This window comes from Arachis stenosperma, chromosome 10, assembly GCF_014773155.1.
Source record: "Arachis stenosperma cultivar V10309 chromosome 10, arast.V10309.gnm1.PFL2, whole genome shotgun sequence".
NCBI lineage: Eukaryota > Viridiplantae > Streptophyta > Magnoliopsida > Fabales > Fabaceae > Arachis > Arachis stenosperma.
The window spans coordinates 120,061,752-120,133,840 of record NC_080386.1 but is presented as its reverse complement, the minus strand read 5'-3'; the positions used below and the strand labels follow the sequence as shown (position 1 = coordinate 120,133,840).

At 32.5% G+C, this 72,089-nt stretch overlaps 6 protein-coding genes across 29 annotated transcripts in view; 3 read left to right on the top strand and 3 right to left on the bottom strand.

The window, feature by feature from the left end:
• Positions 1–10,156: 10,156 nt before the first annotated feature.
• On the top strand, positions 10,157–17,202 carry LOC130955545 (F-box/LRR-repeat protein 4-like). 23 transcript variants are annotated; one of them, XR_009076802.1, is made up of 10 exons: positions 10,157–10,685; positions 11,036–11,240; positions 11,443–12,366; positions 13,268–13,393; positions 13,638–13,700; positions 14,335–14,415; positions 15,241–15,408; positions 15,644–15,682; positions 16,372–16,448; positions 16,831–17,196. XR_009076802.1 is itself a non-coding variant. In XM_057882432.1 (5 exons), exons 2-5 carry the CDS (start codon positions 14,411–14,413, stop codon positions 16,844–16,846), a joined length of 228 nt encoding a protein of 75 aa, XP_057738415.1. In that variant the 5' UTR covers positions 13,647–13,700; positions 14,335–14,410; the 3' UTR covers positions 16,847–17,202. The 23 variants fall into 23 exon arrangements, 4 of the variants coding, with proteins under 4 accessions (XP_057738415.1, XP_057738413.1, XP_057738416.1 ...); XR_009076791.1 differs by having other exon boundaries at positions 16,378–16,448; positions 16,831–17,195; XR_009076794.1 differs by lacking the exon at positions 16,831–17,196 and having other exon boundaries at positions 11,443–11,516; positions 11,663–11,716; positions 11,985–12,366; positions 15,644–16,822.
• A 5,349-nt stretch (positions 17,203–22,551) lies between these two features.
• On the bottom strand, positions 22,552–23,064 carry LOC130957579 (probable calcium-binding protein CML15). The gene has a single exon (XM_057884424.1). It carries the CDS (start codon positions 23,062–23,064, stop codon positions 22,552–22,554), a length of 513 nt encoding a protein of 170 aa, XP_057740407.1.
• Positions 23,065–27,490: 4,426 nt separating this feature from the next.
• On the bottom strand, positions 27,491–34,142 carry LOC130955551 (putative phospholipid-transporting ATPase 9). 2 transcript variants are annotated; one of them, XM_057882441.1, is made up of 12 exons: positions 33,825–34,142; positions 33,182–33,545; positions 31,483–32,816; positions 31,277–31,387; positions 30,897–31,173; positions 30,531–30,619; positions 30,318–30,426; positions 29,818–30,027; positions 29,567–29,692; positions 29,354–29,452; positions 28,960–29,151; positions 27,491–28,353 (listed from the first exon to the last, which is right to left on the bottom strand). In XM_057882441.1, the coding sequence occupies exons 1-12, from the start codon at positions 33,830–33,832 to the stop codon at positions 27,724–27,726; spliced, it is 3,549 nt and encodes a 1,182-aa protein (XP_057738424.1). In that variant the 5' UTR covers positions 33,833–34,142; the 3' UTR covers positions 27,491–27,723. The 2 variants fall into 2 exon arrangements, with proteins under 2 accessions (XP_057738424.1, XP_057738423.1); XM_057882440.1 differs by lacking the exon at positions 33,825–34,142 and having other exon boundaries at positions 33,182–33,787.
• A 6,377-nt stretch (positions 34,143–40,519) lies between these two features.
• On the top strand, positions 40,520–45,931 carry LOC130956074 (DEAD-box ATP-dependent RNA helicase 51-like). Its single transcript, XM_057883098.1, has 12 exons — positions 40,520–40,970; positions 41,266–41,451; positions 41,540–41,725; positions 42,652–42,735; positions 43,358–43,399; positions 43,605–43,676; positions 43,788–44,087; positions 44,678–44,716; positions 44,817–44,921; positions 45,158–45,226; positions 45,317–45,442; positions 45,544–45,931. The coding sequence occupies exons 1-12, from the start codon at positions 40,665–40,667 to the stop codon at positions 45,670–45,672; spliced, it is 1,644 nt and encodes a 547-aa protein (XP_057739081.1). The 5' UTR covers positions 40,520–40,664; the 3' UTR covers positions 45,673–45,931.
• A 394-nt stretch (positions 45,932–46,325) lies between these two features.
• On the bottom strand, positions 46,326–47,444 carry LOC130957578 (aspartic proteinase nepenthesin-2-like). The gene has a single exon (XM_057884423.1). It carries the CDS (start codon positions 47,442–47,444, stop codon positions 46,326–46,328), a length of 1,119 nt encoding a protein of 372 aa, XP_057740406.1.
• A 21,591-nt stretch (positions 47,445–69,035) lies between these two features.
• LOC130955883 (uncharacterized) overlaps positions 69,036–72,089 on the top strand; it is a 4,141-nt gene continuing 1,087 nt past the window's right edge. The window contains exons 1-2 of the mRNA XM_057882877.1: positions 69,036–69,297; positions 69,412–69,533. Coding sequence (XP_057738860.1) covers positions 69,061–69,297; positions 69,412–69,533 — 359 coding nt within the window. The 5' untranslated portion in view covers positions 69,036–69,060. The remainder of the gene's footprint in view (positions 69,298–69,411; positions 69,534–72,089) is intronic.

The following is a 72,089-nucleotide window of genomic DNA, read 5'->3' as shown; positions in this document are numbered from 1 at the left end:
AGAAAGGATCATTTTCCTTTACCATTCATAGACCAAATGCTAGAAAGACTAGCTGGCCATGACTATTACTGCTTTTTAGATGGCTACTCAGGCTACAACCAAATTGCAGTAGATCCTCAAGACCAAGAGAAAACAGCATTCACATGTCCTTCTGGCGTGTTTGCCTATAGGAGAATGCCTTTTGGTCTGTGCAATGCACCTGCAACCTTTCAGAGGTGCATGCTCTCTATCTTCTCAGATATGGTAGAGAAATTTCTGGAAGTCTTCATGGATGACTTTTCAGTATATGGAGACTCATTTAGCTCCTGTCTTAACCACCTATCACTTGTCCTGAAAAGATGCCAAGAGACTAACCTGGTTTTAAACTGGGAGAAATGTCACTTTATGGTGACTGAAGGAATTGTCCTTGGGCACAAAATTTCAAGCAGGGGAATAGAGGTGGATAAGGCAAAGGTAGAGGTAATTGAAAAATTACCACCACCTGCCAATGTTAAGGCAATCAGAAGCTTTCTGGGGCATGCAGGATTCTACAGAAGGTTTATTAAGGACTTTTCGAAAATTGCTAAACCTCTGAGTAACCTGTTAGCTACTGACACACCATTTGTGTTTGACACACAGTGTTTGCAGGCATTTGAGACCCTGAAAGCTAAACTGGTCACAGCACCAGTCATCTCTGCACCAGATTGGGCATTACCATTTGAATTAATGTGTGATGCCAGTGATCATGCCATTGGTGCAGTGTTGGGACAGAGGCATAACAAACTTCTGCATGTCATTTATTATGCTAGCCGTGTTCTAAATGATGCACAGAAGAATTACACAACCACAGAAAAAGAATTACTTGCAGTGGTCTATGCCATTGACAAGTTTAGATCCTACCTAGTGGGATCAAAGGTGATTGTGTACACTGACCATGCTGCTCTTAAATACTTACTCACAAAGCAGGATTCAAAACCCAGGCTTATAAGATGGGTGTTGCTTCTGCAAGAGTTTGATATAGAAATAAGAGACAGAAAAGGGACAGAGAACCAAGTAGCTGATCATCTGTCCAGAATAGAACCAGTAGCTGGGGCGTCCCTCCCTTCTACTGAGATCTCTGAGACTTTCCCAGATGAGCAACTCTTTGCCATTCAGGAAGCTCCATGGTTTGCAGATATTGCAAACTATAAAGCTGTGAGGTTCATACCCAAAGAGTACAGCTATGTGCAGAGAAAGAAACTAATTTCAGATGCCAAGTACTACCTTTGCGATGAACCATATCTCTTTAAGAGATGTGCTGACGGAGTGATCCGCAGGTGTGTACCCAGAGAGGAAGCACGAAGGATCCTATGGCACTGCCATGGATCACAGTATGGAGGACATTTTGGAAGTGAGCGAACAGCCACTAAAGTTCTCCAGTGCGGCTTCTACTGGCCTACTCTCTATAAAGATTCCCGAGAGTTTGTGCGTAACTGTGACAGTTGCCAAAGAGCTGGTAACCTGCCTCACGGATATGCCATGCCTCAACAAGGAATACTAGAGATAGAATTGTTTGACGTATGGGGAATTGATTTCATGGGGCCATTCCCACCATCATACTCAAACACTTACATTCTGGTGGCAGTGGACTATGTATCTAAGTGGGTAGAAGCAATTGCCACACCCACTAATGATACCAAGACTGTGCTGAAATTCCTCCAGAAAAATATTTTCAGCAGGTTTGGCGTCCCCAGAGTGCTAATCAGTGATGGGGGCACTCATTTCTGCAATAAACAGCTATACTCTGCTATGGTTAGATATGGAATCAGCCATAAAGTGGCAACTCCGTATCATCCACAGACAAATGGGCAAGCTGAAGTCTCTAACAGAGAGCTAAAAAGAATCCTAGAACGGACTGTAATGGCCCGAAGAAAGGATTGGGCAAAGAGCTTGGATGATGCTCTGTGGGCATACAGAACAGCATTCAAGACTCCTATAGGAACCTCTCCATACCAATTGGTGTATGGGAAGGCCTGTCATTTGCCAGTGGAACTGGAACATAAAGCCTACTGGGCAACCAGATTCCTAAACATGGATGCACAGTTAGCTGGTGAAAAAAGATTGCTCCAGTTAAATGAGCTAGAGGAGTTCAGACTCAGTGCCTTTGAAAATGCTAAGATCTATAAGGAAAAGGCAAAGAAGTGGCATGACAAGAGATTGTCAACCAGAGTCTTTGAGCCAGGACAAAAAGTTCTGCTCTTCAACTCCAGGCTCAGACTGTTTCCAGGAAAACTCAAATCCCGTTGGAGGGGTCCATATGTGATTACAGGAGTGTCACCATATGGATATGTTGAGCTTCAGGATATTGATTCTGACAAGAAGTTCATTGTTAATGGACAGAGAATCAAGCATTATCTTGAAGGAAATGTTGAGCAGGAGTGCTCAAAACTGAGGCTTGAGTGATTCTCAGCAGAAGTCCAGCTAAAGACAGTAAAGAAGCGCTTACTGGGAGGCAACCCAGTCATTAGGAAGGTATATGATTAGTTCTTACAGAGGCAAGTATCAAAAATGAAGGAATTCACAGAGTTACAGAAGGATTCAGCTCAAAAAGCAGAGAAAATGAGCTTACTGGCGAAAAAACGCCAGTAGAGGGCATTTTGGGCGTTAAACGCCAGAATGGGTACCATTCTGGGCGTTTAACGCCAGGAATGGTGCCATTTTGGGCGTTAAACGCCAGAATGGGCACCATTCTGGGCGTTTAACGCCAGGTGTGCAGCATCACTGGGCGTTCAGAAAAACGCCCAGTGAGGAAGGTTTTCTGGCGTTTAACGCCAGCCAGGGTACCTGGCTGGGCGTTAAACGCCCAAAAAGGGTGCCAAGTGGGCGTTAAACGCCAGAATGGGTACCATTCTGGGCGTTTAACGCCAGAAAGGTGGGGGGACCACTATTTTGTTTTCAAATCAGATTTTTTTCAAACTTTCCTTTTCTCACCCATACTTTTCTACAAAATCACACTTCAATCATTCATCACTCACTTTCAAATCTTCAAAAATCAAAACCATTTTTCAAATCTATTTCAAAATAATCTCAAATCCTCTTCAAGAACTCACCCTTTTCTCAAATATTTTTCATATCTTTTCAAATTTCCTTTCAAATCTCTCTTTTGTTTTCGAAATCCTCCTTCCCCCCACTCTATAAATGAACGTTCCTCACCCCTCCTTCCTCACACCATTCGAATTTTCTCCCCCCTCTCTCTCTTATCTTCTTTCTTTTCTTTTTGCTTGGGGACAAGCAAAACCTCTAAGTTTGGTGTGCTTTTCCGTGATCACTAAGCCAAGATTCATCAATATCATGGCTCCCAAGGGAAAACAAACCAACTCAAGAGGAAAGAAAGAGACTAATCCAAAGAATCTTTGGAATGAAGAGAAGTTCTTAACCAAAGAACATGAAGACCATTATCACAAAATAATGGGTCTGAGGTCAGTGATCCCGGAAGTTAAATTTGATCTGAAAAAAGATGAATATCCGGAAATCCAAGAGCAAATTCGAAACAGAGGTTGGGAAGTTCTGACCAATCCTGAGACAAAGGTTGGAAGGAACATGGTTCAGGAATTCTATTCAAATCTGTGGCTAACAGATAAGCAAAGAATGACTGGAACCGCTTACCATACCCACAGAACCATGGTCAGAGGGAAAGTTATATACTTCCATCTGGACAAAATAAGAGAAATCTTCAAGTTACCTCAACTGCAAGATGATCCTGATTCCTTTAATAGGAGGATGGTGAGAGTAGATAAGGGGTTGGATCAAGTTCTAGAGGATATATGCCTCCCTGGAACTAAGTGGATAACCAATTCTAAGGGTGTCCCAAACCAACTCAAGAGGGGAGACCTCAAACCAATTGCAAGAGGTTGGCTAGACTTTATTGGGCGTTCCATATTGCCCACTAGCAACCGTTCTGAGGTCACCATCAAGAGAGCAGTGATGATTCACTGCATTATGCTTGGAAAAGCAGTGGAGGTGCATCATGTGATTGCTTGTGAGATCTACACAATTGCAAATAAGAATTCCACTGAAGCCAAACTGGCTTACCCAAGTTTGATCTCCTTGCTCTGTAAAGAGGCTGGGGTAAAGATGGGAGTAGATGAGTTCATACCCATTGAACATCCAATCACCAAGAAGTCAATGGAAGGACAAGTGCAAGACAACTCTATCAAGAGGAGGGCGCGTGAGTTCCTCCCTGAATTCCCTGAAATTGGCTACTGGGCCAGCCTAGAAGCATCCATCAACAAGCTGCAAGAGACTATGGAGCAACTGAAGGAAGAACAGCAGAATCAGAACTGCATGATCTGCAAATTGCTGAAGGAACAAGAGAAGCAGGGGCGTGAAATCAAAGAACTGAAGCGCCAAAAGCTCTCCTCTCAAGCTGAGGGAGCATCCACTTCTCAAAATCAAGGTTGTTGAGTCCTAACTCTGTGAAAACCTCTATCATTAGGAGCCTCTGTTTTTCGTTTTTTTTATTTTATTATTTTTTTTCCTTTATTTTTAGTCTCATCTTATATCTATATTTGAGTCTTGTTCTTAATTAATAAAATTAATAAAGTTTATGCCTTAAAGCTATGAATGTCCTATGAATCCATCACCTCTCTTAAAAGAAAAATGCTTTAATCACAAAAGAACAAGAAGTACAGGATTTCGAAATTTATCTCTGAAACTAGTTGAATTAGTTTGATGTGGTGACAATACTTTTTGTTTTCTGAATGAATGCTTGAACAGTGCATATGTCTTTTGAATTTGTTGTTTTAAGAATGTTAAAATTGTTGGCTCTTGAAAGAATGAGGAGAAGGAGAACTGTTATTGAGGATCTGAAAAATCATCAAATTGATTCTTGAAGCAAGAAAAGCAGTGAATACAAAAAAAAAAGTTTCGAAAAAAAAAAGAAAGAAAGAAGAAAGAAAAAGAAAAAGAAAAGAGAAAAAAAGAGAAGGAAATAAAGTTGTGATCCAAAGCAACAAGAGTGTGCTTAAGAACCCTGGACGCCTCTAATTGGGGACTTTAGCAAAGCTGAGTCACAATCTAAAAAGGTTCACCCAATTATGTGTCTGTGGCATGTATGTATCCGGTGGTAATACTGGAAGACAGAGTGCTTTGGGCCACAGCCAAGACTCATACACTGGCTATGTTCAAGAATCAATGTACTTAACTAGGAGAATCAATAACACTATCTGAGTTCTGAGTTCTTATAGATGCCAATCATTCTGAACTTCAAAGGATAGAGTGAGATGCCAAAACTGTTCGGAGGCAAAAAGCTACTAGTCCCGCTCATCTAATTGGAGCTGTGTTTCTTTGATATTTTGGAGTCTATAGTACATTCTCTTCTTTTATCCTATTTTGATTTTCAGTTGCTTGGGGACAAGCAACAATTTAAGTTTGGTGTTGTGATGAGCGGATAATTTGTATGCTTTTTGGCATTGTTTTTAGTATGTTTTTAGTATCTTTTAGTTAGTTTTTAGTATATTTTTATTAGTTTTTAATTAAAATTCACTTTTCTGGACTTTACTATGAGTTTGTGTGTTTTTCTGTGATTTCAGGTATTTTCTGACTGAAATTGAGGGTCCTGAGCAAAAATCTGATCCAGAGACTGAAAAGGACTGCAGATGCTGTTGGATTCTGACCTTTCTGCACTCGAAGTGGATTTTCTGGAGCTACAGAAGCCCAATTGGCGCGCTCTCAACGGCATTGGAAAGTAGACATCCTGGGCTTTCCAGCAATATATAATAGTCCATACTTTGTCCAAGATTTGATGGCCCAAACCCGCGTAACAATCCGGCCTCAGAAATTCCAGCGTTAAACGCCGGAACTGGAATAAAAGTTGGAGTTAAACGCCCAAACTGGCATGAGAACTGGCGTTTAACTCCAGAAAAGGTCTCTACACGAATTTCCTTCATTGCTCAGCCCAAGCACACACCAAGTGGGCCAGGAAGTGGATTTTTCTGTCATTTACTCATTTCTGTAAACCTTAGGATACTAGTTTTACTACTTATAGGATCTTTTGACATTGTATCCGTACCTTATGACCTGATAACATTTTGTACACGTTCTTTCCACAGTATGAGCCTCTAAACCCCATGGTTGGGGGTGAGGAGCTCTGCTGTGTCTTGATGGATTAATGCAATTACTACTGTTTCTTATTCAATCATGCCTGTTTCGATTCTAAGATAACACTTGTTCTTAATCCGGATGAATGTGATGATCCGTGACAATCATCATCATTCTCAACTATGAACACGTGCCTGACAACCACCTCTGTTCTATCTTAGATTGAGTAGTTATCTCTTGGGTTCTTTCATCGGAATCTTCGTGGTATAGGCAGGACCTGATGGCAGCATTCAAGAGAATCCGGAAGGTCTAAACCTTGTCTGTGGTATTCTGAGTAGGATTCAATGATTGAATGACTGTGACGTGCTTCAAACCTGTAACCTACTGGGCGTTAGTGACAGACGCAAAAGAGTGATTCTATTCCGGTAGGGGAGGGAACCAAACCGGTGATTGGCAGCACTGTGACAGAGTGTGTGCATTAGCTTTCACTGCGCGGATGGGAGGTAGCTACTGACAACAGTGAGACCCTACACGAGCTTGCCATGGAAGGAGACATGCGTGTTTGATGAAGAAGATAGTAGGAAAGCAGAGATTCGGAAGATGGAGCATCTCCAAACCTCAACCCATTCTCCATTACTGCAGTACAAGTAACCATTACATGTTCTTTTGCTTCTTACAATCAATCCTGATAATTTCTGATATCCTGACTAAGATTTACAAAGATAACCATAGCTTGCTTCAAGCCGACAATCTCCGTGGGATCGACCCTTGCTCACGCAAGGTATTACTTGGACGACCCAGTGCACTTGCTGGTTAGTTGTGCGGGATTGCAAAAGTGTTATTGCAATTTCGTGCACCAGAGGGCCATCAAGATAGGGTGGTGGTGGAAGAATGAGGATAATGGAGATGAGATTATGATAATAAAAGAATAGGGTAAATTAGTAATTTTATCAAAATTTAACTATTGACTAGATAAATTAACCATTAATTTAATATTTGGATCATTTTGTCAAATAGAATATATTTTTTAAAATGTATGTTGTTATTAACATCTTTTGGGTGTTATTTTATTAAAATCGAAATCTTTTGGGTAACAAAATAGTTATTTATTCTTTTTTTTGGGTGTCTAAACATAGAAAGAAACAAAGCAAACTCTATCCTATATCCGAGCAGATGATTTATTGGAGATCAATACAAGGCTCAGACCAAATAACATGATTAGAGTTACTCTTGGCACCATATCTAGCCATCCAATCTGCAGCTCTATTTGCTTCCCGAGACACCCACTCAACGTGAACAAGCCAATGACGAGATAAAAGCTCCTGAATCTTGTGAACCAAATCTGTTACTTCAGATGAATACCCACTTGTAAGATCATGCATGATGGGCAAAATGTCAAGGCAATCCGTTTCACATATAATATCCCTCAAACCGCAATCCTAAGCTAAAATCAACCCTCTCCAAACAGCAAATAATTCACATATGATGATAGACCAGGGAATGCTTCCAAAGCAGCCCAAGATCCAATCTCCCTTAGAATCTCTAATTATACACCCAAATCCTGCTAAATTTGAATTCAGATACAAGCTTGCATCACAATTAATTTTAAAACTGTTGCTTGCCGGTGGTTCCGAATACAGGCAATTTTGGAGAGACCTAAAGACATTGTTTCGATTCTTGTAAACCTGTAAGTCCTTGGCGGTAATTCTGGCCAAGGCAATAACCTTGTGGTCTGTCCAAGGGTTGTCAGTATTGAATATGTCATTGCACCTATGTCTCCATACCCACCAAAGCCCTGTACCAAAAGACACCTCATTGTTAGCCAAGGCCTTCCGAAACCACTCTTCAAGAGCAATACCAGCCATCGAGTCCAGGATACTAGGATCCAACATATTCCAAATTGCCTTTGATCGTTCACAGTCTCTAAGGCAATGCTCCATAGTTTCCTACGCCTTGTTACATCTCTTACACATATCTGAAGAAGCTAAATGCCGCTTGAATCAAAAGGTCTCAATTGGTAGAGCATCATGTAAGCCAAGCCACATAGTAATTTGAACTTCTCCGGAATGTTTGTATTCCACAACCAGTTCCAGTTACTATTAGCATTCCAATTTAAGATTTTCTCTAATAACCATATATAACCCTTCCTTGCACTATACTTTTTTGTTGCTACAGGCCACCACTCCCGCTGTGGCTCTAACTCAGTCGAACTAGGATATCACAGACCACGAATAAACTGCTTAATCTCATGCGGAATAGGCGTGGTAAGATTATCAACCTCCCAAGTCACCCCTTTCCACAAGTCAGCCACTATGAAATCTGATTCAGAAATATGCACATAAGAAACAAGGTTGCAAAGCTTACCAAAAGAAGTCCATTCATTATACCAAACTGATTTATGGACATCCTCAATATTCCAATGAAGCCCTTCCTTGAGATGCTCATAGGCACTAACAATGTTCTTCCAGGTAGCCGATGAAGAATTTCTACTATTTCTGCTCATACCAGACTGATTCCTAAGATATTTATGCTTCAGAATCTGCACCCACAACTTCTCACTATTATTTAAACAATCCTATGCCAACTTTCCCAAAAGCACCATGTTAGCACAGGAAGTATCTCTAATACCCAATCCTCCTACCCTTTTAGGAGTTATGGAGACCTCCCACCTGACCAGAGGCAACCATTTCTCGGTCGCTTGGCCTTTCCACAAGAACTGTCTCATCAAGGAATCAATTTTATTACATGCATACTTCGGGAGAAGAGAAATTTGCATTTCATAAACCGGGATAGAGGTCATAACCAATTTAACAAGACAAAGCCTCCCTACCTTATTCAACAGGCATCCTTTCCAACTGGAGAGCTTCCTCGAAATTTTTTCAATAACCTCCTGAGCCGTCCTCCTGGAAGCTCTGGCATGGCCGATGTTAATTCGCAGGTATTTACCCAAATTATTGTAGAACCGGATGTTAGAGACCCCTGAGAGAATCTCTTTTCTCTTCCCTGACACCCTCTTGGAACACTGGGCTTTTGACTTATAAAAATTTATCTTCAAACCTGACGCTCTAGAAAATAAGTCCAAGCAGTGCGTAACCTCTATTACTTGAGCTTTCGATGCCTTACAGAAAAGCAAAAGATCATCTACAAACATCAAATAAGAGAGTCGAGGTCCGTTCCTAGAAACTGCTATCAAGTTCCACGAACCTTGGAAAACTCTATGAGAGATAAAGCAGACAAGCATTTCTATACAGAGTACAAACAGATAAGGAGACATGGGATCTCCTTGCCTCAACCCTCTCTTTGGATTGAAATTTTGGAGCATGTTTTCATTCCACAAAACTGCCAACGAAAAAGAAGTCACACAATTCAATATAAGATTAATGGTAGCCTTTGAATCTATTTATTTTTTTAAAATTATGAAGAAAATTCTACATTAACTCTTTTAAAAAAAATAGACATCGTACCAAAACCTTTGCAAAAATGTTCCAGACTATGAAAATTAGAAATTATTATATATATTTATATTTATTACTTTATATTTTTTAATAAAGTTTTCATTATTGAAAAATTACCAGTAATCATTGTATTTTTATATTTTTATTTGTATTTTAATTATAAATAATAATCTAATTTGATTATAAATAATATAATTAAATATATGATTGTTCTATATTTTCAATATGTATCAATTTACGGTGGACATCAAATTGATAGCTAAATTTTAGAGTATTTATGGACAAAAAACATATATATGCAAGTTTCATGTAAGCTTAGCTAATTTAAGATTGTAATAGTTCAAATTGAGACATATCCTAGCTGGTTGGAAAGATTTGCAACATACTAATTATATATCTCATTTTGGTTCATCACAACTCGCCAAAAAATCCTTTACAAATGTGCTATTGTGGAACAAGCCCGTCTTTCTCTTTAGATGACAAAAAGAGTGACAACAGTATTATGTTATCCTATAACAATCCTTTAAAAGAAGGTTTATGCGTTAGTGGAAATCCAACGTGGCTTGCTCCAGATTTTTTTCAAATTTTTTATGTATGATCTTTATTACAATAACACCTCATTATCAAACCATCCTCATTCCACATTTTCACTACTCTTCTGAACATTGTGCCTGAATTTTTTATCCTCTTTTTTCCGTTTGCTTTACATGTACACAACCTGAAATTTCAAAATTCGAATTTTGAATTCAAAATCAAAATTAAAAAAAAAGGGAATTCTATCCATTCTTTGTTTTCACTTTTATCTCTTCCTCCTCTTCTTCGATTCTTCTCCTTCATCTTTTTCACCTTCAGTTCCTCTTCTTTTTTTTTGTCCTCAGTTCACTGATTCTGTTTTTGTATAATCTTCTTAATTTAAGTTGGAGGTGGAGATTATAGAGTTCATGTACGCACCAAGGAAGAGTTACGGCGGTGGATGAGGTTGCAACCGCTATGGTTGTGGATCATAATATGGCGGTGGTGTTGTAGTAGGGGCGGTGGAGTTTGTGATGGTCATCCATGATGTGATGATGGATACGGAGGAGGCAGCGGCGGAAGAGAGCAAATCGATGGAAAGTACTGAGTCGCGCCGCCACATAGAACACATGCAGTGACGCTATGAAAGAGAGCACAACAGTAATATGACATTTTTATATTTTTCTTTATCTTTCTATCTAGGTTATTTCCCCTGTTCATCTTCATTCTCAAATTTCAAGACGTTCCTGATGTACGTCCTTTTACAATTTTTTCAAATTTTAATTCCGATTAAATCTGCATGTAATTTGAAATTGAAATTTGAATTTTAAATATGCACAACCTTATCAAGCATTCAATCCATCTCTCGGATAATCAACTTTCGATTTTCTTCTTACCATAACCATCTTTCTTTCTCTATCTTCTCTCATGTCTTTCTCTCCTATATCTATATATCTCTCTTTGTCAAGCGGAGAGTTCTTGATGGTATTATGGCACCGTGTTTGTTGCAGGGAAGCAGAGGAAAGAAGTAGAGACACGAAAGGGAGGAGCGAGAGATGCATACTGGAGTCGACAACAATGGGCATGCAATTTGGTGCGGCTGAGATGATTCCGATGGCGATAGATGCCACGGAAGATAAGTCACAGTTGCAGCGCCGGAAGCGGCCAGCAACGGTCTTGGTGCGATGATTCTGTATGCTCTGCTTAAGTGCTTATGTAAGTAGTAGTGGTCTTCTTCAAATGAAAGTATATATAAGATTTCTAAATTTATCCCTACTCATACTCCTCTTTGTTTCCTTTAATATTATTTTTTATATAAACTGTACCTTCTATGATGAAGTTGTGTGTTCCTTATTATTTGATCTGATTTATATGTTCTAATCTCGGTAAGATTTGAAATGTTATTGTTGTTGTGCAGAGGCGTCTTTGTCTGGTGTGGAGCTGTTAATGCAAAAAATCCAGAACCTCATTGTTGTTGCCGGGATTCTATTTGTATTTTGCTTAAATTTCATTAACCTCTTTCCCTCTTATATTCAATTTACATCCAATATACAAAACTAAATCAGATTTCAAAGTAATGAAGCATGAATTATTCATTTTTCCTTTAGTATTTGAAGTCCTGGCTTTTGTATTTTCAGAGTAATTTAGGAACTAAGGCAAAAGAAGTTCTTCCTGTGTAGCTATTGTGGAAGGTTTGCATCCACCCACTCTATTGTGTCTTTATTAGTTCTCTTTTTGTTCAATTGCTTAAATTTGTTCTTTGCTTTTCCTTATTATTATTCTACTGCTTATTATTACCTTATCCCTCCTCCTTCCTCTCAAGTTTGGCTATGTTCTTCACTCTTCAGGGAGGTAGTTTCAATTCTCGATTTTTGGGTCATTTCCTCTTCCTCTTCAGTCCGTTTCTCGGTTCACTGATACTATTTTCCAATTTCTTTTTGTTCCTAATCTCCCCTGAAGGTGGAGATTATAGAGTTTGAAGGCAGTTGATGTCACTGTACCCGATGGCTCCAACCTTCAGCGAAGTCGTCGCGGTGGAAGGGATGGCAGCGGTGGTGGTAAAGGTTACAAAGGTAGAAGCGGTGGCGACGGCAGCCATGTTGGTGGAGGAGTCTAAGGCAGCATGGCTCTGACTGGTCGCCGTGGAGTTTATCACAGTGGTGAATAAGGGGGAGGATGTGATGACAGTCGTGCATGCTAAAGCACATTGTGGAATGGGTCAAGGTAAGCAACCAGGGAGGAGGCAGATGCAGAGGCAGGTTCCGCGGCGGCGTTTGTGCCGGCGGCAGATGCTACAACCATAGGCATCTGTGGGCATTTTGCAACAGGCTGCCCAACGTTAGTGAGTTTCAATCCTCGATTTTTGGGTCTTTTCTCTTCTAAAATTGGGTCAAAATTCTTTTTCCCGTGACCCATTTCAGCTTTGTTGCTTTCAAAGGAAACTTTGTTAATTCTATGTTTATGTTAACCCGTCAATACTGAATTAGTACATGTCACTACTAGCCTCTATCAAGTATAAGAGCGATTTTGCTGTTGTTGATGTCATGTTTTCCAGGTTCTCCTTCCTCTTAGGCGAAGGAACTAATTAGCTTTAGGGCAATTTGTACCTTAGAAAACTTTGAAAATTCCACATATATGTTAACTTAACTATATGATTATGTTCTTCTTTCTGTGCTTACTATTGGGTCCATCATATTTTGAATTAATATTGTTACAATATAATATAAAATAGGGAGGAAACTATTCACATAATATATGATTATGTTCTTCTTTCTAGACTTGGTGTGTGCTATTATTTGGGGGAATCATTGGGCAGGTATTTTATTCAACCATATTTCTTTTAGGTTTTCAGTTTACTGTTAGAGTTTTCTTGCTGTTGTAGATTTCAAATGAAACGATTATTTGCTGTGGGCATTGGGCAATCTATTAGCATGTTTCTTTTAAGTTATGTAGCCCGTTTTCTTTATGAGGTACGGTTGTTCGTAAACATGATTTATATGTTCTTATATAAATCACAAACTCAAATTTCATTATCACCTTCCTTCTAATGAGGTACTCATGTCAATCTGTAATGAAGATCATCAAGTAATGCAAAAAAAAAGAAAAAACAAAAAAATCTGTTAGAGAAAAGTTTCTCAAGGTTGTGTTTGTGTTGTACAACTAATTTAAAATTAGTGTGTAGCTGATCAGTTTTTCCTCTTTTAAATTTGTTCTTCATTTGGTCAAATTTTGTTCTCCTACAGATCGCGCATACCCTTCCAGTTTCACTTAATAACGTTGGAGGTGTATTCGTGGGAGCCTGTTCTGTATTAATGGAAAACTTTTGGGATGCTCATAGTACTGAAACTCTGTTGGAGTCAGATATATCGGTAGGATTATCTTTTGCCAATCTGTTATTTTCAACGGAAATTTAATTTTTTGAGTTTTAAGACATCGTTGACTTCTTGGTCTCATATATGTGTTAGGTAGGTAGCATTGTATTAATTATGATTGCTCGGTTGAGTTTACGTTAATTTTCAGTAAGTATAGATGATTTGTGTGTGAACTGCTTTCATAAGAACAATGCCTTGAGATAAAGTCTAATTCTTTGTGTTTTTATGTGTTTGAATTAAGAAACAACAGGTTGAAAGCAATCTTTTCTGATTGGAATTGTCCACGATTCCTTTAAAAGAAGAGGTTAGTTTAGTAATTTTATATCTGGTGGGTTCCAAGTTTGGTAGTTTTGATGGAATTATTGATGCTCTTAATGCTTCGTTGCAAAGGCTTAGGATTTAGAATTTTCTGGATAGAAATGTAATTTAGAATTGCATATCAATTCTCCTATTAATTCTGTATAATTTATCAGACCAGACTATTATTTTATTTGTATTTACTTGATAGAAAAATACAAATCTTTCCTAAAAAAGTTTCAGTATATATGTTACTCTATCATAGTTGTACCAATAAGATGTGGGCTGGGAGGATGATTTTCTCGCTTTCTCACTCATCAGTTAGTGTTTGTGATAGCTTTATGGTTCGTAATGCTTTTTTGTGTATAACTGCTTTTGTATGCACAATGACCACCTCACTTCTGCTTCAAAACAGTTGTTCCATTTGTTCTTATAAGCTTCAAAAGAGCCAAAGATAATCATCAATTGTTGATACAAAGTTACTCACCTGAAGCTGCTTTTTACATAGATACTAGCACTTAGTTTTATTTAATCTTTCTTTTTTTGGGTAAATAAAATGAAATTAATATTATTATTGTTATTGTAAGTACTATCTTATGATTCATGTCTTTTAGTTTTATATAATGTGTTTAATATCCCAGCAACAGGGATTGAAGACCAAATGCGTTAGATGAATCTGAAATTTTTACAAGGGTATACCATATTTGAAGCTTGCTAATGAGGTAAAGTATTGAAGATTTATTATCTATTTTATAGGTATTTTATTTTTGTCATTGTAAGGTTTATGGGTCACACTTTCAGTTTGGCTTATTACTTAAAGTCTCACTAATTGATTGGGTTTGTAAGTTGATGATAATTTTTTTGATGAGACATGATTTTGATTTGGCAGAGAACCTAAGTGATTGTATGGATGTTCAAATAAAGAGATGAGGTGCAGGAAAACAAAAAACTAATATGCAGTCACTGCTATCATCATTAATTTTGTATTGCTAATATACCATTTCTCTTTAGAATTTTGGAATGTAACTTTACTACCCTACCCTATGTTCTGACTTGCATTCTTAGTTATTACCTTAATGGAAAATATAGAGAAAGTGGAGACAACAAGTTTTCTGGTTTTGTTTTTTACCAGATAGTCAAGAATGAAACTATAAGCAAGAATGATCAGATCCCGAAGATTGTAAATTAGAAAGAATGCACCATATATGTATGAATGCTGCTATTTTTTATTAGATTATTAATCATGTTGCATGTACCATATGATGCTTTGTGTCTTTCAACTATTATCATGCAACCAATCATTATATATTTAACATGTTATTTATAATGTTGATACTGCTTTGATACTCTTGAAGCACATTTAGTGAGATAAGCTTAGTTATATTGATTATTTAGCTCCATTTGTATGACCCGTAAGTGTTGCATGCAATTGCACAATCTTTGCGCAATCTCCGATTGTTAAATTTTGGATTCTGCCAAGAATTCTATAATTTTTTTTTCCTGCTTTAGTTAGTAATCTCTTTTCTTTGAATAATGGTTAATTTTAGGGGTTTGTTTGCTATTGGTAATGGAAGCAAGAAGTTAAGGAATCTAATACTAAGTCACAAGGGTTTGGAAGCAATTGCTACCGGATGCAAGGAACTTACACATCTTGAAGTCAATGGATGTCACAACATTCGAGATTTGGGGCTAGAATCCATTGGAAGATCTTGCAAGTATGTATGTAAAATAAGGAATGAATTATTTCAATAAATAGGCAACATAAGGAAGCATGGGACACATCTTTGGCCTCTTTATATTTACATTTGGTCAAGTTTTTCATTGCTTGCTATGTGTGTTTCTCTGTTTATTTTTCATTTGTGGTGTCAAGCTCGACTTTCTATTAGCAGACGTCTTATTGAGTTGGCATTACTTTACTATCAAAGAATTATTGATGTTGGTCTTCTTCAGGATGGAGAAGGATGCAAGTTCCTACAAACTCTTCAACAGGTAGTTTTCTCAAACCTTGGAGATAGTGCTATATGTGGTATACCTATTGGCTGTAGGAATTTAAAGAAACTTCAGATCCATTGCTATTATGAGGTACTTCATTTGCATGACTATTTGGTTTACCATGTTAAACTTCATTTAAAAACGAATATTTTTGGGATGGCTCACTTTCAAAATACTCTCTGTAATGTAATATAGGAGAATGACTGTAACTCATTTTGTCTCAACACACAATTTTACCAATTTTTCCTTTATCTAAATGGCTTCTTTTGGTGATTCCACATTCAAAACTAATGTTAGTCAATAAAATCCGAAAACCATGAGAGTTTGAGACCGGTGAGCTACATGAAAATGAATGTCAAAATGCAGTATTTAACTTGGTTACAGAAATTTATTCACTCCTATGCATAGTCTACTACTCTCTTTTGATCTGTTTCATCGTCCAATACCGCATTCCCATTCTGCACACGCATAAAGGCGTTACGTTTTCTATATGCTATGCTGTCTATGCAGTTTTGGCAAAAATTTGAAAACGTTGCTGAAGTTGAAACATATTTTTTAGTATGTTACTCATTTTTATTGAGCTTGAAGATTAAAAGTGTTTCATCCAAATACAGTTTTAGCATTAGTCTTAGGCTGTTAGCCTTTTCTCTTATCTTTTAATTCAGTTTTTTCCCAATTTTTGAAAGGTGCAGATGATTTTGCCACAAGTTGAGGTTATTACTGCTTGATTTTGATGGCTGATTATATAGTTTTATTGCATCAGGTATCATTTGTTATATGTTATTACTTTCTCATGTTATATTCCGACCAAACTTTATGAAAGTATCTTTTTCTTCCCAAAAGATTAATTCTTTGTTGTTAATAGTGTATTTTTCGTTGATCTCTCTTGAATCCGCTTTGTTGCTTTTTATCTGTTCTGAATCTGCTATAGCATATAGTTTTTTCAATTTGTTCTCAATTTAGCTTATATGTTTGTTACATGTCTTTAGTTGCAACAACCATGAGCTAACATATGATTCAGGCATTCATGTATCCATTTTCTAAATTTGATATTTTGATTTCTTTTGCTTTTTCAAGATTTATTGCAATTTGAATGGTATTTTATAACATTGTTGGTTCTAACCTTTTTCTTTTTCTCCTTTCAGGAGTAGAATCTTTTAAGCCATCATTCTTATCTTTATTTATTTTTTTCTATTTTCAAATTTTCTTATTATTTGATTCATTAATTAAAATATTTAAAATTGCTTAGCACCCGAATTTTCAGATGGATTTAAACTATGAATGTAATCGAGTTTGAGTTTAGTTTTGATCATTTGGAATTATGTATATTTTGAATTATACTTAAAAAATAAAAAATAAGGTTAATTTTGAATAATGTATCTTTATCTTATAATAATTATTTTGTTTTATTTTAATTTTTCATATTAGTGCAATAATTAGTTTTATGCTTTGCTCAACTAAGGGACCACCCGTGGATTTGAAATATGCAGTAATTTCTAATTTATAAATGAAAAAGAGTTTTAGAAGATAGTATGGTCATTAAAATTTTACTAACTGATATAAGTTTAAAGATATCATGGTCATTATTTTGCCTTTTTTTTTCTGCACTTTTCATTTTATGCTCCCTACAATAATTATGGATGGTTTCAATAAAATAGTATGTTGCTTCATGTTTTGATTTGAATATTTTGCATTGTTAGGTGTTAAAAGGTAAAGTGATTTGCATGATGAAAAATATGGTACAAGAAAAAATTCATGGAAATATATTGCAATTTTATTGGTAAATGTTGTACATGTCAAAATTGACTATTTGAAGTTGGTATTAGATAACAAGAATATAAATGAATGGATAAAGTCATAAAAGCCAAGGAACATATAAACTGGGAGGTGCGATTTTTGAAAAACAATAATTAGCCTTAGATACATGATTTAATAAGAAAAATGACATGAGTTGGATGCTACAAGAACGTGATTTAATAAAGAAAATAAGATGATGTCGAATAATAAAGAAAAGCACATCTCGAACAAAACGAGACACTTAAATGTTAATAATTTTAGAGATAAAATGGTCAGGGATGTTAGATTTTTCTTTGCTTAATTCATTTGAATACTACATCCTAAATAATAGTTGGAAGACTTATTTTTCTAATATATTTTTGAGATATAGATTGATCATTTTATTATTAAAAATTAAAAAATGAATAGATAATTTACATTACTATAAAATTTATTCTTTTTGTATTTAATAATAGAGTTCAAGTTATATAAATTTTGAAACTAAATGGTTGGAGTTTAAAGCAAAAACAACTTAACTGAAAATGATATAAGTCTTAGTATTTTTTTATTTTTAATAGTTTATGAAATTACGTAAATTAAATTATTATAAAAAATAATTTATGTATTATAAAAATTAATTATTATATATATTAGTTAATAGTTTTTTATTATTTAAGTTATCTTTAAGTTTTAATTAACATATATATATATATATAATATTTTATTATTATTTTTGTTCCATCCCGTGCAACGCACGGGTCGATGCACTAGTTTTTAGTATAAAAATCTTTGCATCACGAGACTAATAATAGGATCAAATTTAGAGATAGGAACTGTTCATACTTTATACCCTATCCTAACATATAAGCCAAGCCTAATAAAATTAAGAGGTCCAATTAAAAGGAATGGCCTCATCCACCTATCCAGCTTTTTAGAAGAAGTCAGAACAATTTAATACAGGTAGCTCATACTTAACTAAATGAGTAATCACCTTTTAGAATTTTTCACCTACTTTTAAAAAGGAAATTTCAACAATTCTAAAATAAAGGGACGATTATTTATCATAAAAAATAGAACTACCTCAAACGGTAGTTATTAACTCATCTCCTATAAATACTCTGCTTAATCTCTTACTAACTTAAGCAGTAGAGTGTTTTGCAAGTACCATCCTCCACCTATTTAAACACATACGTACAACTTGGATGGCAGCTCTTAAGTGTGAACAAGTCGGAGATCACTATCCTTCAACATTTGAACCTTCCGTTTGAATCCAATCATCTGATTTCAGATAAACTCCTAAACAAAAACACTAAATTTTTTTTCATAAAATCTATAATCCAGAGAAAATGAAATAAGATTCATAGTTTGTTGGATAGTGATGGATTTCAATTGGCTTGGAGACATGTCTATATTAGAGTTACTTATATCCATTAATTTAGATTAAATAGTGTTTAATTCTAAATTATAGTTTAGCATATGTAAAAGATATTAAATAAAATTAAACTCTGAAAATTTATTCTTATTATAATTATGTTAGATTTATTTTAAAATGAGCCGTTAAATTAATTATTCGTATAAAATATATATTAAAATATAATACATATTAAAAATAATTTAAATAATATCTATAAAATGACTGATTTTTTTAATGTACATAATATTTTTGTTTTTGCTAACCATGAAAATTTTGTTACTATCTTTTTATGAAATATTTGAAATGATAACTAAATTATAGTAGCTTTTTTTTAATATTTTTTTATATATATTTAATCAAAAAATTGAAAAGTAAATGGTCAAATTAATCATTAAAAAATTATCCGTTCTTTAAATTTAGAGTATATACCCATTTTGGTCCTCAAAAAATTTTAGACTAAACACTTTAGTCCCCAACTAAAATTAATTACTCGATTGATCCCTAACAATTAACTCCGTCAGTCACTTAGGTCCTTTACTCCGTTAATTCTAACGGAGGACAAAATAGTCCATGACAACTCTAACAGGGGACAAAATGGTTCCAGATCTCCTCTGTTCGGAAACGATACTGTTATTTCCCAATTTTCATCATATCTCGCATAACACTAACAGTCTAACACTGTAACTTCAAACTACACAATACACACTCTATAAATTTAATGTTCACAAGAAAAAAAAATCCTTAACTTGTTCTCAACTAATTCATACTCAGGAAACTAATGCCTATGTCTCTCAACTAGTTGTCATCTTCGATGGATCCCATGAATCTAGACAACAAGTTTGATTTGTTAAGACTCATTGTCGTCGTTGTCATCTCCCTCCTCCTCTGCCATAACATCTCCATGACCATATTGTCCACCACTCCGATCGCTTCTTTCACCTTTTTCTCTGAACCAATGTTCAGTAATCGCTTTAGTTTTCATATGAGCGGCAACGACGACATTGCTCGTTGTAATAGCTTGGATGCGAGGTTGAAGCCGTCTGCCAACTTGGACTTTGAGAAAGAAGGAATGAAGCACTCGATGTCTATTTCAAATGAAAATTTGCATATGATGTCGAAGGAGAATCTTCTCATGATGTCCTAATGTCTAACAATCTATATTGCTTGCTGGAGAGTGCAAAAAGGCGTGTCCTTGGAGTAGTTGTGAAACTTGGTCTTAAGGATGTCGTGGACGTTGTCGGGGTCGGAGGTGATGTTATCAAAGACGTGGAAGTGGATACTTTTGGTGGGTCAAGTGCAGAGGAGGTGGATGTACCAGTCACAAAGATTTAAGAAGTATGTGGTTCATGACATGTTGAGGGTGCGATACGTGTGACAATTACACTATGGCTTAATCTTGGAGTTAAAGAGGAGGAAGGAAAAGATGGAAAAGAAGACTGTGAAGGTGAAGAAGGAGAGTATAAATGTTAGGGTTATGCGAGATATGATAAAAATTAGAAAAGAACAGTGTCGTTTTCGAATAAAGGGGTCAGAGATCATTTTGTCACTTGTTAGAGTTGTCAGGGGTCATTTTGTCCCATATTAGAGTTTTCAGGGACCATTTTGTCTTCCGTTAGAGTTGACGGAGCTAAGGACCTAAGTGACTAACGGAATTAATTGTTAGGGACCAATCGAGTAATTAATTTTAGTTAGGGACTAAAATGTCTGATTTGAAATTCTTTGAGGACCAAAATGGATATATACTCTTAAATTTATCTTAAAAAAATTTTTTTAATTAAATTTATCTTTCAAAATTTTAAGTTAATCATATTATTGGTATTTCTGTCACTTTTGTTGCTAACCGTGTCAAAATTTGCTGATATGACATATTAAGTGATACCACAACACATATTTAGTAGTTCTAATTTGCGGCTAACATGATAAATTTATGAAATTAGATCAAATTAACTCCAAAAATTTCCAATGTCTCAAGATTCTGCCTTAATTAAACTGATTTGATTTATTTTATAAATTTATCATATTACTTAACGTATAATATTAGCAAACTTTAACATCATTAACAATGAAAATGATGAAAGAACCAACTTGATTATCTTAAAAATTTTTAAAGACAGATTTAATTAAAAAAATTAAATTAATTTTGAAAACGAATAATTTGTCAAGATAGAATATTACTATTTACTCAAAAACCAAAATAAAGTTTGTTTTCTTAAAAAAATGTCAAGTCTTGATGATAATCACTGCAAAAAAGAATAATATTGAACTAACTGCATTTATCTTACGCCGTCTCTCAATTTTGCTCCCACTTACTCGAAAAAATCGAAAAAACTGCATTCGCCTTGATTTCTATATTCAAATTCTTCTCTAAAAATGAAACATGCCACATGTAAATCCTAGATTGGTTGTACAATCTTAACCATCTTAGCCACCTAAAAAATAGTGCGACCAGAAACACCACCATATTATAATAAAAAATATTTTCTTTAACTTTTAGTCTTTAATTAATTTAAATACCACTTTTACGTATTAATTATTTTAAAAATAAAAAAATTATTTATTTTTTATTTTTTTTATAAAGACTAAATATAAAATCATATTTAAAAGATACTTAATTACACCGTATTATAATTGCTCGAAAAGATTATTTTTGCAATTCATGAAGCCAGCCAAGTCTTGCTTCTCTTCTCCAGAAAGTGCAAAATTGGAGAACAAGGTCATAATTTGATAAGCTGGTGCAAAGTTGGAACTGGTTCTGGAATAAATAGAGTATTTGTTGGCTTATGAGCCTCACTTGCAAGCTGGAACTGGTTTTAGAGCACAACTTCCTCAAGAATTTATAGTGAGCGAGAAAAGTTTAATCCAGAATAGTGCAGAAAAATGGCTATGATTATATTTTCAATTAATTTTGGGTTGAATTAATTAAGTTTAATTTACCTACTATATTATGCTGCAAAGTTTATATATGTAATTGCATTTGTTAGTTGGGTTCTTTCTAGATGTTTTTTTATTCTAGATGTGAAGAGAATGTATTAGCTCCACTTCAATTTATAACAATATGCTCATGATGCTACCTTTTTGAAATATTTGACATGCATCTAATAATCCCTCCATGTTTATCTAAATGTTAGATTTAACTTCGTTGCATCACAGGCAAAATGTTTCTTTCTAGTATATGCCTGATCATTCACATTTCTTTCTAGAACATGCATGATCATCCAATATAACGCAAAATAGCTAGATATTTAGTTAAATATATTAAATAATTTACAATCCACACCTTAATGTAAATAGATAATTTTAGTAGTCATTTATGTTACATTAGGTAAAATCTCAATGGAGAAACACAAAAGAAAAGTAATAATAATACATCTTTAAAATCCTTCAAACACATTCTCCTAACACTAAATTAAACAAAGTAATAAAACACAGATAAAATCAATATTATTTTTGAATATTGAAAAAAAAACTGTGTTTTAATACTCTATTTAATAATCAAGAAAACATTAAGAAGATTTCGAAGGTGACAATTCACGACTAGTTATTTTTATATGAAGTTGGTAATTAATAATCGTTAGATTACAATTTAGCTAAATATGTTAAATTATTTAACCTTTTTTTTAAATACCAACTTCATATGAAGACAACTGTATGTAAATTTGTACAGAATTCGAATAATTTACTCGTCTCCGGACAACAACAATGCAAGACCCAACAATCCAGATTTTGACCTAATCATAACAGAAGCAAATTCATTGAAACAAATGGCACCGTCTCCGTCGTCTCTGGCCGCCGTGATCATCTCCCTGAGCTCCCCATACGTGAGTGGCTGCCCTATCTTTGCCATCGCCGTCGCCAGCTCCAGCGCCGATATGTATCCATCGCTGTCATGATCAAATGAATTGAAGACAGTTAGGAGCAATGCATGATGATCTCTTAACAAATAATCTTCGTCTTCGTTCTTCAGATCTGGCAAGATTGCTGAAGCTAACTCATCAAATTCGACATAGCCGTTGCCGTTAACATCCATGTTTGTCCACAACAAGTGGATCTGGTTCCCCATGGGATTGATCCCTAGAGAACGCAAGAGCGCGGCAAGTTCTAGAATCGTTAAGCTACCGTCGTTGTCCATGTCGAATCTTGAAAAGATTTCACGTAAACAACCGAGTTGATCATCGTATTCTGATGCCATTTTTGGTTATGACGATGATTTCAATTTCCTTGAAGCGATTATTCTATCAAGGAAATAGATTCAATCTTATGTATGTATACACCACATCATGATATAGATTCATGAAATGAAAATTGATGGCATTGGGTTAGGGTTTGAATGAAAAAAAGTGAGTGTCCTCACTTTTAATCACCCAAATACTACCCACCATAATTTTCAATGAAGATTTTGTTTGTATATATAATTCTTTTTCCAGAGAATTGTTTTGAATTCTATTTTTGTCGTGGTATCAAAGTCATAGGCTAATATGGAAGAACAGAAAGCGCGTTTTTGACTTGCCTTTTTGATTAGGGGTGTAGGGCTACATTTGGTTTATGGTAAGGATTCTTATGCGTAATCAACTTGAATTGGTGTCTTATTTGTTCGTTAAAATAAATATTTAAAATTCGACGTCTTATATATATATAGTGATCTATTACATAGCATCAAATCTTTAAATAAACCTTTAAATAGAGTTTGAATTTATAAAAAATTAATTATTAATCTATCACATTTAAGAATATTATGAGCAACAACAAAAAATATTTATACATAAAAATTAATTTGATAATTGATTTTTAATTTTAAATGTTACAAAATATTTTTTATAAATAATTTATTGTATATTAATCCACTAATATCAATAAGGGTTAAGTACAATTTTGATCTCTAAATTATAGGTTAAAATTTTTTTCATTCTAAACCTTTTTTTGCATACAAAATCATTCCTAAAATTTAACTTAATTTTAAAATTATTATTTTTATTTAAATTTTAAAATTTTAGACAAAATTACTCCTAACAAAAAATTATAAAATAAAAAAAAAAGAGAAAGAGAACGAACATTGAAAAAAAGAAAGAGAACCACCGGAGAGGGAAAAAGAAGAAAGAGGAAGAGGAAGGTGGCGACAATGCTGGCGAGAGAGGACGGACGTCACATGCCACGTCGCTATTTCTGCTCTTGCGCCAGTGATCGACATCGACACTAGCAGATCGGCGAGGGAGGATGTCCGCCATGTCGCCGCTTCTGATCCTTCGCTCCTCGCTTGCTCGCCGATTGCCGCTGCTCCTTGCTGCTCGCTGCTATTCCTCATCGCTCACCATTGTTCCTTGTCGCTCGCCACTATTTTGCGTCCTCGTTGCTGGTCTTCTCTAGAGTTTCAATTCTACTTTTGATTTGTTGATTTTGTTAATTACATTGTTGATTCTTTTGCTTCTGTTTCTTTTGTTAATTACATTGTTGATTTTGTTAATCACATTGTTTTTATTTTTATTTCATTGTTGTTGATTCTGATTCTATTGTTCTTTTGCTTTTGTTTCTTCTCTGCTTTTAATTCTGATTCCATTCGTTATTGATTCTTCTGCTTCTGTTTCTATCTTTGTTGTTGTTCTTCGAAGTTGAGAGAGATGGTGATGATTTCTTTTTTTTTTCTTCTGCTGTTGTTGCTGTTAGTTGAAATGAATCGTGTTTGATTCTTTGATATTTAAAATACAAATTTGTTTTTTCACTTTTGTTTCTATTTTTATTTCTAATTCTATTTTTATGTTTATTACATTACTTTTGTTTTTTATTTTATTGTTATTGCTGATGCCGTGACGAAGAAGAAAAAAAAAGAAGAAGAGATACTGCTGTGATGAAAAAGAAAAAAAATAGAAACTGAATATTTTGGTAAAGAAAGTGAAGAATATTTTAGTTCGAATGATAATTTTAAAACTAAATTAAACCTTAGAAATAAATTTAAATAAAAAAAAAGTTAAAGACAAAATAAGATTTTTTTAATCTTTACCTTCAAAATTAAAATCATACTTAATCCTAATAATAATAATGATAGTAATAATAATAGAAACTTTGTCACTAGAAGAACCAATAGGATAGGATGAATTTTAATTCATTGGGATACATAGTACATACTGCAAGCAATAAAACTTCAAGATAGAATACTTTATGTTAAATTGTTAATTACCAAACCTTTTTCTTTCCCTTGATTAAGAAAAGAATGGTGCATAACATATAGCTAAAATTTTTACATATATTTAAAATTCTGAAATGATGCCAAAAAAATGAGAATCTCACAACAAAAATAAGGTGCATATATGACGAAATTTGGCTTATAGTTAAAAAAAAAAAAAAAAAAAAGAAGCCGTTGCAGGTATAGGCATAGAAAGTTAGAAACCAAGGAATGATGTCATCATTTGGTTCCAAAAGACCAAAACTAAAAACATTAATTAGTTATAATAAAATTTGCAACAAATAAGTCAGGTCTTGGAGTGAAAATAATGTAACAAACAAAGCCAAATTTCTTTTTTTTAGTATTTATTTGAGTGTCATTAAATTATTTAAATTTTTTTATTTTTTAATGTGTTTGATAAAATTTTAATAATAAAAATAAAAATATTAAAAATAAAATATGTTTTAAAAGTTATAAATTATATCTTTTTAATTTAAAAAATATTTTTAATATAATAAATAAATAAATAAATATTTTTATATTATTATATTCAAACATAATTATTAAATAAAAAGATATTTTTATATGAAATATTTAAACACAAAATTATTTTTATTATTTTTTAATTTTTAAAAATATATCACTTAAAATAAATCTTTTCGTAAGCCGTTAAAACTTAAAAGAGGGGTTTTGCATTGCATGGATAAAAAATGAGAAAATTTATAAGACCATTAAAATTTTTAATAATAGCTAATTGATGATTACAAATTACAAAATTTGTTAATCTTTTAATATTCTTCTAAAAAATAATAATGTGATCTATCTATCTAACATGTCATGAGAAGTTCACAAGGTTCAAGAAGAATAATAAGAACTAAACCAGTTACGTGACATCTTTAAGACATTTGATGACATGGACAATGATAACAGCTTAAGAATGAATATTCCATTTGACTCTTGATAATTATTTCGAACGGATTACGAGACTTTAAAAAAAATACTCAACTCAGTCTCTGATATTTTTTTTGAAACTGATGAACTTCTGTTGGCACAAGAGTTAATTAATCTCATAAAAATAAAGCTCACCAGTCGAATTAGATTTTGTTGTTAAGGACCTTGTTATCTTTCGAAATAATTATCAGGGGCCGTCTAAAATTTTTTTCTGCAGCTTAATGGCGATCCTAGAGCTCGCCATGCTCTTGAGGGGATCAACATTGATGCAAACGGCAACCACCGTGAGTATGTATCGGCCGTAGAGCTGGCCTCGGCCGCGCCATGGCGAAGATGGGACAGCCTCTTAGCTATGGAGATGGTGTGATTAGCTTCCTTGAGTTGAGTAGGTCTAAATCTGGATTATTAGCTTTATTAGTGATCATAATAATGCTTTATCATGAAAATCTTAGCTTTCTAGATATGACAATTACTCACATATATTCTTTTTTAAATTAAAGAGTAAATTACATGCTTTGATGCATTATATTGTATAGTAAATTTGTTTTATACATCTTCAATATATGAAATAATTATTAATGTACAATTGTATTACAAATACAAAAAAATAGTTATCAAATAAATCACTAATATAAAATATATATTGAAAATAAGTATATAATTGATTTAATGACTAATTTTTGTGTACACATATTATTTTTGATCAATTATACATTTAACTAATTTAACACAGAATAAAATTAAATTTTATATCAAATGTACTCTAGAATTACACAAATATTTCTTAAATTTTAATTTAAACATATATTATATTAAAACATATATAATGGAGATTTATTTCATGTGTTGAATGCGCGTGTAATTATATTTATTATAATAATATTTGAGAAAAGAAAATTTATCCTCTAAATTTTGAAGATTATCGGAGTAATTACCTCTTTTTAATGACTAAATGAAGTAAAAATTACTTTTTTAGAACATTTTAAAGACAAATATTAGGGATTATTAGAATTTATTATTTTTGGTCATCGCTTAGCTATTAATTCAATATTTTTAGTCTAGTTCTTTGGTCTAGTAAGCAGTAATCCAATAATATACTTTATCTTATATTTTTAAATATTAATGATTAAATAATAATAAAAAATAATAAATTCTGATGTCCCTAATATTTCTCAATTTTAAAATTTAATTGCATATTCCTTTTGCTTCATTTAGTGCCCAGAGGAATGTTTAGGAAGATTTTTAAGATGTTATATTATTACTTTTTTTTAATTCCTTTATCATTTTTTCCATTATTTTAATTATCTTTGGGTCAACGAAATAATCTATTTATATTGGGATGTGTATATTTAGTGGTTTGATAGGAATATTTTGTATTAATCTGAATTTGGAGGAGGATCTTATTGTATGGGAAAGAAATTAACTTATGAAAATGAAAATTCAAAGTGTTAACTAAACAATGTCTTGATCAAAAATTTTTTTTTGGACTATTTAATTACTTAATTAGTGCGCAAAAAAGGTATCCTAATAAGATCTTTGATGGACCCAAAATTCCTCTTTCATTTTCTGAAGAGAAACCCAGACAGTGGTTTCTTAAGGATAACCCTTGAGATTTCTTGTAACCCAAGGAAGACCAATGTCTACCTCAAATATGTACACTACATAGATTGTTATTACATTCATTTTGTTCCTACTAAAGAATCTTTCATACAACAAAACAAAAAGAATTATACCTTGTTCTTCTCATACTTGAAGACGTTTCGAGGCTTCAAGCCGTTGGGACGCCTGGAAACGGGCGGTGAAGCCAACTGTCGTGTGTCTTATCGACCTCTGCCGGACAATATTAACGTATTCGGGGTCAGTTGCTTGGCCATCACTCCTTATCCACTGTATCATCTGATGGAACATAGGGAAGAACCGCATTTGGATCGACGCGTAGACGAAATAAGGAAGGAGCGAAGCGAGGAGAACAAGAAGAGTGATGAGCCAGTAAGATGGTGCTGGAGCACAAGCCTCAACAAAGACCTTATATGCAGTGGTTGAAAGAGTAGGATCCATGGCACCATATGCTAAGAGGAATAAATACCACAAAAGAATGCCACCCCAAATGAAAATGTGTTGAATGTAGGTGAAGTAATTTATGGATAATGCCATTTGGCAATTAACAACCCAAACTACACAAGTGTACATTGTGGCTCCAAGTTCTTCGAGCCCGGCGACTTCACCACCTTTTCGGAATGCCTGATACTCGATTGCCTTGACGCAGAAGAAGAATATCAGTGTAGCGTTTAGGACTCCGTTGAAGGCCCAGCCGAGGATTCGTTTCCAGCTAAACAGGACGTTTTGTACACCTTCTTGATATAGCAGTGGGAACTGGAAAAATGAGAGCAAAATGATGTCATGAGAAGCAAGCAAAGCAGAGTAATTTAACCTTTTAATCAAACAGTTTCATGACAATCACTATGGTCGCATTTGTTTACAGACACAAGACACTGACATTATATTTTTCATCATATTTTTCTTCCTAAATTTTGTGTGAGGAAGGAAATCAGGTAAATTGAACTTTTTATAATTTGTTCTATCTTATATTTAGTTTATCATCAAACAAAATACAAAAATTACTAATTTTTGTGTCTCTGTCCTTTGTGTCATGTTTTCACTGTCCTATCTTGTTCTGTTTTCAAAAGCAAACGCAGCTTCTAGTTTAAAAGTTTGTAACCAAGCTTCTATAATAGAAAAATTTCCAAACAGATTCTTATAGTTTTAACATTTCGAATCAAGTTCCTACCCCAAGTACTTCTAGTTGAAAAGTGTTTTTAACTTGATTTAAAATGTTTGAACTTTGGAGACTTGATTGAAATTTTCTTTACCATACTAGGAATATGATTACTACTTTTTTAAACTATAGGACCTAATCGAAAATTGAATGCTATAAGAGCCCCTTCAAAGTAATTAAACCTAATCAAAACAGATAGATACCTTGAGGCATAATTTGGCAGAGACATCTTGATCAAATACTCCCAAGGCAATAACAGGAAGAGAAGTGAAGAACACATTATATAATGACAGGAACCAATCATTGTATGCAGCTTCGCCCGAGAACGAGGCATAGATCTCATAGAAGAAAAGTGTGAGGCCAAAGGCAATGTTCTTGTAAAAAAAGTAGCAGATCTGTCAAATAATAATAAAAGATGTCAAGAACCAATTATATAGTTTTCTTAATTGTAGTAGCTTAGTAGCAGTAACCAAAGAAGCAGAATAACAGGTTTCAACTTCAATAATTCTTGCAATATAGACCCTATAGTTTAAAGCATGAATATAAATAGAGAAGCATAAGCTTTAGATGTGTGACTTTTAAAGATAACATTGCTACCATTGATGAGATTCTTCTGTAACACCAATGTCCATGCACTAGAAGTAAGCGCTCTAGAAACCGGAACTGTGCAATCGCAATATCACTTGACATAACTGCCTGAAGATTTTGGTGTGGAAAAAGAAAAGTAGGAAGTCAAGATACAAAATAGTCATGACAATAAGAAGAACAATTTAAGGTTGTGTAGGAAAAAAAGAAACGTTGCTGTTTTACCTGCATTCCTTCGACACCACTGATACCGATCCCAATATCTGCTTCTTGGAGCATTCCAACATCATTTGCCCCATCACCAATTGCTAGAGTTGTACTACCAATTTTAGTCTTAACTAGTCTAGTTACCTGAAATTTTACATTAATATGACTTCACAAACTGAATTGTATCTAGATACATTATTGTTTCATGAATGTATCCAATTAAATAAGAGGAAAACACTCTTGTGATTCAAGTAACAAGAAAAACTTACAAGTGCTTTCTGTTTAGGAGATGACCGGCAGCATATAACCGATGCACAGCCGATGGCGAGTTCCAGAAACAAGTCCATAACATCATCATCTAGAGCGTGTGTGAGTGACTTCCCGTCGATGATCAGAGCAATGGCCTCGGAGTTTTCATTAGATGAAGAAAGTAATGCCTCTCCTTCCCTTAATTGTCGAAGAACGATTTCCTTGATTGCCTGAAGAATCAGTAATATTAAGCTTCATTCAGTCAAATGACCACACATCTTATATAGTATTATACCCAAAGTTCAATGTGTAAAATACCACAAGATTACATGGTGTTATGCTATATCAATACTTGAAATGAAAATCTTTTCAAGCATGTTTTTGAATCTGAAATGCATGATATAGAATTGCATGTTCTGTTTTTAAGTTAAGGCTTTTCCATTTTTCTGTTATCATCTAAAGGATATACAAATATATTTCCACTCATGCTAGTAAGGACAAACAGTTAGTTAAGGTTTACCGCGTCCGCAGCAGATTTGTCCTCCGCTTTCTCCAACGATTTGGCCTCTGGAGTGTCCGAGCTAATTATGATTTGCTTCATTCCTTGTCTAAGTAAACTACAAGCATACCTGAAGAAGAGACATCATAGTATTATGACATAAGCAGAGGATTGTGTTAGGCCCTCGACAACCAACATAAAAGTTTGTCGAATCTTCATGACTATGAGTATTACCCGATGTTGATTGCTGTCTCCATTTTGTCACCAGTTAAAACCCATAGCTTAATGCCTGCCTGTGCTAGCTTGTCAATGCATTCAGGAACCTAGATTTCACAAACAAGTTTATAAGAACACAAAATAAAGAACTGTAACTGTTACAAGTTCTTATCATAGAATAAGACATGACAAAATCATATAAATAATAGACACAGTAGCCCTGGTGATTGAGAAATAGTAGATTCTCATAAATAATCAAATTTTATAGATTTTAGTTGTTAGAACCACTTTTTTCTAGAAGCAACACACTGTTTCAATTTAGTGCTGAAAAATAAGTGTAGGCCCTTTCATCTAGTTTTAGAAAACAGTATTTGATTTGCATACCCCATTTTGAAGTTTGTCTTCAACTGCAGTGGCACCAAGAAGAATCAAATCCTTCTCAATCTTTTCGGATACTTCCTCTATTATCTGCTCTCGATCCGCACTCACCAAGTTCTTGGCTTCTATGAATTCTTTATTAAATTGATTGTATTCTTCCTCATCGAGTTCACGATATGCAAGTATCAAGGTCCTTAAACCAGCATCAGCATATTCATTAATGTGCTGCTTAGTCTTCTCTTCAAACTCCCTTCTGTTCTTTGCAAGTCGTTCGAACATGACACTGATCACAAAAGCCACAAAGAAAATCAGATTCATATTTTGAATTAACATCTTAAAACCAAATGAAAATGATAGTATCTAAAGCAATGAACAAGATTTCGAACCTGTCAGCGCCTTTGCTAAGTAGTAGTAGTTTACCCTCCTCATCTCTCACTATGACTGACATCCTCTTTCTTGCACTAGTAAACTCTAATATATTCAAAAGTTGGTAGTTCCTGTCACAGGTGAAAAGACAAAACTCATATTTCAAGTTTCAGAAACATGTAAGAAAGAAAAATCAGACTTTCACATACAAGTTCAAGAACATTACCTTTCAGTAATCTTGCCTGATATGGAATTGAGCTCGCGCAGCATAATACTTGACTGTGTCCTTTCATAAAACTCAAATCCAAGTTCTCTAGCAGCTATAACAAAAGCTGCCTCATCTGGTGACTCGGCTTCATACGAAACTTTACCGGTTTCTTCATCAACTTCAGGTATTGCAGTATGGCATACAGCCAACAAGCGCAGGAATTTCTGTATTACATAGGCATGAGGTTCTTTATACCAATTTCCATTCATGATCCTTTCATCCATAAAGTTGAAACCTTTAATTGATGATTTTGCTTCAGAATTTGCAACATTGTCATCTTCAGTCAACTCTAGACCTTTTCTCCTAGCCATAGCTCTCTCCACTTCAGTAACACCCTGTCCATAGGCGACCCCGGCGATAGAACACTTGATAAACTCCATAGAATTGCAGGTCAAAGTTCCTGTTTTATCCGAAAGTATCGTATCGACTTGGCCTAGTTCTTCATTCAAATTTGAGGTTCGAGCATGTGCTGGCTGGTCAGTTTCCTCATAATACATGTTCAAGTCCTGGTTGATGAAAATGCTTTGAAGAACTTTGACAATTTCAATGGAGACATACAAAGAAATTGGAATCAAGTAACTATAAAGCATTAGTGCAGTCAAGAAATGCAGAGTTGCTGCAATTGGTGCTTTCTTTGGATCATAGTAGATCGTAGTATCATCGGGTCTAAGGTACCATCTCTTCATTCTTCCATTTTCTAAGTCTTCCCTTGTTGCAATCCCAAAGAAAATTGAGCCAATAAACGAAATCAAAAACAAGATAAGGAACAAGAAGTAGATTATCTTATCCATTCTTCTCTCAACATTGCTTCTCTTGGAAGGAGGATCTGTCGAATTCTGCATAACTTTTGTATCATGACCTGTAAAAATAACCACACCATAGATAAAATCTGTGTTCCTGAGCTTCGAGTCCCGAAGCAGTAGCTGCTGAGGTGAAAGAGGATACTGTTGATCATCAAGCTCCAGGCTTCCAACAAAAGAGTACAAATTCGCATTTGGGTCTTCACATTTGATGGTAGCACTGAAATTTTGGAAGTTTGAGTCTTCTTGCAACTTTGAAGTTTCTTCCAGTGCTTGTTTCAGTTTAAGATTTGTTTCTCCATCAAGATTCATGGTCTCAACATAACAAATCGCTTCGTCATAGCTCGATGAAAGTAAGATGAGATCAGCAGGAAAAAATTCATCTTTTTCCACTTTTACTATGTCTCCAACTCTCAAATCCCTCCATTTGGAATGATCAAAATCACCTTCTCCATGGTGAACTTTAACTCTTCTGTTGTTCATCTCAACATCCTGATGCAATTACAGGACTAATAATCAACAGTAGCAGACAAAAAACATCCAAATAAGGATTCTGAGAATCTCTTTTAAGATTCATTTCTGTTTCTACAAGTCATGAATTAAGTCACGCCACATAAAATACAAAGACACTGAGATAATTGAAACATTTTTCTTGTACCCCATTCCTTCCCCTAACAAGTTTGCATCTCTCCAATCATGTATGTATTTCTATCCTAAGACAGTCTCCGAATTCGACATTACTAATTAAATTACAAAACAGTTAAAAAATTATGAGCACAAAAGTATCTATACTACAAAACCCTCTCAAGAACATATTCAATTTTCATCATAGAAACCAGAGAAACAAAAATCTTTACCTGCTTGAACCTCCTCCAATCCTCAACAGCCTCTTTCCCCATTGTAGCAGAAACCACAACCACAAGAGGAACAACATTGCTAACAGCCGAATAAGGCGAAACAGGGAAGAAAGACAATATAGCACAAACAAGGAAGTAGAAATTGGCCACCCTTCTAAACTGTTCAAACAATGATTTGGGTAGAAAAGTTGCAAGTGTGTACTTAGTTGTGCTGACATAATTATCACCATAGTTGAGTTCTAAGTTACCACTTCCCTCAGCACCATTGCAATATACTATTCTTGAGAATCCAGGGCCTCCTATGAGTGAATGTTCTTCATTGTCTCTGATTATTGAAGCTTTCCCACAAGAAAATGCATGGATCCTGCTGAAGTGGTGCCTCATTATCTTTGAAGAGGGAAAAAAAAACCACCAAAAAGAGAAAGAAATGAAGTTGAAGTTCAAAACTTGGAAGGTAATTCAGGTTTGTTTGGCTATAATCTAGTAAAAAGTGAAGATCTTTGATAAAATAAAACAAAAACCAGATTTGTAAAGACTTAAGTACTAAACTAAACTACAACCAATGGAATGGAACCAAGTAATTTAAGAAAAGAAGATATTTTTATTATAAAAATTAACTTCTTTTCTTATGACAAAAGTGCACCTGTCCATTAAGGATAGACTCTAACCCAAAAAAAAAAAGGAAATGAAATCATGTGAAGAAATTAAATATGGGAACAGAGCATATATTCTTCTTGGTCACTGATCAGTGTTCCTTTTGTTTTGTTTTGGGCACAGATGGAAACTTGAAAAGGAGGAGAATTTTTCAGCAGAGAAAGAGCAGAAGCATGGTTTGGTGTATGATTTGTATTTGTTTGGTGATTATTGGTATTGAGTTGGAAGCTGAAGATGTTGACTGTAATGTCAGTTTGACTCTTAGCTGAGATGAGAAGAAGGGAGAGAAACACTTCTCAGTTCTTAGTTCAAAGTCTTCCCTTATAAACAGCTTCAATTCTACTACTTCAATAAAACATAAAATTCATAAATATAATTAGTTAGAAAATTATCATTTTTTAATTAATTTTTTTATTTGTCTTACCTATATTTATTATTTTAATAGTTTTTTTTAGATAAACCACCCATTTAAAATGATAAGAGGTTTAGAATTATCCGTTTTTTCTAAATTGACTTTGGTTATAATTATATCTTTCCCAAATTTTTTTTAGTCAAGTATCTAATTTGATGCCAACTACAATAAAATCCACCACTTTATTACCTAGATTCTAGTATCTAGCACTAAATAAACAAAATACACTGTAATCTTATAAAAGGTACCCAAAAAATATATATGATTTTTTGTCTTTAAAGAAATGTATTTATATTTCTATAACCAAATAGATGTTTTAATTACATTACATAGATACTAAAAATCAACTATTATATAAAAATTATTCATATAAAATAAATTGTTTTATTATAATAGAATTGATTATTTTAATAATTAATTATTTATTAAAAACATATGTAAAGTAATATATAAATATATAAATATATAATAATTAATTTAGTATTAAATTTTAGTATTTATAGAATTTTTTTTTCATTATCTCTCTATTTCTATTTTAAAACTAATTTCCACGTGTAACCTAGCCGTTCAAGTTATTATGCTGATTTTCCATTGTTGTTGATTATTAATGGTTTAGGGTTTGGTAAAAAAGTGTAGGAACCCCTTAAATTCAAAATGAATTGTAATTTGTCAATATTTATATCATATGCTTTAAAACCGGAACACTAAAAAAAAGTTTTATTCTAAATTATTGGAAATATTTTTTATTTTTATATATTTCAATATATTAAATACATAAAAAATTTAAAAAGTCTTTGTTATTATATTTTTAAAATATACCTTTAAACATAAGATAACTAAGTCTTTTATATATATATATATATATATCGTTAATTACTTCTTATTTTAATTTTCTATTTCTCTGTAACAATTGAATCGATGATAAGATTTAAATCTACTTGTAAAGCAGAAGAATCTTTAAATCAAATTGTTGCCTTGTTGGCACGGTTCAAGCAACAATTATATCAACACAAGAATGAAGATCCAGATTCTGAATTGAATAAGGACAAGAAATTTAGAGGGGAGTGGAAGAGATTTTTAATTTTTAATTTTTAATTTTTAATTGTCGTAATAATTTTGTGCCGTGCTTATTGGGGGAAAGAATGGATCAATGGAAGATGCTGATTTTATTTCAAAATGGAGTTTGGCAAGAAAAAGATGAAAAAAAGACACTAAAAAAAAAAAAAAAGATAATTGTTAGTTTTTTATTTTTTTGTAAAAAGACAAAAATATTGGTTCTATAACAAAAAATCATGGGACTAACTTTTTATTTAAACAGTACGATTAGACATCTTTTAAATATTATTTTTTATTAAATTTTTAGAGGAGAAAAAAATAATTTTTTATTTTTTAAATAACTGATACATGAAAATAGATATTTAAATAATTAGATAATAATAAACCCTTAAAAAACGGACTAAGAACTGAATTCTAAAAGACAAGTAACATTTTTGTTATCTAAATTAAGGACTAAAAGAAATGCTACCTTATTTTAGTGACAAAACTCTAAAAAATTCTAGTTATCTAGTATTTAAAAAAAAATAGACAAATTTTGTTGTAGCATTATAAGTGTGACCATTAATTTTAATATAGTTGATCTACAATATATAAGCTCCTAGTCCAATAGTATATTTTATAAAAAGTAACTCCAATATTTAACAATATAATTTTAATTAAGTTGACACCAATTCATTTTATTCTCTCTCTCTATATACTTTAAACAAGCCATTTTCATATTAATGTTACCTTTTAATATAACCTAATCTTGTGCATTTCTAAAAAGACTAATTTAATTTGTGGAGAATGATGCAACATTAATTCACATATTCCTTTTCTTTATTTGTAGTTTGGACCACTCTTTCCAGTCAGCAAGAAAACTACTCTCAACGAAATTATTGAAATTTTGCAACCAGCTCTATTAACTTTGCTAAATGCTAATGCTAATGCTAATGTCTCTTTTTAACTTTGAAAAATAAGAGTGCCTCTAACTTTGGGTAAGAACTGTCGTTGGATGCTGACTTGGTAAGCATTTTGGCCAATCATCTTTATTTCATCATATATGTGTGTATTGAAAATTGGAATTCTATAGAGGTTCGAGGTTCCATTATAAAAAGGAAATCACGTATCATATATAGAGAATCAATCCTTAAGATGGAAAAGTAACATGAAAAAGAAAAAGGAAAAAAGACAGATAGGTCCTAATTTTTTAAACTTTTGACATATATTTCTGATAAAATTTAAATACAAAAAAGTCTCTGACTTTAATAAATGAAGGATAATTTAATCCTTCCGTCTATTTGTCTCTCATAGACCTAACGGAATTGGTTGACGTGGCTGAAACGGTGTACAGGTGTCCGTTACGGTGCCACGTTGGAAGGGGAAAAAAGTTCGAAGGACAAATAAGTCCTTGACGTCATTTTACAAATAAAGTTCGAAAGACAAATAGGTTCTTGAGAATTTTTTTTTTCATTATACTTCTATTATGCTTCTATTATGAGAATTTAGTTTATAAAATTAGGCTAATTTTTTTTGTATGGAAAAAATATTGGTGTTTTTGTTGAAAATGGGAGAATGTGGTGTAATTATAAATGGATGAATTTTTTTGTGGGAAGTCAACACGTGGAGGGCGTGGTGAACACGTGGCATCATTCTGGCCAACACGTGGGGGCGTGTTGAACACGTGGCAGCATCTTAGCCAACACGTGGAGGCGTGTTGAATAATTTTCACAATACTATGATACACTTCAAATGTCAATATTCAACCAAAACACCAATTTTCTTTCCATATTAAAAATAATTTCTGATAAAATTATGCTTGTATTTTAAAATCTAGTTAACTTGTTTTATTCTACAATTTAAATTATTTGTATTAAAATTGTAGAAATTAGGCTTGTTATGTTTCTACTCTTTTTCTTAAATTGCATTAGTTTAATTTTAGTACATTTGTGTATTATATTAGAATTTGTTAAATTGCATTAGTTCAGTTTTCATCATACCAGTGGCATTAGTTAGGATCAGTTCATTTATGCATCAAGTTAGCATTAGTTCATTTGTGCATCATTCATGTATTAAGTTAGCATTAGTGCATTTGTGTATTATATTAGAACTAGTATTTTTATGCATAATAACATTATGAGAATATTTTTTTTAAATTATAGTTCACTTTGTTCTAATAGTATAAATTATGCATGACACAAAAGATTTATAAAATCAAACTACTTTTACAAAAAAGTCGTAAGTTGACAAAAGTTTCTGACTAAGAAGACCAAGATATCTGCAGATAAAAAATTAAATAATAAGATTTTTAGTTATTATTTTTATATGAAAAAGTCTAATTTTTTATTAGTAATTAATTTTAACATTCGTTATCTAAAATTTAAAATAATTTAATGTGTATAATTTTACATTTAAAATATTTTAATTGTAAAAAAATATCGAATGACATATTTTGATTTGTCAAATTACTAATATAAAATATAATTATATATAGAGTAAAAATAGTAGAGAGAAATATAAAAATGGAGAGAGGTAGATGAGAGAATTTAGGAAATGAGTTTATTAATTTTGAAAAAAAAAATTTTCAAGGACCTATTTGTCCTTCAAACTTTATTTGTAAAATGACGTCAATGACTTATTTGTCCTTCGAACTTTTTTTTCCTTCCAACGTGGCACTGTAACGGACACCTGGACACCGTTTCAGCCACGTCAGCCAGTTCCGTTAGGTGTATGAGAGGCAAATAAACGGAAGGACTAAATTGTCCTCCGTTTGTTAAACTCAGGAACTTTTTTGTATTTAAATTTTGTCAGGGATGTATTTGTCAAAAGTTTGAAAAGTCAGGGACGTATTTGTCTTTTTCCCAAAGAAAAAAGAATGATTTTATGACAAGAAGGAGAGGATGAGGATTGATTAACGGTGGTTACTTACGTAGCATTATAAGTAGAATTAAATTTTAAAATAGTTTTTGAGATTAGGATCGTGTATTAAGGTTCTGTTTGTTTGCTGTCTTAACCAGCAATGGACAGAGATACAAAAATATAACAGCACATAGACATGAACTTACACGAGATTTTTATCTTGTTTGGCAATATTATACATAACAATACAGTGGTACACACAAATTTATTAAAATAATAAATTTATCCTCACCAATAACACCTCTATATTCACAACCACCACCATTCACAGTCACCATCACTATCTACTACCACCATCACTACTACTATTAGATTTATTAACTTCATCATCATTTACAATGACCAAAAAAATCACTAATAAATTTTTTAATAATCACCATTTATCTAAAAAGAAAAAACAGAAAAGACAGAGACAATAATCACAGTAACAATAACTAAAATTAAAAAAAATCACAGGAGAACGAAAGAGATAAGAAAGACGGTGAGAGAAGGAGCAGAGGAAGGTGCTGCAATTTTCTAGGTCACAAGCGTTAGATGGCAACACTGACTTGCTGTGTCGAAAGGGTTGGACGGTGCTGTGACTCTGTGTCATGAGGGATGGACGGCGAGGACGACAGATCTGTACGAGTGGCGGCAGCGATGTAGAGGCGGCGCAGATCCGAGAAAGGCGACGACTGAAGAGCGCGCGAAAGAGACACAAATTTAAGAACGCAAGAAAGAAGAGTGTAGCGATGGAGAGAAAGAGGATCGTCGGAGGATGGAGGCATGGCGGCGGCGACGGAATCTATGGCAGAAGAGAAGAACTTGGAGAGAGGTAGAAGACTAACGAAGAAGGAAGAGGGAGTAGAGAAAGGAGTTAGAATAGGGTTGAGGTAGGGATAAGGCTGGAATTTTTGAAATTAACTATGGATAAAAGTGGAAAAAATTGTGTCTCATAAGTTGTGTCTCAGCTTTAAGGAGAGACACTGAAAACATATATTCTGTGTGTATCTGTGTACTACCGTGTCCTTCAAAATTCGTGTCTCAGCAAACAAACAGTAGACGCGTACCGCCGTGTCTATGTACCAGTGTCCATGTCTAAGCAAATAAACGCAGCCTAAAATCATTCCTGAGATTTTAATTGCACCAATTATATCCCCTGAAATTGACAAAAGTGCACCAACCCATTTTCCATTAACGACGTGATGACATGGTTTGATGACGTAGGTTGTTAGTGACACGTGTCACTCCATGGTCTGGCCACGTATAATGGTATGATGATGTGTTGACTGGTGACACGTGGCATGCTGATGTAGATGGTTGTGCCACGTGTCACAATGCTATTTGGCCACATGTTCATTTGTGCCACGTGTCGCAAAAGTATTTGTTCACGTGTCATCTATTATATCATCATTGTATATGCATCAAATTAGTCTCCCACTTTGCAGTAAATGACTAATTTTAGTTCCTGAAATTGAATCTCGTGCACCAAACAAGTCCATTCACTAGTTTGAATTTGATTTTATATAATGGATTATGTTTCGTTCATTCAGTACTATACAATTGTTTCACCATGAGTACGTGTTTGGTTCATTACGTAGAAAGCTGTTTGAATTTGATTTTATATAATGGATTATGTTTCATTCATTCAGTACTATAAAGTTGTTTCACCATGAGTACGTGTTCGGTTCATTACGTAGAAAGCTGTTCGAATTTGAATTTATATGATGGATAATGTTCCATTTATTTAATACTATACAATTGTTTCACCTTCTACTGTTTCTTAATCGGGGAGAGAAGGAGGAAAAGATAAAAAATGCAGCAACAACAACAAAAGAAGGAACGCGAAAAAGAAGGAGGAGGATGAGGAGGAGGAACGTGAAGAAAAAATGCGAAGAAGAAGACGTTCTTTGCGTAAACGAGCGTGAGAAGAAGAAGAAGAAGCATGGGAGAAGAAGAAGAAACAGCTCGGAGGAGAGGAGAAGAAGAAGAAAAGAAGCGTGAGCAAAGAAAAAAGTAGAAAAAGTGCCCTAAAATTGCTTGGATGAACTTGGATGCCAAAATTGTTTGAATGTGAAAAATATCTCTTAAAAAATTAAATATAAAATAATTTATTTATAAAATATTTTAAATAAAATTTTCAATTATTTTTAAAAAATTTAATTAAATTATTTATCCAAATTGAATTATTTTAATTTTTAAACGCGTTATTTTCAAAAATTTTTAATAAATTTTGAAGGCTGATATTTATATAAATTTTTAATCCAATTTTTATGCACCCTAAAAATAAAAAAATAAAAAATAAAAAGCTCGAGCTAAACAAAATAAAAAACCCAACGTTGAGGGAGGGATTAGGGTTTAACGAGCTGCAAAGACCCTTAGTGGCTTCTTTGGGGTTTTCGCAGATTCAATTTTGTACTTCTTCAACAACCCTAACAAGTAACAACACAGCCACCGCCGCCGCCACTACCACCACCACCACCTATGACGGAACCGGAGCTCAACCATGCAGATGACCAATCAAACAACAAGAAGAAGCTCCGGAAAAGGAAAAGGCCTCGCAAAGCCCAACAAGAAGCTCGCAATTCCACTGATGATGAAGACCAAGAACAAGAGCAGCCCAACGACGCTAACAACACCGATGAAGTAGAAGAAGAACAAAGAGAAGAGAAAAATGTGATGCCTGGCGTTGAATCTGGAATCATGAGTTCCGTTTCATTCGATTCTCTTGAACTCTCTGATCCCACTTCCAAGGCTATTATGGACATGGGTTTCAATCGAATGACTCAGGTACATATAATAACAATAATGATGATGATGATGATGATGAATATATAAGATAAGATAAGAAATCAGAGTTATCGTACAGTTCTACTGAGTTTATGATCTTATAATTTTAGGTTCTGAGCTGAGCTTTTTCTATTAAAGTTTAGGTGAACACTTGAGTTTGATTGCCTTGAATATCATGCTATAAATTGAATGTCTCAGTTACGTATATATGCAATGAATGGATTGCAAGGCTTAGTGTTGTTAATATTGGTGCGTGAGTTGAATCATTGAATGGATTGCAATGTGTAAAATGCAGATTCAAGCGAGAGCTATTCCTGAGCTTTTGAAAGGGAAAGATGTTCTTGGTGCTGCAAGGACTGGTTCTGGGAAAACCCTTGCATTTTTAATCCCGGCTGTGGAATTGTTGTACAATGCCGAGTTTAAACCTCGTAATGGAACCGCCGTTATTGTCATATGCCCAACTAGAGAGCTTGCAATTCAGGTATAAAAGTGTTGCTGCTAGCACTGATTATCTCGTTTTGGAATTAAAGGGTTATTTTCCTAAAACAAGTTGCTTTTTATTTTTGGAGACACATGCGGTGGCAGAGGAATTGCTCAAGTATCATTCACAAACTCTTGGATTAGTTATTGGGGGATCAGGTAGAAAACGAGAAGCTGATCGCATTGTTTCTGGGGTAAATCTGTTGGTGGCTACACCTGGTCGCCTACTTGATCACCTTCAAAATACAAAGGGATTCATATACAAAAATTTGAAGGTAAGTTGTTGATCTTCCGTAGAGCTGTTTCTCTATTTTTACTTGTTATGATATGCAGCATTTGGTTTTTTATACCAATAAACAAGTGATGTTAATCATGCTATTATGGAACATTCATTTAGTTGATGTCCTTGCTGTGCAAGTTTTATGTGAAATCCTGCCTTGGGTCTTTTGTATCTATGAAAACTTCAAAAGTAGACTGATGTAGGATTAAGTGAGAAATGTGGGATCAAATAGAAGATGGTGGAATTAAAAGTGGGAGATGAATGCTGAAGAAGATTTTAGAGGAAACAGTTATGAAGTTTCTTGAATCCCTGTGCGTAAATGATATTTTTTTAAATGGTTTTCAATACAGCACAAAGCTTTGTCATTGTTCTGCATGTCAATGTCTGATATTATTCTCGTGCCCCTAGTGTTGCTGCCTGCCCGTTATGCATTCTAGGTTTATTTGTTGGTGATGAGGAAACAGATCAAGAATGCAAATAGGAAATAGGAAGGGAAGCACACTTTTTTTTCTTTAAGGCAGCACTAATTTCTTTACTAGCCCTTTTTGACAATCTGCTTCATGAATGTGAGAGATTCCTGATGTACTCTTTCAGCAGATCATAAGCGAGCCTGCTGGCCTTGCAATAATTCATCAACTTCAAGGCTTTCTTTCTTTCCTTCTTTTTTTGTGATAAAACAAAACATAATATTAACAAGTAATGTATACATAGAGATTATACGACAGTATATCCTAAAAAAAAAACAATGGGATAAACAAAAAATACATCAAAATGGCAAAGCTCTCCATTTTCCATTTTGGATATTCTTGATTTCACTGCTTTTAACTGGCTCATATCTGGAATTTTACTTTTTATAATTTTTTTTTGGGAATTCTATATTATGTTAATCTGCTTATTCTGAGCACTTGCATGATTTGGCAGTGCCTCATTATTGATGAAGCTGACAGGATATTAGAAGCAAACTTTGAGGAGGAAATGAAGCAGATCATTAATATACTTCCAAAGGTATTCATTCCCCATCCAATTTAACAAGGTTATGAAATTCCAAAGTATATTCATGAAATTGCACAATTTACAGTTTCTTTCATTTTATACTGCCTAGTGAGTTCAATTTAAGTAGGTTATTGCTGCTAAACCTATAACATTCTGAAAATGCTGGTGTTGCTTTTCCATCATAAATTTGTAGTATTTTTTGTTCTTTTATTGGGGTAGTTTCCATGACCAACCTAAGTAGGAAGTCCGTAAGAAGCCATCTAACATGGCAAGGGAGACAGGGTGAGGGATTGGTAAAGAGAGATAGGGATGCAGAGCATCTTCATAGATTGAACCTCCATACTGCTAACTGCTTAATTTACATACATGCAAGATTTTTTAGGCCCAAAAGCTTTCATTTCTTTCTTCTGGTAGGTTAATAATTTGACCGTAACATGAGTGGTCTTGTAGCTAAGATGTTTTAGGTTTGGGACCAAGTTTTATTGGCTGAGAAGTAATATGTGATTGCCATATCTTCAGCTGATTCCCCCTTTTTTCCTGATGTTTATTATTCTAGCTATAAGTTTACATGTAGTTTATGGTTTTTACCTATTGTCTATGACTCTGGTTGATTAATCTTCTTCTTGTTTGACAGACTAGGCAAACAGCTTTGTTTTCAGCTACGCAAACAAAGAAGGTTGGTTCTCCATTACTCATCATGCTTCTTCCTCCGTAACAATTCCTTCTTTCAAACTTGTTCCTTTTCTCAGTTTTTTTTATAATACTAATTCCCCCCCTTGGTAAGTTAATAATTAATACACAAGGCATATTTGAAAGCTAGAACTCTGGAAAAGGTTACTTGAATATCCATGATTCTGATTCTCTCCCTGTTAAAATTACAGGTTAAGGATCTTGCCCGTATGTCATTTCAGACAAGTCCTTCCAATATTGATGTAGATGATGGGAGAAAAAAGGTGTTGTATTTTCACTTTTTCCATGAACTTTTTGGTGGACACTTTGGTGATACCCTTTGTGAAACTTTTTTTGGCGTTAACACAATATTGACAAGATCTTCATCTAATTAGGTCACAAATGAAGGATTGCAGCAAGGCTATGTTCTTGTTCCATGTGCTAAGCGTTTTGTTGTTCTATATTCATTCTTGAGGAGGCATCAATCGAAAAAAGTGATGGTCTTTTTCTCTTCATGCAACTCTGTGAAATTCCATGCAGATCTTCTCAAGTGTGCTGGATTGGATTGCTTAAGTATTCATGGAAAACAAAAGCAGCATGCCCGAACAACTACATTCTTTAATTTCTGCAAAGCAGAAAAGGGGATATTGCTTTGTACTGATGTTGCTGCTCGTGGACTTGACATACCTGATGTGGTACATTATTTTGTCTTACTAGATTAAGGATACTTCTACTAATTAATTCCTATTTGACTATTTGTTTAGGCTGTTGAGGTACTTCCCAAAATTTCTTCAGTTGATTTTGTTGGCCCCAATGGCCTATAAAGAAATATAGGAAGAAAACTACAGATTTTAAGCTTCCTTTTTCTCTTAAAAGATTAAAAGGGGGATTTTGGGGGAGGACCGGAGGATTAGAAAAGGGGAAATCTGTGCCTTGTGATACTTTAGGATAAGCCTAATATTATAGAGTTAAGAATGCTGGGTTGAATGACTAAAAATATGCATAAGCAGAAAGTTGGTAGAATTTTACCTTTAGGTTGTTTAGTCATGTGCAAGAGATGCATAGAGGCATAGAATCCCCAAGAATTGGGAGTAGATCAAATAAAGTATAGCCTAATACTAGGGATACAGGGCGACCTATAAAAACTATGAGCAAAACCCTTGAGAAATATTTAGATTTTTATTGTTTTACAACAAACTTCATTTTGTGACACAACGGCACAATGCTTAGTTATCATATTTATTGGTAATTGGAAATGATTTCCCCCTCCTTTCCTGCTTTGTAGGACTGGATTGTGCAGTATGATCCACCTGATGAGCCAAAGGTGTTTCCTCGAGTTCATTGATTTTGAATATCTGATACTGTTTGTATCTTTTGTATACATTGATGAACAATTGTAACATGTTTTCCCACATTGAATCCAGGAATATATCCATAGGGTTGGTAGAACAGCTCGTGGGGAAGGTGCCAAAGGAAATGCTTTGCTTTTTCTGATTGAGGAAGAATTGCAATTTCTTCGCTATCTTAAGGTCAGTTTATTTATATAGGGGATAATATAGATAGCGTAGTGAGTCTTTTTTCAGTAAGTGGTGAGATCAAGAAACACAACAAAACCATGTGGATTGTGGAGTGATCAATCAGATTGTTGAACTCAAACATTATATTCTTGCACTTGCATTATGCAAGGAAGTTTTAACGTAGGTATCTGACGAGTTATTCTTAGATTGTCCTGAATCGTTAAATATTATACATATACCAATTTCAGGCAGCGAAGATCCCTATGAAAGAGTATGTATTTGAACACAAGAAGCTTGCGAATATACAGTCTCAACTGGTATATTCTTGCACCCTCAAAATCTATTTAAAATTTGTGTTATGAGGTAACCAATTGCTGGTTATCTCACACATCATCTGGATTGTGCAGGAAAAGTTGGTTGCGGGGATCTATCATTTGAATGTTATGGCTAAAGACGCGTATAGGTCATTTATATTAGCATATAATGCCCACACCATGAAGGATATATTCAATGTTCACCGCCTTGATCTACAGGTAGTTCTTCATTTACATGATGTCATTATCATGATTTTCGGAACATTGTGCATATTCATGAATATATGGTGGTAACAAGTTACTGTATGGCTTTTGCGTAGGCCGTTGCTGCTTCGTTCTGTTTTTCAAACCCGCCGAAGGTGAATCTGAACTTAGACAGCAGTGCTTCAAAGCATAGGAGGAAAATACGCAAAGTGGAAGGAAGATTAAGCGACGGAAAGACAAAATAAGCTGCAACAATTTTTGAAGAATCACCAAGGAGGCAACCCTCAAAAAGTTGTTAGAAAAATGTTTTAATGGTTATTTTGATCTTTTCATTTTTTAATCCTAGCAACAACTTTCAGTAGCAGCTCATGAGAAGGAATAGCTATATTGAACTTGAGCTATCATGATCCTTGTTGGCCCCTTATATATAAATTTGTATTTGTATCTACCATTTCACTAACAGTTCATCCTAAGAATGAAATTAATGTCAACTCTCAAAAGTTATCACTGGCGGTTTCATTTCTCATATTCTATTATTGTTTCTTCAGTCTCATCATTTACTGCAGATGTTCTTGTGGTAAGAAGTATTTTTTATTTATTTTTTTATGATGTATTTTTGTGCATTATTAATAAACTTTTTATAAGGCAGTATTACAAGTGTTTAATTTTAGATGTTTTTGGTTTGTGTTGTCTTGTCAATTGCCAATTTACTAATTCAAAATTAAACGATCGTTAATAATACCAAATTACATGGTACACCCTTAACATCCATAGAGTTAAAAGTATTCTCAAGACTGGGAAATTAAATCGGTAACAATGTTACTTTTTTCGTTAATTAACATTATACGAAGTATAGAGGGCACAAAGTAATTCTCTACAAAACATCAATAGCTTTAGCTTAGCACTTGTTATGTGCGAAGACAAGGATCTCTTTAACTAGATCAATCATTAGTTGTGTTCCTTGAAGTTGGTTACTGCCAATAACTGTAAGATTAGAATCTTTTCCTTCTACAAATGATAGGCAAACCGTAGCTTCGTCTACCCTTAACAACATTTGGTCATTGTTCATGTTGAAGGACACAAAATTTTCACCTGCAACATTGCCATTTTCAAAGTGCAATGCAATTGAAGGATACACATTAAATGAATCATCCTTATAACAAAGTTCTAGGTCTTCATGTGCTTGCTCCCTTGTAAGGTTGTGATCAACTTTTTGTATCTCTAACTTGAATACATTATATGCTTCACTAGGTAAATATGTTGCGATTGATCCTATATCCAAGATAACCCCACCATCATAATTAAGACCATAGCCCCAAACACTAGATTTCACATCTAGCATAAACCCATTAATGCTTATACCAACAAATTGCAAAAAGTAATAATTAGGGTACCCACTGTTCTCTCTCAAAGGGACCATGATGATGGAATTGTCATGTTTATCTATTTTTGGTGCCCTATCATAAAACTCAAGTGTTGAGGCTGTTTGTGATCCAAAATTCACAAGGCAAAAAGAGAACGCCTTTGCATTGAGTTGGCTTTGCAAAGAAAGTGGGCCCCTTCCAAGGCCCAAAACACCTGAGAATTGGGCCCTATATGGGCCCTCATAAGAATCACCACACCCCATTATGAATCCCTTCAATTCATTATTAGAACGCTCAAAATTTAATGTGTCAATTACCATAGTTCCAAAGGAGCTAGATTCCTTACCATAATTCACATTATACCTACATGTCCATGAGGTGCAATTTCCCAAAAGCTCCTTCATCCTTGGGTCCAAGCATGTCTCAGAGTAACAACCAAGTTCTCTAAAAGTACTTGATTCTTTGGTATTGAAGGGCGAGCGTTGCATTGGGTAGCAATTTTTACACGGGTCACATTGGGTCCAAGTGATTGGGCTCCCTAGGTCCATTTGAACAAACGCAATTTGAACTGGAGTTCCAATCCACAAGAATAGTGCATAGGAATCATCAATAGGGTATGTATCTACTATAGCACCCATTTGAGGCTTGAGCATTTTACTATGGTATAGTGGGATGCTAATTTTGGGAATTGGAGAGAGTTGTGGAGTAGAAGTAGAGGATGATGTGGATAGAGGAATTCTTATTGTTAACAATAATACACACCAAAACTTTGAAATGATTTCCATTGTTTGCAACTAGTTGACTACCTTGTTGCTATTTCTTTTCTTTTGTAGTTGGTCACATGTTTTAAATATGCAATAAGTGATTTTTAACTAATTTATTTTAACTATCTATCCCATCTTAATTGCATGAGAAATTAAAAAAATATATATATTTGAGAACTAAAGTTATTTTATTTTGTATTCTTCAATTGCTAATGAAATAATTAGATAATATTAAATGTGATAAATGTATAAGTATGGATATTAAATATATAAAGAATAGATATTAAATTAAATAAAATAATTTTGGGTTATTTTATTACTGATATTTTTTATACTTATTTTTTTGTATATTCTTTTTTAGATAGAGTATGAAAACTAAAATTTCACATTTCATCTAATAATAAAGCAAAATGAGTCGACGTAGTAGAAAAATCAGTCTAATTTTGTTAGAATCTTCATGATTTGGTAACTCATTAAGTTGACATGGTTCACATGAAATATTACAATGTTCATATATTAAGCAATTAAACACCATGCCATTCTCAATTCAAACCTACCTATGTTGTGTCATCCGGCATTTTGTCATATTTCCTAAGATATTTTTATATATCATTTTTCTTTTCAACTCAATTTAGTCATTTTTTAGTACTTTGGAGTTGAAACATCCAAGAGCTATTCATAAATATATTTAAGAAACTTCAACTATTAATAATCTGGGGGAAAAAACTGTATGGTACACTAATTAGATTTAAGAACTTGGCATCCAAATACGAACTACACTTTTCAAAATGTTGTTTTATTTTCTGATAGGTTAAATACGATTTTAGTTTTTAATGTAGAAGTTGAAATTTTTTTTTTTATTTTTAACTTTTTTTTGCATACAAAATTTCCAAGGTTTAAAACAAAATTTTAAAATTGTCATTTTTACTTAAATATTAAAACTTTGGACTAAATTATCCATAACAAAAAATTATAAAAAAAAAAGAAAATAAAAGCAACAGAGTATTTCTGTTTCTGCGAAAGGAGAAGGAAAGAAGAAAAAGAGAGAAGAGAAGAGGAAAAAGAAATTGTCTACGATTTACATCTACCTTTTCTTCTGTCGTTATTATCATACGATTTTAGTCCTTAATGTAAGGTCGATTTAAAATTAAGTTAAAATTTAAAAACAATTTTATATAAAAAAGGTTAAAAATAAAAAAATTTTAGACCTATATCTGAGGATCAAAATTGTACATAATCAATAAGGTGAGGGATGTAACATAAATGTTGCTTTATTATCCTTTGTAACAATCTTCACATTATGCCGACACTAATCATTATTTTAAAATATAAGAATGGTGCATTAAACTTAAACGTCACAAAACACAAATAACATTAACGACAAAACGAAAGTAACAAAGAACATAGAATCAGGAACGTGCTCCGATTCCTGTCCTAAAGACACTACACTTGTTGACCACATATAAAAAAGAATGATACCAAATTGACCAAATTGATTTGTAATAATTTTTTGTATATGTAAAGGATCGTTTTTGTTCATAATGTTTAAAGTAAATTTTAAAGTTGTCTGTTTAAATCGTTCTATTTAAATTCTTTACATTTTAAAATTGGTTTAATATTGTCCTACCGTTAGAGATCTGTTAACAAAATTAACAACAGGACAAAATTGAAATGATTTTAAAACATTAAGAGCGTAAACAGGATGAAAACGTTGAAAAAAAAAACGATACATAAAAATAAATTTTAATTTTATCCTTCAATTATCAATTTTTTACTGTACATAGTTATTCAATTATTTTTAATCACATTTAAGTAAATTATACTTAATAACATTACTTTTATTCTAAATAAATTTATTTTTTTATAATTTTATTTTTAAAGATTTTTACTCTTAAACATTAAAAAATTTCAATACAATTTATACTTTATTGTATTTGTATATGTATCATTTTTTTCCTTTTCGCAAGTTTATGTAATAGTCATTTTACAAACATTTCATGATGAGTAAAAATTTTTTAAGAGTAAAATTATAAAAAAATAAATTTATTTAGAATAAAAGTAATGTGATTAAGTTTAATTTACTTAGATGTGGTTAAAAAATAATTGAATAATTATGTTCGGTAAAAAGTTGATATTATTAAAAGATAAAATTAAAATTTATTTTTATGTATTATTTTTGTCCCTAACATTTTCGTCTTATTTAAGTTCCTAACGTTTCAAGATCGTCTCATTTTTATCCTATAATCAATTTTGTTAACAAATCTCTAACGACAGTATAACAGTGAGCTAATTTTGAAACGTTAAGAATTTAAATAGGACGATTTAAATGTTAGGAATAATTTTGGGATTTATCCTAAATATTGGGGACAAAAATAATACTTTACTCTTTTTGTATTGAATATTATTTTTAATATTTTTGTTTTTGATAAATTGGTCTTGGTTTTTTAGAATAATAGATAAATAAATTTTTAATAAAACAAAATAACTTCTTCATAGCAGGCAGAAGAGAAAAATTTGTCTTTTTTTCCCTTAAACACTACTCCGTCCAATATAAAAGTTATTAGAATTCAGAAAATAATTTGAGGTATCACTATATCCGGAAAAAAAATATTATTTGCACAAAAATCAGGTTATTATATATTTGTATATAAATAGATATTATTTAATTTATTTTTTAATATTATTTTATATGAGTGACTGATTTTTAGTGTATATATAATATAATTAAAAAATAATTCTTTTGACTTTAAACAGAAATTTATAAGGTGATTCTAATGCCAATATATTTGAATTAAATTTATAAATAACTCAAATAGAAAGCTAGATTTAAAAACTATGCCTAAAATTTATTAAAATAAAAAGAAATTATGTACAATTTGTCTTTACCTTTATTTTTATCCATAAGAGATATATGAAAATCAAATATATTTAATTAAGTGGTTTGTCATCATTTATATGATGTTGATACTCTTCTGATTTTCAGATATTAATATTTACAATACAAAGTTATACAAGACAGAATGGCATACATTATTTAAATTAAAATGAAGTGAAGCCAGCAAGCAAGATGCACTGGCGTCCATACTCCAAATTCCAAAAAAAAAAGACCTTGCAGGCCAAATAAATAAAATATTATTTTATTTTATTTTATTTTTTGACGAGACTAGTTAAGGAGGTGGGTTTGTAAATTAAGATAGTCGGGTTTGAACTTTAAAGAGTAAATTTGTGTGTCATTATTCATTAATCAAAGTTGATCGAGTGGTCAACTCACTCGTTCGCTTAAATAAATGGTAAAAATTTTAAAAAACTCAAATTTACGACGAATTAGTTCTTGACCTGTCGGGTTAGAAAATACTGTAGACAACCAAATTTTTTTTTTTTGGAAAAAGGATAAATTAGTCCATAAACTTTTATTTCGTGGACAAATTCGTCCCTTAAAATTTAAAAAATACAAAAACGCCCCTCACTATTCAAAACGCATGATGGATGGGTTCTTCTGTGCAAAATGCTCCCTCAGATGTAACAGAGACAGTTTATGTGGTGCTTATTTGGCGTGTGATGTGCTTATTTGTCGAAATAGTATCGTTGAGGAAGCTTTGTGTGTCCGTTGTGAAAAAAGTCTAGGATAAATAGGTCCCTATCACTTAAAACGGTCCCGTTTTAGAACATTGGTTGTAGTCCCAGCGTTTAAACGTAATTCCAAAGAAGCCCATATGAATCCCACACAATTACTTGATGCCCTAGCAGACATATGCATAATCTTTTTCCTCCAAAAAATACAATGATTGATCTTCTTCGTTTCTTCATTTTCGTGTAAGGTTGCACTAGCTAGTGAAACTTCGTTAGTGTAGTTTAGAGTGTCGTGTATACTGATAAGTACCTTTATTGAGAAACTCATTTTATTTGTGCTTTTTAACGTTATTTGCTATGCATGTGGTGGGTTGGAATTTCTGGGTAATGTAGTTAGTGAGGGACATGGAAGATGGTTTATGTAGGGTTTAGGATTTAGGTAGGTGCTGATTAACTGATTTAATGATGTTTAGGGCTAATCCTGGTAGATAAGTTTGGTTTGGAGTACATTATCTGAGTATTTTGTGACGAACAATATTGTACATTGACAATATTTTTGTGGTTCCTGTTTTTCATCATAAGGGCTACTTTTCAAGGTTTTTACTGGTGAGTTAGTTTAACTATATGATAAAATTGAGAGGTTCCCACCAATGAACTTGGATTTTATAAATTTCGGTGATTTGATAACATTGTTTAAAGGACTGGGATATCAAGCATACAAGGAGGCATGCTGGTATGATCCAAAGAGTAAGGATATACAGTCAGGGTTGCATGTACTGAGGGGAGATGCAGGAATCAACCAGATGCAGCAAGCTAAGATGAAAAATAAAGACACTGATGAGTTCTATATATTTTTCGATCATCCTATTGATAATCCTGAGCTTGCAAAGGGTGGTGGTAAGAAAAATGCCGAGGTAGAAGATGTCGTTCGAATTGAAATGTAGGAATTGGATCAGTCGTCGACTGCATATGATAGTTATGAGAGTGCAGAGGATGAGTTGTATGCACCTCCATCTTGGGTCTTCTGCATTGTTAGGCGTAATTCCTCAACCACAAACACCCCCCAACATTTGACAAGTTGTATGTTTGTTTCGAAGCCTGCAAACTGGGATTTAAGAGTGGATGCTGACCATTGCTTCACCTGGATGGAACATTTCTTAAAACCTACCGTGGGGGGAGGGGGACTATTTTCGGCCGTTGCACAGGATGCTAACAACAAGTTCTATGTGGTTGCATATGCAGTTGCAAGATCTAAATCCAAAGAATCATGGAAGTAGTTCCTAACACTTTTACAAGAAGATCTTGGTGATGTGAGCAACCATAGTTAGAATTTTATGTCAGACCAACAGAAGGTTAGTTACTTTTTTGTCAATTCTTATGTGTTCCGTGAGTCTGTGTGGATTGTATTTGTTTGTAAACTTGGAAAATTGAGGATTATTTTCTTTTTATTAGGGCCTGCTACTTGCACTGAAAGAGGTAATGCCAAATACACATGTCAGAAACTGTGTCATGTGTATATGAAAAAATTTTATCAACCGATTCAAGGACTTGTATATCAGAGAAATAGTGTGGAACTGTGAAAGATGCACCACCATCTCCGAATTCAAGTCAACCACGGGAAGACTGAAAGAAGTGAACAAGGATGTTTAGGCCTGCCTCATGAAATTTGATCCTGCTACATGGGTTAGAGCCTACTTCATCCATGGTCCGAAAGTCGACAATCTAATGAACAATATATGCGAGTCTTTCAATGAAAAGGTGTTGAAGTATAGATGAAAATCGATACTCACAATGTGTGAGGAATTACAGTGATATATCATGTGGCGAATGGTTCAACACAAGAAACTACTAGGGACTCATGAAGAAAAACTTGCGCCAACGCAAGAGGTTAAAGAGGCTCATCAAACCAAGCAACAAATGGAGAGCGGAGTGGATTGGTGATAACGAGCACAAATGTTTTGAAGTGACGTACAAGTGATCCAAAGTCAATGTGGATCTGATCAAACATAGCTGCTCAGAGTAACCTTGATGCAACCAACCCTCTTCATGTTGAACAGCATTCTACTGACCATTTGTTTGCTGATGAGGTATTTTCTGATAGACTTTGTTGGCTTTTATTTGTTGTTTTCGAGACATTCACAATTATTCAAATTTGCTGCAGAGTAATCCGAATACAACCTCTGTTCCGATGTTTGAGCAAGCATCTGGACCATCAGTAGCGGTGTCTGCGACACCATCAAGCCCTCCACAAGCACAATTTAGGCCTCCAGCCCAGTCTTCATCATGGTCAACTCTTAAGCCATTTAGATCTAAGCAATCCATAAGGAGAAAGTCTGTGGCAAACAAACCCTCTCCATCTGGACCACCTACCCAACCTGAACAGCATCCATCCTCTCCACAACAACCAACTACATCAGGAGTCTCTCTACAGACTTTGGCATCAACAGGCAAAGCAACTCAACGACTGTTTAAATTCATCCCCATTTCAGGACTTAACAAGCTTAGTAGTTAACACTACATGTTTAGACTTCAGTTATGACATCAACATCTTTTTGGAAATAGTGTGATTTACCAAGCAACTCTTTTTAAAAACAATATGATTGTATAATTCGCAGACTTAAGTTATGCTTTATTTTGGCAGACTACATGTTTAGACATCTTTTATGACATTAACATCTCTTTCATGAGATTAATATATGCTTTACTTATCTAATCATATCTCTGCAGATTATGCCAAGGCAATAGTTTCATGTACATTTTTCATCAGTTGGCTGGATATAACATTATTTAATACATTACTTTTGTCTTAAAAAGATACAACTCATGATAATTATTCCCATACCTCATTACAGCATTTTTTCTGACCTAATTTTCCACTTTTCAACCAATTTTAGCAATAATGGAAGCAAAAATTACACTAACCAGTACAATAACAACCCAATACACATTAACAATTTTCTTCCTCTCTAGATGTAATCTCTAAATTAGTTAGTCTCTATTCCACTATTTTTTTCAAGATACACTTTTAGATTATTAACCCCATTCTCGATCATAAATTTGTCTTTGACTCCTATTATTGCAACATGATCATCCAGCCATAAGAAGAACTTGCAATGACTGGAATTTTTCAATTGCATGTTCATCATAAAAAAAAATCATATAAAGAAAATCCGTTTAATCAAACTCAATAAAATAAAATCACCAACTTACCTTAAAAAATGGACATCCAAAGAACAATCTATTGGGGTTCGTTACTGTCCATGATTTGTACAATATAACATACACTCTGCATTTACACGTCGGAGCAATCTCGTCTTTCTCCTCTCCAGCTTCTACGCATTTAATAGTTGACAGCATTGGAACTCGTCGTGTGTTGGATGAAGCTTTCTCACTGGCCAGTGAACACTGGGATATACCACTACTCTCAAGCTCTCACAAAAACTACACGACAATGGCGACTGGGTTCAATTTGAAGACATAGGGCACATAAACAACACGACGTCGTTTTTTCATCTAGGGACGAATTTGTTCCTAACATCAATCGATATTTACACCTGTACATCGTTACGGTAGTGATCCCCTGTCAATGCTAAATAAACGCCACATAAGCTGTCTCCGTTACGTCTGAGAGAGCATTTTGCATAAAAGGACCCATCCGTCATGCGTTTGAATAGTGAGGTGCATTTTTATATTTTTAAATTTTGAGGAATAAATTTATCCACAAAATAAAAGTTCAGAAATTAATTTGTCTTTTTTTTTAAAAAAAGTTTTTAGTCATTTTATTCAAAAAGTTTTTTCTATCTCTTATTATTTCTTCAAATTTTTACTTCACACCTTTTAAACAATCTTAATAGATCTCAACTAAAACTACTAGAGTAAGATATTTGATAAAAATCTTATGATTTTGTTACTTTTAAATAATGAATTTAAGTAATGAGTCAAGTTAAATAAAAAAAAATTGGGTGTCTCCGCGAATTTAATTTATGATGAAAAAAATGAGAAAAAAATCTTATAAACTTGTGAACATATTCAAGGAAAAAAAAACCTGCATTAGATTAATAAAAAGTTCTCTAAATACAAATTCAGTCATATTTGATTTATAGACTCAATTATCATATATTTGTGTAAATTTATATATATATTATTTTATAACTTTTTAGTAAATAATCAGTCATAAAAAAATCAAATATTTTATAATAAAATAATTAAATAATTGGTGATGATAGACCTAATGAAATATTTTTAAAGAAGTATAATCAAAATTTCTCATAAACACAAAATATGTACGTGTATATATATATATATATATATATATATATATATATATATATATATATATAGTTAAAAATATCTTTTAATGACAAAAATACTAATAATTTTTTTAAACACAATTGGAATTATATTAACTCCTATTTATTCATTATCCATGTTACGGCAGATGTTCTATGGATACAAGCTTTTTAATACACCAAACTTGTATTTTTTTTTTATTCTGGTCCGCGAGAATTATTTATTTCAATTTCTATCCTTATACCCATAATAGGTATTGGTATTTATCCAGATTTTATTTTCTCATTCTCGGTTGATAAGGTTGAAGCCATTTTATCAAATTTTTTCTAAATTTTTTTAATGAAAATTAATACAACCCCCAAAAAAAGAGAAATAAACCACATAATAAAATTGGAATTAATTATATGTAAATATGTTTGTTGTTTGTGAGAACAGTTAAGTCTCAAAGTGGTCTCTGAACTTGCACTCGAACCTCAAAGTGATCTCTAAAGTTAATAATTACTCAAATTCGTCCCTAAAATTATTCTCCGAAACTCATAGTAGTCCCTAAAATAATTTTTTCGTCCCCGAAATTGTTCTCTGGGACTCATAGTAGACCTTAAAATAATTTCCGTCCATCCTTACTAAGAAATGACTAAAACGACGTCATTTTATATTAAAAAAAATACAACCCTCTCCCCTTTTTCTAGTTTCTTTTTTCATTTTCTCTTCCCCAACCCTTTTTCACTTCTCCTTTCCCTTCCTATTCTACGCTCTCCTTCTCCATTGTCAGTTCCCTTCCCTCTTTTCCTTTCACACTCCCTTTTCCCTTCCCCAACCCTTTCTCAATTCTCCTTCCCTTACCTCTTCCACGCTCCCCTTTTCCTTTCCCATTTCCAGTTTTCCTTTTTCTTTTTCAATTTTTTTCCTTTTCCTTCCCCAATTTTTTTCTTCTTTTTTCTTCCATGCTCTTCTTCTTTTTTTCCAATTCATCCCTAGTTCTTCTTTTCTTTTTTTTCTCTTAGAAAAAAAAAATAATTTGTTAATTCATAGAGAGAGATATAATAGAAGATGGAAAGAATTACAGAAGGCAAATTTCCTGCAAGCATTGCCTCTCTTGCTGCCGTCGTCCCCTTTCGTTAAGTTACTTTTGGGCTACCGTAGAACCTCCTCTCGTGCATGTGCTTCTTTTTGGAAATAAAGAGTATGACCACAATCCAATCAATCATGTGTCAAATAATTTGTTATTGTTATTATATTAAAATATTAATATAATAAGGTCTTTGATTAAATTTAGAGATCTATCATTGTGATAGTGATAATAATATAGAGAGATAAATTTTTTATAATTTAATCTAAATTATTCTTGGTCATAGGATTATTAAAAAGGACATTAATAAGTCAGAAAGATCATTATATATATATATATATATATATATATATATATATATATAATGGTCTTCATTGAATGAAGTTTAATAGATCTCATTTATTAAATTATATATATAGATGGTGCATATAGAAATATGACCTATGAACTAACTCACTCTGAGAATTCCTAATGGCTATAATTACCGCATATTTGTCAATAGGATATTCTCAAGATGAATATAGTAATAGAGTTTCCTTTGACCTGCGACTATCATAGTAATTAACAATGTATTTATTATACTTTGATTCCGGACACCTAATACCCTAGGGTGCTAGTTGAATGGATATTGGGTATGATTTAAATACTTGTAGAATTAATGATTAGTCAATAAGAAATCCATCAACTCTCGGTAAAGAGTTTGAGCTCTATGATTATAATGACTGATATGAATAAAACCTTGACCAAGGGAATTGAATGAATGAAGAAATGAGTTTCTTAGGTCATTCACAGTTCATTATAATAATGGTAACAAGTTAGAGTTTGACAATTAAACCATACTCTAAGGGTTAACCAAGAGATGGAAGGATGAAAGGAATTATACTTTGTTCTTTTGAGGTTTTTAGTAAAAATATATTACTTTATACTATCGGGTCGTTGAGAAGTGTTGCTAGACGCCAACCTTGATTAGTAAATTTAGTATGACTAATTTACTACCCGCTTAGTATTGAACCTATGGGGTCACACACTAACGAGTGTTCTAATATTTGTTATAGGATTATTTAATTATTATTTTGATTTGATCAAATAAATAATCATATTAATTCAAATAAAATATTATTGTATTTTTTGCTAGCACTAAGAATATAATAATGATATGATAATTGAGAATATTAAATGAGATTTAAGAATAATTAGTTATTCTATTTCTGAATTTGAATTATAAATTTGGAAGAGATCCAAATCAATTATGTTTCAAATTGTTATGATATGATTCATAAAATTTGAAAGATTCAGATTTGAAATTTTAAGATATGATTTAAATTTGAATTGAGATTCAAATTTAAAATCAATAACAAATCTCATACTATATATGTACGTCAAGAGTACAGGAAAAAGGTGAGAAAACAAACACAAGGGTTTTATTCCTTTACTTCTACACACATAAACGTATGCGAGCCTGATTCTTGGAGAAAAGTTTTATGGCGTGCAAAGAATTGCAAGAGGTTTCTCAATTTAGATCAGATATCCATTGGTCAAAGAGTTGACAGCAAATATTAGCCTCGGTGTGGATACGCATAGCGCCTTCGTACAATCGAAGGAGAAAAGAATTTTTGCTAGCATACTCAGGTATTTAGATCTGATCTACTATATATTTATTATTGAAATAAAGTTTAAGCACAAAATAGATCTTTAGGATTACTTTCTTTTCTTCCGCCGCGTGTTATGAACAACATGGTAATCATTCACTTCTGCTTTTCTCTGCTCCAGCGGCCTGCTTCTTTCTTCTACTTCGCCGGTTTGCTTTGCTTCTTCTTCTTCTATTTATTTTTTTTAGTTGCTTATGTTTTAATTTTTGTTGTTGATCGATGTGATGTTGTTGTATATTTATTGTTGCCACTGCTATAATTTATAAAAAATTTTGTTATTTAAATCAAATTATTGGCTTGAGAATGATTATCGGATGTCTATATAAATTAATATGAATTTGATAGTTTAATTATTGTTTGCAATGATGAGGATGATGTTGTTACTATAAATTTGAAGAAGAAAAAGAAGAACAGGGTGAAGAAAAGAATTAGTGAAGGTAATTGGAGATTATGCTTTTTTTATATAAATACAAAACGACATCGTGTTGGAGATTAGGATTTTTTTTTTGTATAAATACAAAACGACGTCGTTTTTGTCTTTCCAATGGTAAGGATGGCCGGAAATTATTTTAGGGACTACTATGAGTCTCAAAGTATAAATTTGAGAACAAATTTAAATAATTATTAATTTCAGAGATTACTTTAAAATTCGAATGTAAATTTAAAAACTATTTTAAGATTTAATTTTATTTTTTTTATGGCTGAATTTTATATATGTCGATAGTTGTAATATCAACCCAAGCATATATATGGTTATTATTTTATTTTGTTTTTGGGCGTGCAGATTCAATAGGATACTTACAGCAAATTTTCATTATTTTTAAATAAAAAAACCGAGATCGTTTTTGTTTTAATTAACAATCTCGTTGACGATAATACTAATTAATTTTTGTGATTGTGGATACATTGTTTAATTTGAAAAGAACGAAATAAACAACGAGACAATCATTATTTTTTTTAGAGCGATAATGTTAGTTAAATAAAATAAATTTTAACTATTTTTTATAAATTTAGTTTAATTATCAAATATTTTTGTTTTCAGAGACGTGCCATGTATACGTCACATAAATAATCCTTATAATATTGAATTTTTATGATGACCGCATACTCGATATTATTAAATAATAATTAAGGTATAATTAAAGATGGCAAATTTTTTTGAAAGACAAAAAATTTTTGTGGAGATCATTCCGAATAGTAGTTTGATTGTGAAATTTTTTTTTTTTTGTAGAAATAGGAGCAAAATTCTTAGTGTGAGAATTTTTGCTTTGTTTTTGTTCATTCTAAAAATTTTTAAATTTATTTAATTGTTCTTAATAATTTATTTTTCTTATATATTTTTTATTTATTTCACATATCATATATATATAAAAACTCTAAATTCTTAATCTTCATTTGCATAACCCTTTTTCAATTTAGATATCCCTAATGTCATTCATACTCTATTCAACCTCTTTGCAGCCACCTCCTCACCACTCTTCTTTCTCACTGCACCGTCACCTCTCACTGTGTTGTCACTTTTCACTGCCTCGTTCTTTCTGTTTGCGGTGTTTTTTCTCCTTTTTGAGGGTGTATCTGTTTTTCTCTCCGCAATGTAACGTTCTTACTATCAGAATATTACGCTTCTGGCTGTACCACTCTGATACGAGGATATCACGACGACTTCTATATATTTAATATTAAAATAGAAACTTTTAACTCGAAACTATATTACTGTTTTCTTTGAAAAACCAAAGGCTCTTTTTCCTTTATACAAACATGCATATACATATACAAAACTTCTTACACAAGTGACTTACAAATATTATATACATACATATCATACAATCACGACTTCCATTCTTCTTACAAGAATATAATAATAAAGGCGAGATGAAACTACAATTATATACAAACAGAAAACAACACAGCTAAAAACTTAGCAAAACTTCATGAGCTTCCTTGTCCGTCCTGGAAAGAGAAGTTTGTAGGGGTGAGAATATTGTCCTCGCAGGTTCTCAATAAGAGTTTAAGAATTGTCTTAAGAGAATATATATAAAACGAAGAATGAATTTCAAAAAGCAAAGATCATCGTTCGTCTTATTAACCTTTTCAAAACCACGACATTTACTTATCCGAAATTCAAATTTCTCTTCTTCAATAAAAGAATTTCAAAGCTCAAAATAATATCCCATAACATAATCAAGTACGGCCTCCGGTCTAATACAAAATCAAGTCACCGCCTTCGACCCAACATATAAACAACTCTTGGTCTCCAACCCAACATATAAACAAATCTCCACTCAGTCTCAAAACGGAATCAGTCATTGGCACAAACAATACAAGCAAACACAATTAGAGAACAGTCACATCAAGTACTACAATTAACAGTTAAACAGAATTCATCACATAGGCAGACCAAAACACTTAAGCATACCCAAACAATAGCAAATAAATGCAGTATGATGCATGCTTGTCCTACTGGCCATGAGCTTACATGTAGGTTAAATTGTCAGAATCCGACACATCCGATAGCGAACCTGGATATGGTTTCTCTGTTACGCATTCCCAACAAGAAAAATATTCCTGTCTCAGAGGAAGAGTGCCCTATCACCTTCTCATTGTGGGTATTATTCTGTCTAAGAGGGAGAGTGCCATGTCATCTGTCTCAAAGAGAGAGTGCCTTTTCACCTTACAATCAGAGAGAACGTGGGCGGAACAACCTATCACATCTCTAAGAAGAACATTTCAAGTTTATCACAAGCTAGTTTCAGAGAGAGAGTGTCATGTCAACTTGCCATCAGAGAGATCCTCAAAGGGTTGAGTACCTTGTATATCTCTTTCAAAAATTTATTTTCACTCAATCGAAAGTCTCAAATTAACTTCAATAACTCATCTCTAGTTTAAACATTTGAATTGAATTGCTTTTGAAAATCACTAAAAACTTTCAAAACCTTTCCCCAAGGTCACAAAATATAATTCTTTTCTTAAAATCAACCCAAGCCAAAATAAGTTATTAAATTAGATTAAATTATCTTAAATCAAGATTTATTAAATTAAATTCTACGGCAAAGTCTCTAAACTTTAGGGGAGCGACAACCAATCTCATTTTCTTTATAATGAAAATTTGAAATTTCCAAAACGATAATTAAATCAGATTTAATTGAATAGAACTCACTTTCGATTTTAACCAAATATCCAAGACCACCTTTATTTAAAACAAGTTGCCAAAGCCAATTTCAATTTCTTTTCTAAGTTTAAAACATTTTTCAAAGAATCAGAAATCATTTCATTACGTCAAAAGCAAATTCAAATAAAATGATTTTTCAATCCAAATTTTTTCAAATGATAATTCAAACCAAGTCTTCTAATCTCAACTTTAAAAACAACCCCTTTAAAGACCAAAAATCATCTTGTTTACAAACCAAAATCTTAATTGAAACCATATAATTATCTTTATTTTAAACAATTCTTCAAAGTCGCAAGAGCGCTCCATAAATGAAGTCTTTTCCATGGTTCGTAAAAGTTGGGTAAAACTCTTTTTCATTCAACCAAGTTTCCAAAACAATCACGAATTTTATTTACTCCTAGATACCCGTTTTCTTAATTAACCAAACAAAAGTAAATAAATTCTCCTCTAAAATTTGAATTTTGTCACCCTTCTCGAATTCCATCCAAGCCATTCCTCAATCCTTTCCAACAGCTTTAAATCCAAATAATTTTCCAATAAAAACACAATTTAGATTTTCAAATATCAAACTATTTTCGATGTCAAACCATTTCAAAATCAAACCAATTTCAATATCGAATCATTTTCCAACATTTCAAGAAAACCAATCCACCCACCACTAATTCAATAAAATTAATCAACAACTAAAACATCCAACCTTATCAATCAATCAATAAATCAAAATTCTCAATGACTCCAACCAATTAACTACTCATTATATCTCGGTTTCACAACAAATACAGTAACACTTCAACAGCAATCAATTAAACATTCTAAATCAATTGGTAAATCAATTCAACAAACAATTATATCAATAAAAAATAATCCAATGCAATCCATAAGACTCATGTCATCATAATTATAAATATTTTCATTGATATCGACTTGTAACAATTCTTGTAATTAAAACGAGTTTTAAGAAAAAAGCCCCTACCTCGATCACAAGTTGACTACGCGATAAACTCCATTTATCCTTATGTCGTAGTAGCGGCGTCAAATCCGACCGTTTTTCCACAGCAGCAACAGCCAGAAAAGTAGCATGTAAATACCGAAGGTCAACCCTAAGACATTAACATCACAAAATCCTCAGTAATATATAACAGAACAACGATTATAAGGGTTTCGGAGCAAACACAACTTATTGAGATTAAGGAAAACAAGGAAATGGAGCAACGACAGCTCCAGTGACCCTCATTGGCAAGGACAGAACCGACAGAAGCTAGGCGGAGCCAAGGCAAGCTGGTAGAAGCTCTGACGATATTGTTTTCCGGCGACGTCAGTACTTCGCGACTCCATGATGTGTGAGCATTTTGTACCTATTTTCTGCCTATTTTCTAGTCATTTTTAGTTAGAATTTATTAAGTTTTATTATATTTTAGTGCAAAAATCCTCTTTGGATGCTACTTTGAGTGTTTTAGTATTTTTATTGATTTCAGGTGAAATTCGGAGCAATTTGGCAGAGTCTTATGCATAAAGGAGAAGATTTGGCGCTACCCTTTTGGGCGCTAAACGCCAAGCTGGCATTTAGCTCCAGCAAGCCTTGCAAATTAGAAGCGTCTCTGCCTTCTTGGGTGCTAAAAGCCCAAACTGGTGTTTAGCACCAGGAAATCCGAGTTAAAGCCCATCAATTCAAGGAAGCATCTTCAAGTGGATTTAGCTCTTATTAGTGATCTTATCTTTTATTTTTGTAATTTTTATTTACAAACAATATCTTTTAGTTTTTGGATTTATTATTTTAATTTTATTTTTAAATCCAATTAGGTTAGATATAAAAGGAAAAAGATTCACCCTTGAGGGGGATCTTCTCTCTTCCATAATTTTCAGAATCCTTGTTTTTCTGTAAGTCATGAGCCACTAAACCTCTTTGGTTAAGGTTAGGAGCTCTGTTTATTTCTATGGATTGAGATTATTACTTTTCTATTTTAATTAATGTACTGATTCAGTTTCAAAAATTACTTTTGTTCTTAATCTTATGAATCTGGGTGGAACGGAAGTATGACTCTTATTCTAGATGCGTTCTTGTGACCCTTGAAAGAGGTTTCTCACCTGAATACAGCTTGAAAGTAAATTCCTTTTAAATTGCTAATTATTTGAACTAATCTAGATACATGACATATAATCCATTTAGCTTTGGATAATTAGGGTTTTTGTGGCCATAAACAAGATTTGAACGTAACCTTCTAACCAGAATCAAGTGACCAAGGGATTGGAGGTTGATGAAGGTTAGAGGAGATTAAATCACTAAGAGATTAGGGTTTAGTCAATTACAGTTTGTCATGAAATAAATCTTGCATGATTAAAATAGTTAGTAAGAAAACTTAATCTGAAAAAATAAACATCTCCGATACCTTAACTGCTTTCTCTTAATGATTTTTCATCAATTCTCTTGTTTGCTTCCTTTACTTTTGAACTACTATTTAATGCTATTTCAAATCACTACACCAACTTTTCTGTCTGCCTAACTAAACTAATCAGTTGACCATTATTGCTCAGTCCATCAGTCCTCGTGAGATCGACCCTCACTTACCTAAGGTATTACTTGAACGATCCGGTACAGTTGTCGATTCAGTTGTAGATATTCTAAAAATTTGCACCAAGTTTTTGACGCCATTGCCGGAAATTGACGGTGATTGACAACTACCAGTTGTCTGATTGCTTATATTAGGTATTATTTTCTTTAGTTTTATTTGCTTGTTTATTTCTCTTTAAATTATCGAATTAGGTTTTGTTTATTTTCCATTAATTTTTGAAATTAAGTTTGGCGTCCCCGTAATAATTTTTATTTTTTTTAATTTTCAAAAATATTAGTGTTCTTTATTGTTTAATTTTTAAATTAGTAGTTTGATTTTTTCTAACTTATTTTCGAAATTTTTAGGTCTATTTCTTAGTTTATTTTATTTTATTTTATTTACATAGGATACCTCACTAGAAATTTTCTGTACTCTAATGCAGAGATTTTCACTTTTCTTTGTTTTCTGTTTGTGTGTGCAGAAACAAGACAGAGCTCACCATGAATCCAAATGGAAATGAGTAAGCTAGAAGGACTCTGGGCTCATACATTGCCCCCACTCCTGATTTCTATGGGAACAGCATTGTTGTACCCCCATTGGAGCAAAATATTTTGAGCTAAAACCACAATTGATTACTCTGGTGCAGCAAAATTGTCAGTTTCTTGAATTTTCGCAGGATTATCCAAATTTATTCATCTCGAACTTCCTACAGATTTGTGATACTGTGAAAACTAATGGAGTGAATCCTGAAGTTTATAAGCCAATACTCTTCCCATTTGCTGTTAGGGATAGAGCAAAGCAGTGATTTGATGCTCTGTCCAAGGAGAGTCTAGATACTTGGGATAAGGTGGCTAACATGTTTCTGAACAAGTTCTTCCCTCGTCAGAAGCTGACTAAGCTGAGGACAGATGTTCAGACCTTTATGTAGGGAGATAATGAGTCCTTGTATGAATCCTAGGAGAGGTACAAGTTGATGCTCAAGAAGTGTCCTCCTGATACGTTCTCGGACTAGATCAAGGTGCATATTTTCTATGAAGTACTTTCTGAAATGACCAAAATATCTCTACACAATTCTACAAATGATTCTTTGCACATGAAGAAAACGCCTGAAGAGGTCAATGAACTTATTGAGATGGTTGTCAATAATCAGTACTTATACTATTTTGAGAGGATTTCAGTGAAGAAAGGAGTCATAGAGGTAGACACTGTAGATGCGATCAAGTTCTTATCCCAACTAAATGAGTCTCATCACGCAGCAATTGAGTGTCATGCAGCGTCCAGTTACTAATGTTCATAGTGCTTCTCTAGATGCTCCTTATGACATGAGTGGCAACTTCCCTCTAGGTGAGACGTACAATTATGACAAGTATACGCCTGAGCAAATCAATTACATGGGAAATTTCTCCAAAAATCTCAATGGTGCTCTTTATCCTCAGACTTTTAATCAAAGATGGAAGAACCACCCAAACTTTGGATGGGGAGAGCAATCTCAAAGGCAACAACTGAACTATGCCAACAATTTTCAGGACGGGTTCAACCAGAATTATTTCAATAATCTTCCTTTTCAACCTTCTCAGTCTCAGAACGGTCCTGACTTGGCGTCCATGAGAACTATCTAAGAGCCAACATAGCTTTATGCAGAAAATTAGAGCTTCACTCTGAGATTTAGAGATGCAGTTGGATCAGTTGTGCATGCAAATATCCGAGAGATCTAGTGACATAGGTTCCAACTCCAGAGAACAGTGTCGGGATGTTCAATTGAAAAGTGGTAAGATCGCGGGGTCAGGAACTAAGATTGGTGAGAAGCAGATTGAAAAAGAGACACCAGAAAAGAAAATTGCAGAGACAGAGAGTACTAGGGAGGGCGCTGAACACCCAGCAGGGGAGCTAGGGAAGGCGTTAAACGCCCATGAAGATTTAAGGAGCGCCCCCTCAAGGCATCCAGATAACCCTTTTCCAGCTACTCTTAATACACATCCTGCACTACCCAAGGCTCTAGAATATAAGGCAAAAATGTCATATCCTGAGAGACTTCATAAGGCATTTAAGGACAAGCAATTCTTCAAATTTCTGGAAGTCTTTAGGAAGCTTGAGATCAACATTCCCTTCGCAGAGACCCTTGAGCAAATGCCTCTTTATGCCAAGTTCATGAAGGAGTTGTTGAGTAACAAGAGGGATTGGAAAGAGATTAAGACAGTGGTGTTGACTAAAGAATGCAATGCAATCATCCAGAAAAATCTTCCAAAAAAACTGTAGGATCCTGAGAACTTTCTAATTCCCTGTACCATTGGAGACACCCAACTCCACCAGCGCTGTCTATTCCCTCTCTTCTTTCCTCTTTCTCCCTCTCCATTTGTGTGTGTGCGCCATTGGTGTGTCCGTGTGTAGGTTTTTTGGAAAAGGTGGGAGGGAACTGGCGGCACTGCTGAGGATGAAAGGAAGGAGTGTGTGTATAGTTAAGGTTAGGATTTTGATTAGGAAAAAAAGGCTAGGGCTAGGTTGGTAATTTCTAATAAAAATAAAGATAATGTAGTAATTGAAAACTAATTTAATCAAATGATAATTATATATAAAAATACTAGTTATCCATAAATTTACAATTTATTCTCATATAAATACTCCAATTAAGGAATTAGAAATAATCAAATTAATTTTTTTTAAATTATAAATAATGTTAAAAATATAAATATTTAAATTAAAACGCATAAAATTTCATTATTTTTTTTCAATTATTAAAGCTCTAAATTATAAATAAAAAATTTTTCGGTTTATATATAAAATCTCTAAAAATATAATCTTAAATAAATATAATAAATCATAAATAACTTATTAATTAATTTCTAAAAATTCCGGGTCTTATACGCAATTCTGCCATCGTGTCCATTCTTCTCTCCGCTATCATGTCTCTCACCTCGTTCGCTGCTCTGTGTTCTGTTTCATCATCACGTCTAGCCACCGTGTCAATTAAAAAAAAGTCGGCGTCTACCGTTTAACATTTATGTATAAAATCTTGATGTTTTTGTATAGAATGAATACTTATAGTTCTACTTTTATAAAAATTAATGATCAGTAAGAACTATAAGAGAAATAAAAAATGGACCCTGCAAAAAATAAGAATGGAAAATAATATTTTTCCACCGCGAAAATCAAAAGGAAAAATGAAAAATAAATCTAGGAGCGAGGATAAAAAACAGAGACATTCCCGTCTCTGTCTCTATCCTGTCCGACTCCGTTGCTATCTCTGGATATAATAAGGTGCTTCAAATTAATATTTAAAATAAAAAAATATTACTTATCTTTTAAATTTTTAGTTTTTAGTCAATTTTTTTATTTAAATAGTATTATATAATTAATTTAAATATTTATTTTTATAAAAAGTTACTTATTTTTTATTTTTAGTTTTTTTTTTTAAAATTAAATAATGAACAATTTTTAAAAGAATATCTAGTTGCACTATTAAAATAAAACGCACGTAATTCCACGTCCTAATGTTATTGTATTTTTATAAGAAAGGAAATAATGAGTAATATATATTATTGCATAATGAATAAAATATGTTAGATGAAATAAATTGCAAAAGGAAAAGAAAGAATCATAATCATACTGGTCAACTGCTAGCTTTTTTTTTTAATCGGGTGACTGACAATAGAATTAAAATGAATAATGAATAACCTAGAACATATATATACCACGAAGCACCAATCAAAGTTTTCCCCTATATGGACACAATTTTTCAACTTGTGAGATTGATAACCAAATAATTATTATTCAACCACTTCTTTTCTTCTTTTTTTTTTTCATTTGTACTTTTTCGTCTTTTCCAACTTCATTCAATACGTAGCAATTAGCAATCTGCCAAAATAATAAATAAAAAAAATAGGAAAGTAACTTTTCAATAATTAATTTTGGTTGATTTTTTTATTATATAACTACTTTTTAACCTTTATATTTTGAATGATTTAGAGTTTATGGTTAAAATTTAAATTTTAAAGTTTACGATTAAAAAATTTACTGATGTTAACTTAAAATAAATTAATTCTCTAGTTGAATTTTTTTGTGATCTCATATTTTTTTTGGTAGGGATCTCATATTTGATCTTACATTTTTAATTAAGGATACAAATCAATTCATAACATAGTAATATAAAATTAATGAATGATTGAAAATATATACACATATAATAGTCAATATTAAAATTTATTAAGATGAAACATGATTATTTAAATAATAAAAACTTTTATAATAAAGAATAATATTATATATCTAAATTTTTTTGAATTTTTGTTAATTAAATTTAATTAAATTAATTTAACATAACAAAAATTAGTTATGATTACTTGATTAGCATTATCTTATTATTTAATTTGATTGGACTTGATTTATAAAAAAATTTTGATGTATAACATTATTCATAAAAAAAATTATAATTTAAATTTTTGCAATCTTTTTCTTTTGAAATAAAAGATAATATTTTAACATAAAAAACAAATATGTGCATAATTCACGTTTCAATCATGCAAAAACATACTAAACCTAAAACATTTTAAGCATTTCTACTTAATAACTTAAAGCTTTTAGAAGAATATGACATAAACTATTAAATTAATGTCAATCATCATCGAAATAAAGAATAGACACAAACCATCAGAGAAAGAGACAACCTTGGCCATATATAAATGGGTTATTAATCATCAATAACAATAATATTATATATCCACAAAAAATTAATCATCAAATAATTTAGAGTATATATTTAAATAGATCCTTAAAAAATTGTGTCGAACATTTTTATTTCTAAAAAAATTTATTACAATAAAGTCTTTTAATTTTATAAAAGTAAGATATATAAGTCTCTATTTTAGTCAGATTCATTATTTTTATTTAAATAAATAATTCTTTAAAATGTGACAAAAAAATTTATACGTTTTATTTTTTAATAAAAATTTTTTAGAACAAAAATGTTCAATGCAAAATTTTTTAAAGACCTATTTAAATATATACTCAATAATTTATTATATATTTGTATATAAATATATATTATTTAATTTAATTTTAATATATATTCTGTATGTGAATATATTGATTTGATAATTAATTTTTTAAGAATAACTATAAATAATAAAAAAAGAAATAATCATGTGAATAAGAGAAGAGGAAACTAGAGAGTAGTGTGGGGAAGAAAAGCAAGAAGAGAACAAAAAGAAAAATAATGGATGTGAGGAAAATAGTGGTGATGGTGGAAGATGAAGAAGTTGCAAGAACAGCTCTAAAATGGGCACTTCACAATATCATTCGCTACGGCGACATAATCACATTGCTTCATGTCTACCATTCTTCATCTTCATCATCTTCAAGAACAAGAACCAGATCAAAATCTCGCCTTCTTCGCCTCAATGGTTACCAATTAGCCCTCTCCTTTCAACACATCTGCAATAGCCACCCCAATGTTTGTAACTAATAAACTTTGATCTTAACTTGGTTTGATTTGATTTAATTTAATTTATTGTTATACTGATTTTGTTGCTATGTACAAATTAATCTTAGGAGGATTGTGTTACAGACAAAGGTTGAGATTATTGTCACGGAAGGGGATCAAGAAGGGACTAAGATTGCTGCTACGGTTCGAGAGCTTGGAGCTTCTGTTCTTGTGGTTGGACTCCATGATCATAGCTTTCTTTACAGGTAATTTAATTATAACTTCAATGTCAGAATATATTCAAATACTTTTCAGGTCAATTTCAATTTGATAAATGATTTTCACAATAAAAATACCTTATATATTAATTGTTAAAAAAATATTGATATTAAAATAGTATTTATTTACTCTCCCTAGAATTTATTGCTTTTGATCACTGATGAATGAAAAGCATGAAATTCAATGTTCTGTGTATTTATGTTTTTTCGGAAAAGAAATAAGACAGATTCTGAATTTCTGATTAGTGGTACTTGGGAATTGGGATTTCAACTTTTAATTACATAATAATTATTCTGGGATCTGTAATAATCAATATTTCCATATCACTCTTCTTTTTTCTGATGATCTTGGCTTTCTTCCCTAGTTGATGGGACCTGTGTGTCTTAAATGTTCTAATTTGTTTTGTGCTCTTTCTGATGCTACTATGAATAAACAATAATAGTGATATTTGAACCTAAGGTTTTTTAATTTAATTTTAATATTTAAGGTTTTGCGAATTAGTAGTCTCAAGGTTTTTTTTTTTTGGTGTCTTTCGGAAGGTATTTATTAAGAATATAAAAGTGGAATTCGCTTTATCTATAAAATCCTTTCTCTTGTGTGTTCTTAATAACAGTTTACTTGGAAAAAAACCTTCTAAAGTGAAGTTAGAAAAAAAAATCTTTTAAAGTAAAGATTGTAGTAAAATACTAAAATAATAAAATGATATTTTAATCATCTATAAATTTATAATATTTATTATCTATAAACTCTATTATCTTAATTTAAAAATAATTAAAATATTATTTTATTATTTTATAAATTTTTTCATTTTAGAAGATTTTGATATGATTATTTGATGAATTTTTTATTTTTTTTAAAGTGATGTTAAATGTAGTTTTTTAGTATATAATAATTTTTTATTTCATTTAAAAATAGTAGTGTACCGTAAAAGATTACACTTTATAACACTAATTTGAAAGATCTGTTTTCTATTTTAACTAATTATCTTATGTAAATAGAATATTTTTCTGAAAAATATAAATTTTAAAAAAATTTTATGCATTCAATATGTTGATAATACATTGAAAGAATGCAAATTTTCTACTTTTATTATCATCAGCTAATTCCTAATTAAATATCAACGCTGTGAAACTTACAGTACAAAATGAATAATTACAAAAGAGTATGACAATATTATTATTTAAGAGATTTTACTTTTTATATAAAATTTGTTTATAATAAAATTTTATCAAATAGAAAATGACATTATAAAAATGAAATGAGTAGTTCCTAACTAAAATATTGGTGTCAAAATCACTTTTGAATTTAAGTATCATTATGGGAGGTAAAAAAGGATATAACGTCGTGTTTTACATATTTTTTATTTTAATTAAAAAATGTATAATAAAGAATTATATTTTATAATACCACTTAAAAAAATTGAGAGAGTTTATCCAGTGTTAGTGATCTCTGGAACTTGATCACGTAAGGCCATGACTATTGCACGTGCCATCTGTAATGATAACAAAACTGCCAATGGCTTTTGGCTCCACTTCTGAGTTCTGAGTCTTTCTTTTTCTTTTCTTTTGTTTTTTTAGTAAAAGGACAAAGGAGCTCCTGCTAGATTCCGTTAGTAGTAGTCTTATCATGTTGAAATTACTTTTTAGGAATATTTATTGTAATTATTGCTCTATTCTTTAGCATTGATTTAACTATTAAAGGGAAAGAAAAGAAAAAAAAAAAGAAATGTTTTCGGAATGTAACTAATGCTGTGCCCATGTACTCTACATATGAATCCCTTTAGAGGTTAAAGAGTGTGTTTGGATTTGCCTTGGAGAAGAGAGAAGCGTGTTTGAGCTTCTTGAACACTTCATCTTTATGTTTGGCAATATTTTTATCCTCTAAACGTAGAAGTGATTTCTATGTTAAACCCACGTTTATCAGAAACTATAAATTCTAGCTTTTCCGTTTAGCTTTTCACGTTGGATTTAAAATTATGTTGTATATACCAATTATATCCTTCATTATTCATATGTTTATTTTTTTTATAATATTTTTTCTAATACTCTCTTATGCATATTATTGTTTTTTATAAAATTTCTGTTTTTTTTTGTTTATATGAGTTTTTTTATTGTTATTGTTATTTCTTTTTTACATGGAATATTTTTTTAATTATAATTCTATTAATCTTATTAGAGTACTAAAGAATATTGAAAATACTAAAAAAATATTAAAATTTATTTAAATATTTAAAATAAAATTATAAAATAATATAAAATAATTATTTAAAATCATGTCCTTTTCTGTAATTTTTTACCTAAAAGTGATTTTGAATAATGTAATCCAAACAATATTTAATTTACTATAATCCATTTTGAATAAAAATTGCCAAATATAAACCACGTTAACACTAACTCACTTTTGATCAAAATCAATTTTACAAAATCAATTTTATACGAACTTCAGTTTGTAAACTGTAATCCAAACACACACAAAGCCTAAAGGCCCTCAAAGGTGTGCTTCTAATGTAGAAGGAAGCTATCTTATGTTAGCTATGCCTATTA

Excerpts from the sequence above, each read along its gene's own strand:
- LOC130955545 (XM_057882430.1), top strand. The coding sequence starts at position 15,227 with ATGGTTAATTTTAGGGGTTTGTTTGCTATTGGTAATGGAAGCAAGAAG. Across the intron at positions 15,409-15,643 it reads TCCATTGGAAGATCTTGCAA|GATGGAGAAGGATGCAAGTT; the intron begins GTATGTATGTAA and ends GGTCTTCTTCAG.
- LOC130956074 (XM_057883098.1), top strand. The coding sequence starts at position 40,665 with ATGACGGAACCGGAGCTCAACCATGCAGATGACCAATCAAACAACAAG. Across the intron at positions 40,971-41,265 it reads GTTTCAATCGAATGACTCAG|ATTCAAGCGAGAGCTATTCC; the intron begins GTACATATAATA and ends TGTAAAATGCAG. Across the intron at positions 44,088-44,677 it reads GACTTGACATACCTGATGTG|GACTGGATTGTGCAGTATGA; the intron begins GTACATTATTTT and ends CCTGCTTTGTAG.
- LOC130957579 (XM_057884424.1), bottom strand. The coding sequence starts at position 23,064 with ATGGCATCAGAATACGATGATCAACTCGGTTGTTTACGTGAAATCTTT.
- LOC130957578 (XM_057884423.1), bottom strand. The coding sequence starts at position 47,444 with ATGCTCAAGCCTCAAATGGGTGCTATAGTAGATACATACCCTATTGAT.
- LOC130955551 (XM_057882440.1), bottom strand. The coding sequence starts at position 33,565 with ATGAGGCACCACTTCAGCAGGATCCATGCATTTTCTTGTGGGAAAGCT. Across the intron at positions 31,388-31,482 it reads TCAGGCAAGATTACTGAAAG|GAACTACCAACTTTTGAATA; the intron begins GTAATGTTCTTG and ends CACCTGTGACAG. Across the intron at positions 30,028-30,317 it reads ACAAATCTGCTGCGGACGCG|GCAATCAAGGAAATCGTTCT; the intron begins GTAAACCTTAAC and ends CTGATTCTTCAG.